Source organism: Gymnoscopelus microlampas, assembly GCF_963454915.1.
Source record: "Gymnoscopelus microlampas genome assembly, chromosome: 23".
NCBI classification, from domain to species: domain Eukaryota; kingdom Metazoa; phylum Chordata; class Actinopteri; order Myctophiformes; family Myctophidae; genus Gymnoscopelus; species Gymnoscopelus microlampas.
Genome location: NC_139960.1, coordinates 36,414,428 through 36,486,516, shown reverse-complemented (window position 1 = coordinate 36,486,516; position 72,089 = coordinate 36,414,428). Strand labels below are relative to the sequence as shown.

Genomic DNA, 72,089 nt, shown 5'->3' with positions numbered 1-72,089 from the left:
ATCTCTTTGTTCCACCTCACTCCTTCCACATCATTATCTGCCCACGTCTCTCTCTCTCTTGCTCTCTCCATCTCTCTCTAACTCCTTTGCTCTCCCCTCCCTTCCTTCCTTCATTGCCCACCATGTTAAAGAAGATCCTGCAGTGTCTGGAAGGCATCGATCTCAGTCAGCTATTCCGTACTCCCTTTAGGGTGCTGGTGCGCATGGTGTCTCTCCACCTCTTTATTAAACAGAAAATGCATTTTCGTTTCAGTTTCATTTCCAATTTTATCCAATCAGGATAGAGAACTCAATCAGGATACAGATTAAACAAGTGAAATTGGAAGTGGTGACACTAAGAAATGAGCAGGCAAAATTGGAATTGGAACACTAAGCTTAAAAATTGGTACTTTCTCCTGATTAGCTGAGATTTTGACGCCTACCGGAAAATGTATTTTCTGTTTATTAAAGAGCTGGAGAGACAGGGAAACATCTGTTACTGAACAAACACTCTATAGCAATGATTACTATCAGAATATAGTGTTTTAACCTTTTAACAAAATACTTTTTGTTTTAACCAAAAAATATCACTTACCCTACCTTTTAATTTAACTGACTAAACCTTTTTCTGAATATTTAATTTTAAAAGAAAAAACCAGGGACCAGGGAGCCTTGTTGTAGCCGACAGACCAGCACCACTTGCCCTAGAGGAGTCGGCACCAACCGCCAGTCCTACCCACTCTACTCTTGAGGCCCACATCACCGTTCAACTCTATGCTACTCTGCAGGCTGCCATCGCTCAACCCCACGCTACCCTGCAGACCAATGACACCGTTCCAACTCCACACTACACTGTTGGCCATCTCCGCTCAACTTCACGCTATATAAATGTTTTCTCTATACTTGCCTACTTGAAGCTTGACACTTAAAAGTTGTGGTTGAATGTGGAGTATTGGTTTTCTGTATATGGGCACACCTCATTCAGGTCGTAGGATATGAGTCTATGCAATGCCACTATAAATGTTGATCAATATGGTTGTGAACCATTGAAGTGTTTTACTCTATACTATAGAGTAAACACATGATTGCTATAGAGTCTATAGCAATCATGCGGTACAATGAGGCATTTACGCCAGCATACTTTGCCTGATGACAGGCAGAGTTGCAAAAATAATGTTTTATACTTATAGCTATCATTTACATATTATTGAAGACACTTCGCAGGAAATGATAATATATGAAAACTATATATGTGCTGCTGCACAATGTGTAAAATTGTATCTTGTGATTGACTGTGCTCTCAGGGCTCTCACTGCCTGTCAGTGTGGATTTTACTTCCTAGACGGAATGCAGTAAATGAATACATTTAACATACAACAACCATAAACATGAAAATATTTAGAAACCCTTTAAAAAAGGTGAACACTCAGTTTAACCAATATGTTATTCCTATGATCTTGTTAATATGGACATGTACTGTACAACACACTGTATTGAAGCACATAGAGGGTGGCAGGGTGCTAAAATCCATCCAGATATTCTTCATTGTAAGTTACCTAAGCTGAAGGTGAATCCGTTTTTAATTAGTGGTATTTTTATTTTGTTATCCAACAGGCCACAACAGATGTGATTTAACTCTGATAAGGCAGTGAGCGGTACAGGGACCCCAGGGAACAGATAGCTTGTCCCTTTTGTTCACCTTATTCACAAATGATTGTCAGCTCACAAACCAATCAGTGTGTAGTTCTCTGATGACACTGTAATCCTCAGTCTACTCACAAGTGAATGTAACATCAGTAGTCATAGAACTGGAGTGGACAGGTGTGTAGGATGGTGTGATGAACATCACTTACAAATTAATGTAAGGAAAACCGAGTAGATTGTGGTGGATCCCAGGTCCATAGGAGACCACACCCTGGTCATGACATCAAACAGGTCACCTATAAATATCTAGGAGTACAGATTGATTGTGAAATGAGCTGGCACACGTGACAAGTGTGTGTGTGCAGAAATATACCAGTACCTTAATTTTCTCCGTAGGCTTAGACTTTTTGATGTATGTAGAAACATAATGCTGATCTTTTATAGAGCTAGAGTCAATTGTAAGATATGGTATCACCAGTTGGTTAGGAAACTTGTCGGTAAAGTATAAATATGAGATCCCTAGATTGGTCAAAATGTCAGGGAAGATTATAGGTATGTCCTCACCCGAGGTAATTTTTGAGCAGATTGGGCTGGCTAGAAGATTGTGTCTGACCTGTCATGTACTATATCCTGCGTCTAGGTTACTGCCGTCAGGTAGGAGACCCATGCGACGACGGGGCAGAAGGTATTGCTCTGTTGCAATGTATGCTGGTTAGGGTGTTAATTTATTTATTATGCGGGAGGGTAATGTGTAGGCCTAATCTGGGTTGTACGTGTCACTGTGTGCCTTATTGTTTTTGTCTAGTACTGTATTGTATATGTATGCTGCTAGTCTGTGTGTCCAAGACACATTTCTCCCAAGGAACACAAAATGAAGTAACTTTTAACCTTGAAAAGCCACGTTGCACATGCACCTATACATGCAACAAAACATAATTATGGTTATAAATGGGAGTAATTGAATGCATTTTGAAAGATGGAAATGGTAACGTATATCCTCTGACTGTATATTAACTGATGTCACTGTATCTATGCATATAGCTCTATGACGTCAACTGAAATCTGAGTAGAGCGTGTTTCTTGAATCTTGATGCACCCCAGTTCGCACTCTCAGACCATGCAGTGAAGAACTACATCTAATTGTAATATATTTCCCATAATGTTATACATGTTTGGGACATGTTTCATGATGAATAAAGTAGCCAAACATTTTCCAAAACATTCAATTAATTCCAAACCTTTTACAGGCCTGGAAAACTGTTTGTGTTCATTCACTTTTAGAACTAGAAGACTATACTGCAATACAGTAGTCTAGTTATTAAACTAAATTAAATAAGTTGTGCTCTGTATATCTGAGGTCACACACTGCCACGGTTGAAAGTAATAAACAAACTGATGATTTTTATGTCCTGATTATGCACCTTTTTTCCAGGTGAGTAAGTGTGCATAAACACACAGTAAATGGGAAGGAACACTTGGCAGTGAAATGTTAGGAAGGTGAAGTGGTTTATCTCAGTTATTAAACATGGACCCCTAAATAGATAAGTATTGGGCTGTGGACCCCCATATATATATATTTTCTTTCATGTTGGATGATATTACATATGAACGTTTATGTGGATGTATGGGCCGAATAGGGAGGAAAAAAAGTGTGAACACTGTTGAAGTTGAAGTCGTATGACAGTCATGTTTCAGGGCTTTAAGCTCGTGCATGCTTTGCAAAATGTGTGTTGTAAATCTCATTCTATGCCTCATCTGTGTTAAATGGTGGGTTATAGTCCATAGGAAGGCCTACAAGTAAATCATGGAAACTTTAAAGAGATGGTCTCAATGAAGATGTGGGCCTACAGGGCATTTTCACTGTGCTCATTCTAATTTATATAAGGCAAAGGCAGCCTATAGTTGCCAGTGCATAGTATTATATTCTGCTGTACTTTGCGCTAAATTGTTCACCTGGTCAGCCTGGCTATTACCTAAATGTGTGGAATCAGGTTTTCTACAAAACAAACCTACTCGTACACATTTTCAAATTACAAAAATCGGTACAATAATATACATATTATCTCTGGAGTCATGTGATAGATTTATCAGTTACATTTAGAAAATTCTGTTCCAATTGGATATGACTGCCTTTCAAATTTTGCGGGCCCTGGGTAGGCAACCCAGCTTGGCGGGGATCTGCGCTCAGAGGAGCGCACTTTTGTCTTACAATGTGGTGTTGTTCGATGAGAGACTTTACATGGAAGCCCTCCTGTTTAGTTGCACCAATGAGCCTTAACCACTTGACTGCTTACATTGGTATGGTTTCTCTCCATTGTGAATTCTCTATATTAAAAGAACATGAAGCACTAAAGACTTTTCCACACTCCCTCCCCTGTATGGATGTGTCCATGAGCGTTCAGTGAGCTACTGTACGCAGAGTGAAAGGGATTCTCTGTAGTGTTTCTGGGAATTTCTGAAACTTTTTCCACATTGGTCACAATGGTATGGCCTCTCCTGTGTGGATTCTGCGGTGGTCCTAAAGGTCTTGGAATGACAGTAACTTTCTCCACATTGGTCACAGTGATATGACTTCTCTTCAGTGTGAAATCTCTGGTGATCTGGTGACTTTATAGCATAATATATTTTATAACTGAGTTACACCGTACTCAAAAAAGTACAAATATACACGACAAGAGTCGCTCCTTACCAACAGACCATCTCGTTTCACAAACAACTGCATAACGACTGATTGATGAAAGTCGCGCCTGTGCATAAAAGAGATCCCTGACGTACAAGAGCTCATTCCCTGACAGCTTTTGATGGTTGTACATCAAAAGCCCAGCCGAAACATGATAACATTATTAATAAACAAATTACCTCTAAATATACTTATAAGATACAAAATACTTTCCCATCCCATATAACTGTCAGATTAGATTGTAAACTTATAAAAGAGATACATAATAACGATAAAGATGTAAAAAACCCTAACAACCACTAGGGAGAGCAAAGCAAAGCAAAGCAAAGTTTGTTGTTTACCCAGGGTGTCGGACTAAGCACGAAGCTTGTTTCCAGCCGGATCCTGCATGGAAGCCTTGCTCAAGGGCTATTCAGCGGTGATTCATGATCGATGTGTTGAATTGGGGAATCGAACTAGTGACCTTCCGGTATCAAGGCCGCCCCTCTAACCACTAGGCCACCGCTGCCACTGAGCCATCCACCTATAAATAAACTATAACTCAACTCGACCTGTCAAACAAACTAGCATAAAATATGATAAAACCCAACAAATACCAATGCAAAGGCAAAGTGCAGTAACTACAATGTTGTTGTTTTTGGCGTTGTTCTGATCATATTTAATAGCATGTATCAACTACACTTATGAATTTGTGCATGTTTATTTAAATGTGATTTACTTTGGTTAAAATAAGTGTTAAATAGCTCTATATTTTGATAGTAGCCTACTCATTGCTATAGAGTGTTTGTTCAGTAAAAGGAGTCTCCCATGTCTCTCCAGCTCTTTATTAAACATAAAATGCATTTTCAGTGCTCTCTCCTGATTGGCTTAAAATGTGTCACCTACCTACCTGAAAATGTACTATATTATTCTGTTTACTAAAGAGCTGGAGAGACCCCCTGTGACCGAACAAGCGCTCTGTAGCAATGATTACTATCGGAATATAGTACTTTAACCTACTTTAACCTAGTACTTTGATATGTAAAGTACTAGGATATATATATATATATATATATATATATATATATATATATATATATATATATATATATATATATATATATATATATATATATATATATATATACTTACCCTACCTTTAAGTCTGGACAAATTGATATTGTCATAATGATGCCATAGTTTCTTAATATAATTTAATTTAACCTTTTACTCAAGTTGCTGTAGGACTCATCTGAGAATGACAGTGAGTTGGCTCACTGGTTGGCTGGAGGAGTTTTCTTTGGAGTACCTTGTTTCGTTTACAAGTGGAAATCCAGGGCAACACGCTGACTTCGATAAATATGAATTACATTTAAATAGGTAATAACTTATACCAATTCGGCCCATGGCCAAACTAATGTTTAAATGAAGCTAACGCTAATAAGAAATAATAATACATTAGGTAATAATAAATAAATACATTTGCACCCATAAAATAGGCTATACTCTGAGACATATTCTGAGATATGTTTAATGCCCCAAAAAATAGAACATTAATATTGTTAATGTTTTGCATTTGGCCCTATAGCTGCTGCTGCTCCATGAAAACTAACCCAAACTCCAGCATAACAGTAGGCTATGCCTAATAAGAGCCTGCCTGAGACGCACCATTATAATGTTTGCTAAATGGGCCAGTGAAGGGTTAACATTTTGAACTTTGGATTTGTTGTCTTGACAAAGGTACATTTATACCTAAAGCAGAACTTTTAAGCAGATGCTGTACTACTGTGCTGTGCTGTTACCCGTGTTGTTACCATGGGGAAAATCATGTTTATTCGCCTAACAGACGTGACTCGAGGGAAAAAAAAATACCTTATGCAGTACACTGACTTCAGAAACTGACAAACTGCACTGATTTTTAATTCCCCCAAAAACACATTCTCTAATGAATTTGAATGTCAACGTCATGATTGGAGAAACAAACCGATGACTTAATTGGTTTACATGTATTATAATAAGGGTAATAATAATAATAATAACAACAACAATAATAATAATAATAATAATAATAATAATAATACATTTTATTTTTAACGCACAGTAAGTCAGTGGTTCTCAAACATCTTCATATTCAGGACCCCCAAATTAATACGTATTTGGCTGCGGACCCCCATCTGAAAATACTTTGTGCCAGGGACCCCCATTTGTGTTGTTGAAATGTTTCAAAACGATGCCATATTAAATTATTTTCTAGATGTTTTTGAAAATAGTCAATCTACAAGCTCACAATGCGATGCCTGGAAACATTTGTATTCCTTTTAAAAGTAAAATAGCCATATAGAGCCTATAAAAAGGTTGCCTCTTTTGGGTTTGTTTTCATAGACCTGGTTGCTTGTTTCTCTCACACAATCTGGCAACCCTAAGCTTGTCGTGTATGGTTTAACTTTGCAATTGCTCTCAAGCCAGGTACAAATAGTGGATTTTTTGAAGGAGATAGGGGTATTTCACAGGGTGTAGGCAGGGTGCTGTGCTAACACGAAAAAGATAGTCACACTATAACTTAGAATAACGGATACATGGAATAGAGAAGTGTAGGGAGTCAGTCTACATACTCCGGTACAGTAGGTGGCGGTATGCACCTAAAAGCAAACGGTTGCGACCCGCCATAAAACCAAAGAAGAAGAAGAAGAACAAGCCAGGTACAGGAATCCAAGGAAGATAACAAGGTTGGTATCTGATCTGTGCAAGAAGAGGTATTAACACATATGAGTCATAATATTAGACACATAAGTTAGCAAAGGTCCAGTGGGGTTTGTGATGATGAAAGTTGGCCTTTCATGGTGTAATGACGTCACGTTTAGCGTCATAAATGTAGCTATGCTAACTGTTACTGGGACCACACGTTGTGTTCTGGAATATATGACTCCATTCATTCCCATCTGTGAATGACCAAAGTAATGAGACAACACAACTATTTAGTGTATGTGTAAGATTTAAAAGCTAGTTTATGTTATGTAAAGCTGTTTATGTTCATAACATGCATGTAGCCTAAGGCAGTGGTTCTCAACCTTTCTCAGGCTGTGACCCCCAGCCCCCAACATAATCATATTTGAACGGGACCCCCCTAAATAATCATATTTGAACTGGGGACCCCCCAACCTGATAAGCACTTGGAATGTAGGAGTTGAGGCATTACATTTTCTTTGACTTGGTTAGATGTTGTGAACATAGCAGATCTACAAGCTCTACTTTTCAACATTTGCCTCTTATATTATTTGACAATTCGGTCCATAGGGAATATGGTTGAAAGTGGTTAATAAATGTTGCTACAAGCAACTTGGATGCTGGCATATATACCAATACTAACTCACCAATATTGCAGTTGTACGAAAAGCTTGGGTTATCCTCTCTGTATCTGTCAAGGTTTTGTCAGATAAAAATGCACCGTTGTCACGTTATGAGCTAGACATGGTTCACATGACGCTTGACAGTCATGTTTCAGGGCTAGTTATGACCTACTTTCTGTCAAATTCTGTGCAGGTGACAAAAAGTGTTTGTTTTCATTAATGCAACTTCCTCCTGCATTATGTGCAATTAATAGAGGGTTAAGATTTGGGGATATTTGCTGTCTTGTCACTATTCCTAATAAAGTACAATTTATAGCATTGTTGAATGTTGAAGTGTTATGGGAACAATGTAAACAATGGAACCAAATGGACTCTAACAGGTCCATTTGAATCCATTTGTACACTCTAAATTAACACTGAGGATATTATAGTGTATACTGCAGTCCCAGATAAAAAAATCATATCAAATGGGGGTCCGTGCCTTAAAGCATATCAAAGTGGGGGTCCTTGAAATAAAAAAAAGAAGTTGAGAATCACTGCCATAGGGCGACTGGATTGGATATGTCACACACATACTGACCACATACCCTCTTCCTCAAGGTATGAAGCGCCAAAGGATGGAGGCTGGAAAGGCGGAAGAGAAGAAGCAGATTGGCGGATGGTGCCAGGTGTGTACACAGATGCATCCTGAGGGTTCATTTAAAGGTCACAGTGATAACATTTGTATGTACATGAATAATAGATGTTTTGGGTCCATTTGGAATACTCTGAGTTGGAAAGGGATACATGAACACTTGATTATTTTACTGTGCAGGGCTACAACTAACCATTAAATGGTAAATGGTGCAGTTATATTTTCATGCAAATCGGTACAGATGATCTCTATAGTCATGTGATCAAGACGGATGTGTTTACATATTCCATCCTGATTGGCTATTGACATCTAAAGTTTGCAGTAGTGGCTTGCTTTGAACAAAATGCCGCAAATCATGAACGCAGCGTCCTATTGCGGTCAAACTTTGCACTATAGCGCCACCAGGAGGCCACAATAACCTACCTGACCTGGCGGAGACCTGTGCTCCGAGAAGCACTTTTTCTAGTTTGTAATACATTGCTTAAAATGGAGAACTTCCAAGTCAACCTCCAAGTCTTTTGAGTATTTATTTTGTAACTCTGTTGCTGAGAACCGAATTGCACTCTCTGGGAGGGTTCGGATTTCAAAACACTGGTCAATGTCCTTATATGCTTGATATCGTCTGAGTAATTCTGACAGTAATCTGTCAACAATTACAGTGAACACATTAACAGAAAATGTATGTTTTCCTGACATATTTTGTTGACTATCAGGCTTGTCAGATTTGTCGGCTTTCCTCGGGCGCTTCCTAACTGTGGGTGTCAGATCTGTATATTTTAGAGACATTTGGTGACATACTTTTCGCTATGGTTTCAAACCTGTCATATTGATCACGCTGCGTGGCAACATCATTTCTGAGTCCACAGCAGTAGACAGGTCAAAATCAACTTGTTGCAGATGCGTGCTTACACCATTAAACTGCAGCAGAATAGGACTCCAAACTGCGCACAGGACAGTCTCTATTTCTTTCTTCATATTTCAACCAATGATGTAGCCTCTTTGCGCGTTGACATGTTTTGTGCATCATCCTCACTAATCCTGTAGAGTGCCTGCATGATGTTGTCATAATTAAGGCATACAGCCTTGACTGCGGACGCGTGGGCAGACCACCTTGTGTCTGAGAGAGACTTGAGGGTCTCTATGCGCCTTTTGTCATTTGGCTGCAGATGTTTTAACATTACCGCCTACGCATGCGTTTTCTATGGTCATCAGAGGATTCTTGTTGTTCAATACGGACTTTGCCATGACTCCAATCACTAAATCACTTGGTTGTAACTGTAATTGTATTCTTGCTCTGTAAAGCACTTTGAGCTGCATTTCATGTCATGAAAGGTGCTATACAAATAAAGTTTATTATTATATTATTATTATTAAAGCCATATTCATTAGAAAACATTGTGCGGTTTTCTTGTTTTCCCTGAAATAAAAGACACACAAAAAAGAACACTGTTCCCTTGGAAGGGCAATAAAGCAACCACTCCCTGGGTACTCTCTCACCATTAGCAAGCTTTTTTGTAAAGAGTGCTCTTGAGAATCTTCTTTTTTGTAATGTTTTTCCGAAGCATCCAAATTGGCAAACTGATTTTGACATGTCACTGGCCCTTTATCTATCCAGTACTCCCGCTTCCTCTGTAATCTCATCCCGGATCATCACTGGTGTAGCCATGTTGAGTAGGTGTACCTAAGGATTGGAATATGAATTAATATAAATAGCTGTTGACTGACTGACTCCTCACCAATATGCAGTATGTGTATTGTATAGAACACAATTCTATGGAGCTTTACTGAAATGAGGAATTAATGTTAAGACTTTGACAGGGGCCAGTTTGGAATTGCAGCCTGATGAAGGTATTTTCTTAGGGCAGTTTTGAAAGTGAGTATAGGGTTTTACACTAAAGTAGCAGGCAGGTTTACCTAAGGATTGGAATATGATATCAATATAAAATAGCTGTTGACTCTGGTAAAATAATGCATCTGATTTATTTTAAATAACTCAAATCGACTGAGTAGCGGTGGCCACCACTCATTGTGGTCAGGAGGACTGAAACATGACAGTCGTGCAGCTTAAACCTGTTTTTGGCACTTTCTCCATTTACCCGTACATACATAAATGTTCAGATTTCAAATATAAAGTACTAAACCCATGGCCACAAATGTTACAATTTGAAATGGGCGGGTCTAAGTATCCGTATCTTCCGTATTGTTCAATAAAAAACATTTTAATCCGATTGGTGGCCATTTCCTCCGTATTTCCTCCATATGCTTTGAACTACCGCGGGTGCTGGCGGAGTCTTGGGGTTTTCCCCCGGCTTGGTCGTGTGTGTGACCCGGGGCCGTATGGCCAACAGCACCGACTTCCCCGATTATGGTCCATAGTCGGAAAAAATGTATTAAAAAATAAACATGCCTGAGGGTGGTGCCCTGTGCTTCAGCACCTAAAGCCCTTCCTTTAAGCCAGGCCTGTCTGTATGGTAGAGTATGTTAATACAATATAACTTTTGTACTGTTGTATTTTGTCTACCTGCTCTTCTATTGAGACATTTAGATTTAGATGTCAAAAGTCATGATCTCAAAAAATGCAGTTTGCTGGGCTCATTTAAAACGGCCTTAAAAACTCACCTTTCTGGAGGCCAAAAGAGGAGGTAGTACCATTTTCCCGTTGGATTTGATCTGTTTTGTTGCTACTGTATATGTCTATGAATTGAATACCAAGGACCCCAATGGAAACAGTCAAAGTTTTATAAAGTATTATAAATGTAATTGGGCTGTTTACATTTTTTTGCCTAATAAAATATTCAAAAATATTCAATCATGTCTCACCTGGACACAGGATATGACATGAATTTTGACCTGATGGTCAAGATGGCTCTATTAGCTCAATGGTAAAAAAAAATCAGCAGGAAACCGGGTTCAAATCCGGGGTAGAAGAGAAAAGTTACATAATGCAGCTTTAAGAGTGTCTTAAAGGGCAAGACCACTTTGGTAGAGGTTTCAGTTGTGGAGTTACCTTTCCATGATGTAACTCCAAAGGTGGATGAGAAATCAAAGATAATTGCTCCATTCACTCTCAAGTTACTCTTTTAGCACATAAACTAACACAAACAAAGTTATTGTCAAATGCTATTGTCAGTTGGTGTGCCGACATAGCAAACTACCAAAGACAGCATAGCATAATAGTTAATATTGGTTTTATTAATGAATGTATTATTTGATGAATGGTTTCACCCCTACAGGTGTGTAAAGTGCAGCTCCCAACCGGGGCCTTGAATGAGGATATTCACAACAAAGGCAAATCCCACCAAGAGAGAATGCGTGTCCTCAACACAGGTAGGAACTTGCTCATTTCACCTCCACGATGCACACTGGCATGTGGTGAGAGTGCACAGTAACATCCTCACACATTACTTTATCTGAATTACTGCCATATCCAATTATTTCCCATAATTAACTCATTCACTGCCAGAATTATTTCTGGCGCGTTTGAACACTGCCATATTTTTCATTGAAAAAAAAAGAGTACTCAGGAGCCGAGATACAGAATTTTTAAGTTTTAAGTTAACAAGGAAGTGGATGGGAGTCTATATCTTCGAAAAAGCATATCTCCTTGGTCTTTGGGTCAAAAAAAAAAAAAAAAATCTAAAAATTAAAAAAAAAAAAAAAAAAAAAAAAATATTTTTTTTATTTTTTAAAAAGTCGTTTTAGTCGTTCTAGGCAGGCATGGCTTATGGACAGAAGTCGTTTTAGTCGTTCTAGGCAGGGAATGAGTTAATCCTATTGACACAGACACTCCTGAGGAGGACAAAGAAGGGCAGGAGAAGAAGAAGAAGAAAAGGAATAAGAGAGAGGAGGGACAAGAGGTCTCCCAGCACGTGCAGATGGACGCAGACAAAGAGGAGACGAAGAGGAAAAGAAGGATGGAAGGATCTGAAGTGATGGAGAGAGAGAAGAAGAGGAGGAAAGGGGGAGAGGAAATGAGAGAGGGGGTAGAGCAGGATGTAGTGAAAGAAGGGGAGGAGAAGAAGAAGAAGAAGAAAAAGAAAGAGAAAAACCTGGAAGGGGAAACAATAGAGGTGGTAGCAGAGAACGTGGTGAAAGAAGGTGGCGAGAAGAAGAAGAAAAAGAAGAATCTAGGAGAGGAAATGAGAGAGGGGGTAGTGGAGGATGTAGTGAAAGAAGGGGGGGAGGAGAAGAAGAAGAAGAAAAAGAAAGAGAAAAACCTGGAAGGGGAAACAATAGAGGTGGTAGCAGAGAACGTGGTGAAAGAAGGTGGCGAGAAGAAGAAGAAAAAGAAGAAACTAGGAGAGGAAATGAGAGAGGGGGTAGTGGAGGATGTAGTGAAAGAAGGGGGGGAGGAGAAGAAGAAGAAGAAAAAGAAAGAGAAAAACCTGGAAATGGAAACGATAGAGGCGGTAGAGGAGAACGTGGGGAACAAAGGTGGGGAGAAGAAGAAGAAAAATAAGGGAGAAGTGAGGAGGAGAGGAGGAGGAGAAGAAGTGCCAGAGAGTGGAGGAGGAGGAGTGGTGGAGCTTAATGGAGATGGAGAGAAGGACAAGAAGACCGGAACAACACAAGGTGATGTCCTGTCCATGTGTCATTGAGCAAGGCACCACAGAATGAATTGAGTCTGTAGTGATCCTCTTGTTAGTTATAATGTGATTTACGGACGTTCTGGTGGTGCAGTGTAAAGTAGCTGCTCCACCACCGCAGAGTCTGAGGGTTCGAATCTGACGTGGTGCATCCGGCTTTGTCGAGCGTGTATACCAGTGGTTCTCAAACTTTTTCAGGTCAATGCCCCCCAAAATGATATGTATTTGGCCGCAGACCCCCATCTCAAAAATATTGTTCCAGGTACCCCCAGAAGCAAAGATTTGAGTTAAAAAAATTGCTTTAAAATGTTTGATTGTATAAGTGTACAGTATATCTATTCAAAGGCACACAAGTTCTTTCAAAAATAGCAAAACTGCAAGCTCAGATGTGAAATACCATTGTTTTAGCCACCACTGCAATTGCCCTCATAATTCACAGGGAAAGCCAGTGTTATTCTTTGAGCTTTGTGGGGACAGACAACACTTGCCTGCTGGTTATGATATCGATATAAAGCCTTATATCGATATATATATAACGTCAGCTCTCTCTCTCTCTCTCTCTCTCTCTCTCTCTCTCTCTCTCTCTCTCATATAACCTTGAATTGAATAAGTAATCTCCCATCTTTCAGAGTCTCCTGACGTGGTTGAAGAGCAGCAGCCTGCGTTAGGTTCATTCACGACTATCCACCATCCAGTCTATGACATGCAGGTCCATGAAGGCCTTCTGTATACGTGCTCAGGAGACATAGTGAGAGCATATAGCCTGCAGGTAATATGCTCTGCCCACAGTCTCAATCATGAAGTTGTCATACAAATTGCAATTGACAATTTAATTATGTTCTTGGCATTGAGCATTGGAACATTTTGAATAAAAATTGCATTTGTGTTTGGCTTTCAGGCTTTGTAAATAAAACTTGCACGGGACAGATATGACAAATAACTTAAATATACAAAGAAATTAAACATTTACACATTTTTAAACATGGAAAAAGCCAATCTACAAGCTCACATTTATTTAAAAAACAACCAACAAATTCAAGCTGTCAAAGCATTTACACGGCATTTACAAAGACTATTTCATTGCTGCCATCCCATTTGTTTATCCATCTATAAGTCAATTCTTTCATCAGGATCAACATTGTCAGTACCATACAGTACAACATTACATTAAAGGAGACACACCATGAATTTAAAAAAGATTTTTGATATTTAATATCATATGGTGTATGTCCCTCAAACCATTTTCAAAAGGTTTGAGCCTAAATCAACACTCAGATATACTCATCCCAAGTCAATTCTCTCAGGCTTATAAAGCACTTTCAGCTGCAATACCAAAACGTCCTGTTGGGCAGGGGGGTGCTGTACTGCGGTACTGAGCAATTCTGTCTGGCAAAATACATGGGCAGAAAGTTTGGTGAGGTAAGCAAACTTGCCATTCTGAGATGGCCTGTTCAGACACGCCCATTCTGAAAATCTCTGAAATGAGAATGAATGACTGAATGTTAAAAAAAAAATATTTTTTGGGGTACAAGAGACACTGGGGAGCCAAAAAAATAAAAAAAAAAGTGAAATTCATGGTGTGTCTCCTTTAAAGACAAGGTGTTTGTTTAACAGTGGGTCTCTGTATCTCATTCCAGACAAAAGACTGTGTGATGGTCTTTGACGGCCACACCAAAGTGGTCAAGTCTTTGCTGGTGTCGTCCCTGCCCAACATGCCAGCACGCCTCTACACTGGATCTTATGACAAGACTGTCCGCTGCTACAGTATCAAGGTACCACACTAACACAGGCCACATACAGTATGTTCCAAAAGGGGGTTGCAACATGTGACAGCGGTCATAAGTAGAACATTTAGCTTGACACGTTGACTGACAACACAGTCTTAGGTACATATTGTATTCTCTGCAGTCATATGATCAAGACGTATCTGTCAGATCTTTCATATTCCAAAGGTTGTGGGAGTAGCCGATTTGCACAAAATGTCACAAGTGATTGATGTACTTTATTTAGTAAGACATGAGAACAACAGTACATGAAAGTACAAATTCACAATACAAGGTCTACTAAACTGGAAGACTCATAAAGCACTAAGCTTGTTTAAAATGCTTGTTCCCCACGCACACAAATCATGAATGCTACATCCGATTGCTGTGATTGAAACTGCATGCACATTCACGCTAGGCCAAGGAAGAATTGCCATCACACATTTTTCAAATCAACCTCATGATGCCGCTATAACAGGTCGCAACACAGCCCTTGGGTAGGCTATCTGGCCTGGCAGGGATCAGCCGACTTTTCTAGTTTTATACTATGATGATTTCCCATATATTGTAATGCATGTGTGTATGAAAGTAGTATACAAATAGTGTATAATTGTTGTGTGTGTGTGTGTGTGTGTGTGTGTGTGTGTGTGTGTGTGTGTGTGTGTGTGTGTGTGTGTGTGTGTGTGTGTGTGTGTGTGTATTGTATGTGACTGTCTACAATTACTTCATATTCATCGTCAAATCACAGCACAAGGCCATCATTCTTAAAATTATATGATCTTAAATATCATTAAATATCTAACTCAATGTCTGAAATACTGTATTGTTCAACACAACTACACACACCTCTAGGTTGCCATTATTTGATGTTTCTCTCTTATCCACTAGTCAAAGAAATGCCTGAAGCAAACATCTCTTCCACACCGAGTATTGTGTTTACACATTGCCTGGAACATACTCTATGTGGGGGTCGACGATGGATCAGTATTTTGCTTTGATATAAAGGTGAGTGTTCTCCCTGCACGGTGCCTCTGTCTTGGCCGGACGTCCATATGAACACATTTGGCTACGAAAGGAAAGACTGGAGGAGAGGATGATCTCTGTCGCTGTTCTAGCAACTCCCACAGGCTGGCCAGGGAGCCTGTGCAGTGGGGTGTGGAAGTAGGAGGAATAGCATGGTACCTCCACATGCGTTTGGTCCTCCTGGTGAAACTCCTCACTGCCAGGAGTGCGTCTCAGGTCCTTAAATTAAATCTAATTTCCTATACTTGCGTCCTTTCCTTGCATTTTAGTCTCTCCCCACCAAGGAAGCATGTAGAAAATGAGAAGAGGAGAGAGGAAAGGAGAACATTTTGTTTAGAGAAGTGGGACATAAAGTGTCATGTCGTGCAACGTCCATTTCTGATGACAACGGCACAGGTGATAGGCCCCCTCCCTTCTAGGGGCGTTACATTGCCAGCTGGAGGGGCGGGGTCATCACACCGCATGCTGCTTTTAAAGTCTTCCTGGTAGCATGCACTTTCCTACGTCCTACCACCTCAGTGATGCTTCCTAATCCTATGTCCTTCTTGCAGGCATAAGAGACTTGACACGAGTAGCAAAATGGCCGACCGACTTCAACTTACTGTAGGAGTTAGGATGTAGAAGATGGGTCAGATCAGAATAAGGACCTGAGAGACACCCCAGGTGAAAAGAAGCGACCTTGACGACACCTGTATGAAGACGAGACACAAGATTGTCTGTGCTCTCGCCAGGACCAACTGTGGGAGTTGTCAGTGATAGGGGACTAGAGAACACAGGGAATATGGATTTGGCCTAACGACAAAATTTGACAAATATTGTCAAAACATAATGTTGAATTTAGACCCTATTCCTTATACATCTAGGGATTGGATATGAAATATAAACGTGGTCAAAATAATTGTGGTAATGATATTATCACGATAATCTAAGTATGCTTAAAACTCTTAAAATGCCACTTTAGTTAACCACTTGATCCCAGCATCCCTATTCTGGCCAAAAATAGCCAAAAATAGCCAATCTACAAGCTCACAATGCAATATGTTGTGAACGGAGCATATGAGCGGAGTGGGGGGAAAGGCCGATCCACGCTCCAGGGGGCTGTCAAACTCAATATCCGCTCATATTGACTCGTTGCGCTCACATGCTCTGGTTGTTCAAAAATTGTGAGTGTTTTGTATTGTGATTAACTATTATAACGATTATTGTCCCATCCCTATGTGCTTCATTGTCCCCTATTTTTTTTCTCAATATGCTAACCCTTCTGAAGACCCTGAAGCATGTGAAGGATGGGTTTAAGTGTCCCAGTGTCCAAGGTGTGACCTGTCTGTCAACAGTCCAGGAGGGACCTCACCACATATTGTTAACTGGATCCCATGACGGCACCATTAGTGTGTGTGACGCCACGACTGGCCTGGTGCTGCGCATACTGCAGGGTCACTCCATGGCTGTACGCTGTTTGAAGGTAGGATTATTACACAATCGCCTAATCACAATTATTTGAGATTATCAAATTAGTTCTGAATAATTGTCATATTCATCATGATCGTCATAAATGTTTCCATGTTGAAAAATGTTCATACATTTTTCAAAAAGTACAGAAAATATTCCCACTGAAAAAAAAAAAAAATACAATTAAAGTGATATTTCATGATCTTGACAGCCCTATTTGAAGGTTCAGAGACTCTGTTTTGTTTTCAGACAATGCCTGTCTTTCAACCTTTTATAAGCATGCAGTTGTAATGTTTATAACAGGGACGTGCTGGGCCCCTAATTCAGCCTGGGAATCTCAGATAGAGAGGCCTGGAATTCTTTTAAACAGCCGGCCGGCCGGTTCTTAATTTCGGCCGTTTTTTTTTAATGGCCGGCCTGGAATGGAGAGGCCTTTCTGTAATTGTCCCAAATTTCCCAGTGGCCAGCACGTCCCTGGTTTATAATCAACTCTGGAGTCAAATGCACCTGCATTTTGAGTTACGATGAGTTAAACTCCTGAATGAAAATCAAGTCAGACTTGCCAAGGACATGTGTGAATGTACTCTGAGATTGTATGGTCAACTAGGCCAATGTATGTACCCATAATTCAATATTCTTGTTGTTCTCAGGTGGTGAATGATCTCGTCTTCAGCGGATCGACTGACGCAACTGTTCATGCCCATAATATCCATGTAAGTCACACAATACATTTCACCTTCAAAGGACTGATGCAAGGGTGTGGATATGAACTGCAAGCTGCTAGCTGTGCTTACTTATTTATTGACAGCCAGCATTACAAGGCTATCCTGGAGTCTTTTTCAAGTTGACTAAACATAAAATCTTAAACATATGTTTGGAGTTGTCTCCCATTGATAACTAAAATAAATGGTTTCAACAGAGCCTTTTTCACCTTCATCTGCTGGGCCCTGTGTCTGTAAGTGGATGAAGATATTTTTGTAAACACAACTTTTTCTCAGTTTAAAACAACTCTGTGTCCACGAACTGTAAAAAAAAACATAAACTGTAAAAAAAAAAAAGATAATGGACTAAAGGGAGCCGTGACCGCCCACTCATAGGATACATAATGTGTCCTACACACTACGCTCCTGGTGCCAGTTGTGTCCTTGTGTGGTTCATGCACATTGCAACATGAGCTGTGTTTGGTCTCCTTGCGTAGCCTGGATATTCGTAGCACATGCTTCACCTGTAATCATGTTTTCATTTATGTCTTCATTTAAAGAATGGGGAGTTGATACACGTCTATAAGGGCCATCGCCACGCCATCACCGCAATAGCCATCTTGGGGAAGGTCATGGTGACAGCCAGTCTGGACAGATTAGTCCATGTCTACAAGCTAGACGTACGTATAACTTGTTTCTTGATCAGACATTTTATTCCAATTTTCTATTTGAAATGCGGACTTCTTAATGGTGACGTTAACACGTATATCCAAAAATGAATATGTAGCCTTTTTTCATAATTATAGTATAACAGTGTTTCTGTTGTCCCAACGTTCTCTTTCTTCCTTTGTTAGTCCCATGAGCTCCTGCAGGTGTTTGGAGGTCACAGTGACATGGTGTTGTGCATGACCATACGCAATAGCACGGTATGTCTACACTGTCAAATCCTCAGTGTTCATTTAACTCCCAGAGTGCACAAATGTCAACAAATGCCCGTTAATGTGTCCATTTGGTTACATGTGTCACGCTAGAGTTAAAAATGGATACATTAACTAATTCACTGCCAGACTTATTTCTGGCTGTGTTTGCCCACTGCAAGACATTTTCGTTTTGTATACCTTTTCAACTCGTCACAGAAAATGTATACCCATTATGATTGCTTGTCTGACTGTTTGTAAACACACCCAGTATCCGTGTGCATCGCCCAGAGAACAAACATTCCAACTGCGATCGGCCCCTTAATTCTGTTCTCGCAGCACGTTGAAAATAACATGTCTCGTGAAATCCAGGGCAAAAACAGTCAACTCAAGATACAGCCGTTTCCATGAAAAATCTAAACAGGAAGTGGACGGAGGCGGAAATCTGACGTTGTTTCCGGATCCTTGTGAGTCTGAAGTGAAAGTGATCACTCGGGTGATAGAGAACAGCGCAATCTTTTATAAACCCACTACAAAACTAAAAGTCGTCAAAGTCGCCCTTGGCAGTTAATGAGTTAACACTAAGTTTTTTTTTACTGTATACCCTAACTGGTATTAACCTTTGTGTGATTCGTATAGTCTTAATTTTCCTGATTTCCAACATAATATTATGAATTGAGCTTTGGCTCATACCTTGTCTCCCACACAGATCTACACCGGTTGCTTTGATGGGAGTGTTCAAGCGGTAAGGCTTGACCTGGAGAAGAACCAATACCAGGGGTATTGCATATGGGTATGTATATGGCTGCATAATAAAACCATATAATAATACTAATGATTATACCACACTACCATTAGTTCTGACCTTGTATTGTAAACTGGTTGAGAGGAATCATAACAGCACTCTGAACACATCCATGCTTCTCGTTTATCTTACCTGTAAAGGTACGGATTACTACAGACAGGCAGTCGAAAGTCTGGAGATCACCCTGCATCAAAATCCGTTAACAACTTAAAATCTATACATTGACTATTTGAAAATAGCAGATCTGCAACCTCACAACATGTTGCTCTAGCTGCCACGTATAGCGAGCTTGTACATGTAGATCTGGTATTTTGGACATGTAATTTAAGATTAAAGAGTATTTGAAGTGGTCAAGCTAACATTACAATACATGTTTAGAAGCATCTTCCATAAACATGAATGGTCTTGAAGAAGGTGTGAAAAAAAGTAACTGCATGTACCAGAGATTGTCTTGAGACTTCACCCACACACACTCTGAGGGGTGTGGAGTGCTACCCGAAAGTGGATCTGTTCAGTTCCGGTTTTACTAGGAGGTGGTCATGACCCCTACCTCCCAAACACAAGGTCGCACAGGCACCAGTGGACCTGGTTGCTGCAAGTGCATCACTGCTCGGCGGCAGTGTTTAACACTTCAACATGGCCATACTTCGGTGACCACTGCTCTTATCGGGGCAACATAGGACTAGGTTTGAAGGACGCGTAGCGGCCTGAAAATCTAGTTTAAAAATAAAAAATGAAAAGATGACGAATGAGACGATGAGAATTTGTTGTTAATTGATTGTAATGAACTAGAGGTTTGGGCCACTATGCTGCCCTCACACCATATACCCTCTCTGTATCTGTCATTTCTTGTCCCTTTCATGCTGATATATGGAGATCCCTTATGTCATCAGTATATGGCCATATATGGGCATTTGACAGGGTTACGTTTGAGTCATAGTGACTATATAGATATGTCCGAGTCATAGGCCGACCCGCCAGTGGTGGGCCTATGATTTTAATATAGGATGAATTTAGGATGTCTAATTTCTCTCTCTCAACCTACATTGTTACCTTTCCTCTTTGTCCAGGTGCATGACTGCACTATTATCTTTGGCGTTTTGGGTGAACACCTGCTGCAGCACCTGCTGAGAGACCACCACCTGCTGAGATTGTATCACCACACATGTAAGATAACAGCGGCCCCTACCTCCAGAGTTAGACGCCTACATGCCACTGCCGATGTGACAGATATGGGCATAATATGGAGATATTTGTGTCTGTCAGTCCTTGTCCTTTAACCCATTCGTGCCAGAGTTTCACCGCTTGTAACGCTAGGCTGTTTACAGCTGTAGACTCCGCGACGAGCACCTGATTGGTAAATGGTAAAATGGTGCATTTATACAGCGCTTCTATCCGAAGCGCTTTACATTGATTGTGCCATTAACCCATTCACACACACATTCATACACCGATGGCGGAGGAAACCATGCAAGGCACCAACCTGCTCATCGGTAGCAATTAGGGGTTCAGCGTCTTGCTCAAGGACACTTCGACACTAACTCTAGGGGAGCGCCCCAGCCCGGGATCGAACTGGGAACCTTGCAGTTTTCCAGTTCACACTACCCGGCCACTCTACCCCTGAGCCACTGCCGCCCCATGATTGTAAATAATATATGCGTGCACGATGGTGGATGGTCCTGGCTAACGCCTGGAACAATAACATCACGCGAGTCACCATGGCGGAGTGATCGCGGAATTAAAATGACTCGTTTTCCCCACTGAAAACATTGAGTTTTTTTGCAAGGAGATAGAATGGGAGTGGACAGGAGCCAGTTTTTTTGGCACGGTGATCCATCTGTCCCTTCCTTCTCAGAGTCACTGTGGGTGATTCCAGAGCTGCGCTAGCCGCCCCCCCCCCCCCCCCCCCCCTTGTGGAAAAAAAACGTAAAAAACAAAAACATTGATAACACAGTAAATCCCGGTTTTGGCACCTAAGCGCTAAACATTGAAAACACGGTAAATACCGGTTTTGGCACCCAATGTGTTAACAAATCACAGATTGGGACTTGGCCTAAAAAAAAATCAGTCATGAGATTTAATTTTGCTTTATTCTTGTCATTGTCATTTGATACATTCTGTTTTGACTGTGCCAAATATGTGAATGGTATTGAACACAATAAATAGATAATGTTTGTTATAGTTTACTAAAACTAATGAAATAACGAAAACTACTATTGACAATACAATTGACAAAATCTTTTAGTTAACTGAAAGAAAACTTACTATACTTAATTACTAACTAATTAATTAACTCAAATCATAGCAAAAACGTCCTTAGTTTTAGTCTTTGGTAATATTTCATACATAAGCCTAATCATTTTCAAACATTAAAAACATCTTTTAAAAATGGTGAAAATAGCAGATCTACAAGCTCACAAAGCATTGTGATGTTAACGATTCGACCGTGTGCATCTCGGCACAAGATGGTCAAATCAGTTAATACAAGCATTCAGAAACATATTGAACTACTTTTTTATTTAGAAACTGCTGTGATTACAGTGTGTTTATTCACTCTCATTGACATGAATGTCTTAACATTATTCAAAGACAAAGTGTAAAGTTGTAAACTAAAAAGTGGTGCAGGCTATAATCCATTATGCATCGATGCAGAATCGTGCACTGCCAAATCATGATGCATTTTCCACACCTCGGCCCACCCATCTGACCACTTAACACGGTAGCCGCATGCTGTGTTAAGTGGTCAGGTGGGTGGGCCGCGTGCATTTTCAAAGCATATTCAAGTGTGTTCTGGCTTGGATCAACGGAACTAGCGTAGTATGCTTTAAGTTCCTATTTATCGGTATCACCATGAAAACATATTTTTACATTATTAACTAATATTATTATTATTATTATTATATTTTTGTATGATAGTGAATAATTCCTTTCCTTTTCCCTGTGTATTTTTTTTCCCAGGAGCGAGTCCAAGATCATTTGACCCAGGAGCGAGGGCAAGATCATTGTTATTGTTACATAACAGATCTACAATTGTTACATATTGTTATTGTTACATAACAGATCTACAAGCTCACAACGCGTCACGATGTGACACGTTGTGAGCTTGTAGATCTGTTATTTAGAAAAAAGTTGTTGTTGAAAATAAATATAAAATGTTTATTTTACTGTATTTTCATATTGTGGCATTGCTACTTTTGTAAAAGTAAAAAAAAGAAGCAAAAAAAACAAATGGTAATCTGAGTACTTCTTCTACCACTCACACTGTTTGTTGTGCTTGTTCTACACTGCATCGGTTAATGAATTGAATACTTTATTAGTCAAAAACATTATTTGGGCTAAAAGGATAAAACAAAAAAAGTCCTGGGGACGATCATTGTGGTTCTATGTATTCAATGAATCAACAGCATAGAATATTAACACATTAACATATGTCATCAACAAATACAAATGGCTATATTTACAGAGGAGGAAAGGGAAAATCGCCTGTGACCAGCTCCTGGGCTTTACTCATCTCCATTGTTGAATGAGAAAGTAGGGCATTGATTTACTAAAGATACATAAAAATAAATATGGAATAAAAGGTTGCTGTACTCGTCTCAACTCTAAATAGATCTTGGAGTAGTTGACTCACAACAGGTGTTAAGTAGGGCGGCAACTCTCTCTCTCCAAATACCAGGGCAGGAAGGCCATCAAATATGCTTTGATAACGTGATTTGTAAGTCCAACCCTGCATGCTGTGTGTATGCATGTGTGTAAATGCTCAATAGTTTTGTGTGTCTTTGTATCACTGTATATTCTGTACACTGTAGTAAGTGTTTAAACTGTTCGTTTTGCTGGGGACCCCTGGACCAAAGACCTCTAGAGGTCCCCACTTTGAGAAGCACTGCTCTAGGACAGTTACAGTAAAACAAAGACAACAATGCAGAAGAGTTGTGGATGTGTATAGTTGTGGTGAAGTTGTACAGAAAACTGCTTTCACTCACTCACTCACTCACTCACAACAGACAAATTGTATCATCATCATCTGTTTTGACATCTGGAGACATCTGGAGGCTTCAGACGCGCATCCTCAGGAGACTTGGCTCAGATCTGAACCCATCTATACTGTATAATGTACACATATCGTGCTGGTTACAGCAGGTATGTAATGCATATCGTTGATGTTCGGTCAGAAACCTTGTCCAAAAACGTTACTCATTAGGAAATAGGACCTTTGTTCCAATGTAGTTATTATTTAGTCACAAGCTCTTTTCATCGATACATATTTATAAAACCCACTGGCACACTTAACCATTTTAAGTTTGACTTCAACAATGTTTCTAAAATAGCAAATATGGCTGATCTACAAGCTCACAACGCATCACATCGAGACATGTTGTGAACTTGAAGATTTGCTATTTTTGCTCTTGTACGACAAAGTAGGGCATTAATTTACATTTAACATTTAATTTAAAAAAATCAAAAAGTTGAAATATGGGTTGGAGATGCAAGGTTTGTGCCCGACATCAATGATATGTATTGGTGGTTATTTTTGGTAAAAGTTAAGTAGGCCTATACATAAATGATAGCACATTGAGGTACTACATGTTCATAACTCCAAATAGACAATATCACACTAGCCTAGATACTGTACATGCATATGTAGATGATTCCCTCCACCAGTAGATGGAGCCATTGATCTACTGTTCCCAGAAGGGAATGGCCACATAAACATTATGAATCATTCACAAAAAGAACAACATTTAAGGGGGTAGGTTAAGACTTTGACAGGGGCCAGTTTGGAATTGCAGCCTCCTGAAGGTGATTCTTTTTTTCTATCAATTACACACGCCATGAGGCCTTGAATTCATGGAGATTTGTTTTAGTTTTTGTCACATTCAGGGCTTCACGGGGTGTGTAATTGACAGAAAATAAGTTTACTTTGGGTGAACTATTCCTTTAACATGTCTGGGGTCTATGTTAGCAGCATACCCCCTAAGGCAGAAAGATATTACAAGGGTATACTTCATTATTTGTTTACTTATCATGAGTCATATCGTCATCACAATATTAAAACAATGTTATTGCATGTTTTCCTAATATTGTACAGCCCTAAGAATATAATATTATAATCATAGTCTTTCCCTGGGTGGCACTTTTTTAACAACTACATGTCCAGTGTTCATTCTTACTAGTCCACACTGTTACAAGTAAAGGTCAGGTAATCGCCATTTGCTTGCGTAAAAGTACAAAAGTATTGGCATAAACATATACTTGAAGCACCAAAAGTAAAAGTACTCATTATGCAGAATGTCCCATTTCACAAGTTTTCAGTGTAAAAATCTTTCACAGTCACATCTAGCTGGTGTCTCCCTCCCCCAATGACCCCATGTGGTCAAAGGGAATTACATTACAGTACTGTATGTATTCCCTGTGAGTGGTAGGCCTACAGACAGACTCAGGCAAACATTCAGCAGAATAGAAGATCTTTAAGTTCGTAAAGTGTCGCAGTGTGAAACGTTGTGAGCTTTCAGATCACTTGTTTGGTGTAGATGGAAAAAGGAAATTACCAAGTACAGACTCCTTGGGGACCCTGTCATGTATTTAGAGTTGAAGAGGTTAGCCACTACATATATTTTGTTGACTGTAGTCCCCGGGACTCTATACTAGGCCCCCTCCTGTTTTCGCTGTACACTAAATATATTAATACAACACAACACACCACAACACACGGCATTGTTCCCCTGCCATTGGATTTGAACCCTAGCGGCCCTTTAGTGGGCGAATATTCTGCGTAAATAGCCGATGTACAAGATCACAACATGTTGCACACACACACACACACACACACACACACACACACACACACACACACACACACACACACACACACACACACACACACACACACACACACACACACACACACACACACACACTTTAATTCTTTATTTGAATCCACACATTACAATTAATTTTCAGGGAAACAGATATAACAGGGTTGTTATTTCATGGTCCCTAAGGATACACATGGCACCTCCTCCTCCACACAGACAAACTGCCTATACTGTAACAGCTGAAACACAGCAATACACACATGCACGCGCGCGCACACACACACACACACACACACACACACACACACACACACACACACACACACACACACACACACACACACACACACACACACACACACACACACACACACACACACACACAGCCTCAGTGCAATGTAAACATGGTGATCTTTGGTCTTTGATGGTCACAGCAGGGGGCTCAGCTTCTCTTTAGAAACTCTTTGCCTTGCATTCTTCTTTTTATTAGTTTGGTTAGCGTTATTTTTCTTAACTACTGCTGCTAGCTTTCCAGTCTCCAGTTCCATGATAGGTTTAGATCCAGAGTCAAAGTTAACAAGTTAAACTCCTAGAACATTATTACATTGTAAATTACATCTAAAGACCTGAAGAACTAGGCACCACACTGCAGTAATAAAGGGGTATTGAACTAAACTCTCCATTCTGCCTGCCTGGAGGCTTTCCATGTTGGTGGAGGGAGGAGCTTATATCAGTTATAACCTAATATGTTTTAAAAAGGCAATGTGATTATGAACTCATAATTGCATGTAACGATGTGACACATGGTACATTATTATTTTAAATTATATAAAGATGGTAACTAAAATATTGAAAATAGTGGTTAAAAGCTGAACATGTCAATTAAATGTAATGTATTCAGTTGTCAAAATAATATAAAATTGTATTAAGGTAATAGAGTGCCCAAGATGCAACCAGATGTTACATGTCCCTTCCTGGCTCAGCCGCCTCATCCATGCCCATCCACATCCAGCTCTGCTTACAGGCAAGTAATCTAGTACCTTACTGTATGTCTATTATGTATGTGTCCTGCTTTTTCATGAACAAATCTAATTAAAAAAAATACTAATAATCTTGGTTTGAATAAAAATGTCCCTGTATACAGTAAGTCTTTTTATGTGTTGATGTTGTCGTTGACCTCCCCTGCAAACCACATTTAGAGTTAAGCACTACAATGTATAAGACAAAATGTCATTGGACATGCCTAAGAAGGAATAACACTAAAATTAACAAATGAAGACATACAATATGGACATGTTTTTCTTTTACAATTTGCTAAGACAATATTCGCACATCCATTTTGTTCAGATGCAGGTGCATTGGACAGTGACAAATTAAGCAATCATGAACAAACATTCACGAACAAAAATCATGCATGCTCAGTAGCATCAGTTTGATTCAAATTGACATAATGTCAATTTGAATAAAACTGATGCTGCTGAGCAAGTTTGTTCATGATTGCTTCACTATTTACAATTTGTCAAATAAGAAGCAATTATTGACATGTACAGGGTGAAATGGCATAAAAAAGAGAGTATTTACAATACTAGGTACATGTGTCATGTTGTCAACAGTAGAGATGAAGTCTTCATAGTTACTGAACACTCAGATCTGATGAAGATGACATCATTTTTACGGGGCACAACTTTCTGGATTCGATCATATGCCTTCAAGATGGTGCTCTTCTCAGGACTGCTGCGAGAGCCGTGATGAGGTGCACGCACCCACAACAGTTTAACTGAGCAGTGATATCTTGTTGTGCTGGTGCGTAGCGCTTAGCCATCTTTACCCGCTGTATCACAGCAGCAGCAACAAGATCATCCCTCTTTGTCCGGCAGTAGAGTGTGTTGCCCCAGTGTGTTCTGTAGAGCTGGTTGAACCTCTATGGCTGCTTCATGCTCCTCCACTGCATTCCAGGCTTCAAGGATGTTGTTCCTCTGCTCCGTGGTGAGTGTCAGCTTGAGAATAGGTACTCCAACCCAAGCAGTTCATTGGAAGGGACATCAGCAGGGGCCCTGAAATTCTCCTCCACAGTCTCTCCTAAAAACTGCTGACAGCGCCTGTTGAGACGGTCAACTAGTGGCGCTGAGTAGGACCTGTGGTGCCGTCCTTTGCCAACAAACACAGCATCTGAGCTCCTGTCCGAGTTCCAACGAGCAATGCCACTTATCAGGTAAACCTGATATGGCCGTGGTGCACAGTGGTGACCTGAGTAGCATAAAGTAAAGGTTTAATGTCTCTGAGGGGTAATTAGGCTCAGTAAATGGCAGTAGAAATGGTATTCATACAATATATATCATAGCTGTCAGGTAGAAAACTTGAATTCCTTTTTTTATTTTTATTTTTACGTTGTAAAATATTGAAAATAGCAGATCTACAAGCTCACAACACATCACGATTCAACGCATTGTGAGCTTACAGATTGGCTAATTTCATTATTTAACTTCATTTTTGTTTAATAATAAAAAAAGAAACGGTTTTGGAGGTTTCTGCCCGACAGCAACGAATACTGTAGGCTTACACACATAAACACAATTACACAGTTCACAAGTACACAGATGCTACATAACTGCAGCTTTGAACAAGTGTAAACACTACGCTTGTGTACCTGGAATCATGCGTGGCAGAGCTTTATGGAAGCCTTCCAGGCTGTTGGTTCCGGGTGCATTTCGCCTTTCCGACATGTCGCCTTTCCGACGTTAACGAACCCTATACCTAACCCTAACCCTAACCCTAACCGCACGCGGAAGCCACTAGTCGGAGTGGCGAGATGTCGGAATGGAAGGAGCACCCCGTTGGTTCCACACAAACACTTGTAGTAGGGCAGATCCAACCTTGTTGATGGTGGTTGTATGTGCAATCCTATAGGCTTGTCTGGTGGATCCTGGATGCACTCCTTCCTGGTGTTGCTGCTGGTCTGCCCACATCTTGTCAATGGCCTCTGTAAATACACATAGATACATACAGTGTGTTATGTTCACTTGGTGAGCTACATTATCCATATGGATGTTGCGATAATTCTTCAGTGTGAGGTCTTTTATACCAGGTGTTTTGAAGAGGCTCACTCCACTCTCCTCCAGCCCAGAAGGACCTTTCAGCTCCTCAATGGCTAGCTGCACAAGTCGGAAGGTTTCCTGAGCACAAAGGAAACTATTTGGCAATGTTCGTTTCCGATGCTGGTGAACCACTCAGCTGAGCCATGACCTTCCCCAGACATCTTGTACACCACCTATGAATGTGTCACAATGTGCATAATGTGATAAGTTCTGTAATTAATCCTAAGTGACTTTTCAAAGCTTCACTGCATACTGCAATATGTTTTGCATCAATCATACAGTATGGCATTATGTTTTGATTTACATACTTTCAGTACAGTGCCAAACGTGGATAGGATCTGCCTCCGGTAATCCTGTACATTGCTGGCCTTTGCCAGCAGGAAGGGCCGTGCAGAGGGAATCTGTCTCAGAGGAGGTGGAGCCAGAAATGTTAGTCTTATAGCAGACATTATCATTCCGGGTTCCACTAACTTGGCAAGGAGTGTGGTGTAGGCCTACATGTCCTTACGTTGAAGGTAGTCCTCCACGTGACATTCCTGTACCTGCCGCCACACCTTCACCATAGTGTTGCCCTCAGTCCGGTCTCTCAGCTGACGCACAATGTTCTTATCCACACGCACCTGTAAATACACAAGAAATGGCAATCAATATGTTGAGATTTATAAGAGTGACTACTTTCAGGTTTGTTAGATGCACACAGTATGTTCATTATGCTCACCTGCTGGTCAGGATGGCAGGGAACACGGCTCGATGAGCCTCGCTAAGTTGTGATAAAATGGCAGAATCCCACGCCAGCCAGACCGGTGCACCAGGTTCTTTCCCACTCCTGCCTGCCGTTCTACAGGGCCCGAAGACTAGAGCCTCAATGAGCACTGTGTACCAGCCAGACAGATCACAGACGTGACGTACCTGTAAAGTACATATTGGTAAAACATTTAATAAAAGGCCATAAGCAGCAATGTGACTTTCTGTGCTTTTTCTTTCTTACATGTTTACAGTAATAAATATTCAGCTCTAATGTAAAAATGGAACACAGGTGAAGTGAGTTATACCCGGTATACCCAATCATTGCCTCGAGGACACTTCAGGGAGTACTTCCACACGCCAACAGGGCGCCACACAAAGACACGGCTGTAAAAAAAGGCTCTGGATTTCTCTGACCTTCCTTGAAAATGCAAGGACAATCTGGTGGATAAAACCACATGCGGTCTGACTTCATCACTCGTCGCATCTTCATCATCTTATTTTTCCCTGGATACATTTGAATAGGAGAGAACAGCCCTCTTTCTGTATCCTTTTTCAGCCAGGCACTGTCAGCAGATGGGATGCCATTGGATGTTTCCCAACCACTCATCCAACCAACTAAGTGCAACACACATAACACATACACAACATTAGGTACAGCGTTGTATACAAATCAATGTTAAAACAAAAAGCCTAAAGAAAACAGTAAAACAAAGTGTTATAATTTACATTGCTTATTGTCATTGTCTCGTCTGTGGGCTGGGAAACCTGACACGGCAAACCCCCAGACTGACTGCTAGTCGGGGACTCTTGTGGCTCAAGCAACTCTAAGAATGAAAAAAAAGCTGGTTTTGTATTATAAAGTGTTTATTTGTTAGACATGCTTTGATGTCTATTATCTCACTTACGCTCAGAGACCTCCACTGCAGCAAGCATATCAGCGTCATCCCCCTCACTAGCCATGAAGAATCACCCTGGGTGGTGCTTGCCTTCAGTTCCTGGATAACAAATGTAATGTAACTATCTACATTTCATGACATACCAGTTTTTATTTAAAAACACATTTAGCCAAAGTGTATTAAATATCAGTACCTATTTACTATGTCATGATGCTATTCCTGTTTCATAACAAATAAATGATTTGAAATCATTAATTGAAATCAACACTTACTCGCTCCTTGTCAATTATACTATTTCTGAACTGCTTCATATGACCAGTTTTGGTGTCGCTCTCTTCTGTATCCAACCATTTCTTCACAGAAGTGTAGGCACTCTGTATCATTTTCCTCCGCTCAGCAGTGAACTCCTCCGACCTGTCCTTCTGGGTCTGATGCTGGAGTTCCCACATGGCCAGAAAGAACACTGATAGCCATATGTTTTAGCAAACACACAGATAATCCATTATAAGTAAGTACGCTCTAATGAAATAGATATATCCCACATCGTTTTCCACAAGCCAGTGGAATGTCCCATTAATGTACTGGCCAAATTACATCACCAGCTTCCCTAAGCACTGCAGACTGTGATAGCATAGAGATACCATGGTACAACTGCTTCACTTTTTGCTTAGGCCTGTGGCAAAACTTAAAGAGTTTACATGCCTTATTTGCACTCAAAAACTGTTAATATATTTTGGCACAAAAATTGCCATCAGAAAACTTTGGAATTGGAATATGGAGAGAAGAGAATATGGACTCTTACTGAAATGTAGTTATTACATTATCATGTCTCCTGCCTCAGATAAAACATTTTGATTACAAATACGCCACATCACACATAACAGTCCTGACACCCTGTTATAGGCTCCAATAGTCTAACCATCCCTGACTGTTATGAAAGTGATTATGATAGCTTTATGGAAATGTAACATTTGGGGCTTAATATAATAGAACAGGGGTCTTCAACAGGGTTACAGAGTTAGTACAGGGGGTCAGCCAAATCTATATGAGATAGAACATATTTTCTCTCCCTTTTCTTTTTATTTACACTAACCACTTGAACCCCAAACATCCCTATTCTGGGGGGAACATTCACCATAAATAGATGATCTACAAGCTGACAACGCATCGCGCTGCGACACGTTGTAAACTTGTAGAACTGCTATTTTTGTACACAACACTGATGCTGTCAAACAAGTCTATGAAGCTATGAAAAGGTTGAAATCTGCAACACAATTTTATACAATGTAGTTGGGGGGTCCCTGCTTCATCTCTCTCTCAGCTAAGGGGGTCCTATTAGCCTGAAAAACGTTGAAGACCCCTGTAATAGAAACAAGTGTCTCTCTCTAGTCCAGGCCATATCGCCCAGCCTAGGGTAAATAATGTATCCTTGTGTTAACGTGTGCGTCCACGAACAGTAATGTGTGCATTGATTCATACTTAAGCCTGATTTATGCTCCGTCGCGCGACGTGAACATGGCAGATCTACAAGCTCACAACACGACGCGTCGTAAGCTTGAAGATCCGCTATTTTCATTGCAACACAACGCACAGCCAAGTATAAATCAGACAGCATCCGTGAAGTGAACGTGCACATATAAAATAACATACTTGTGGTTAAGAAAACAGGCTACATGCATATCTATCTGAACTAGTAACCAAGCCTATACATCTGCATTTGGTAAGCACTCTTGGACTATTTAACACATTAGGCCAATGGTACATACTTTCTTAAATTGTTTATATTATGTTTTGAAACTTGCTTTGGCAATGTAAACGTATGTTTTCTCATGGCAATAAAGCTCATATGAAATGAATTGAATTGTTTAAATGTTGAAAAGAACTTAACCTCTCTCTATAGTTGGATAAAGCCAGGTGTGTTGGGGATGGGTTAGGCCAGAGGTGATGCTAGCCGCACTGTAGAATTGTCTGGTAGACGTGGCCAGTATAAACTAGAAAGTGAGTTAAGCTACCTGCATTTTGCTCACCACTCTTGTAAAAACAATTCAAAAACTGATGCGATCATCACAGCAACAGGTCTCGTTGACATCAGATCTCCACCCAGGGGTCAAAAGTTTACACAGTGAGAGGCTCCCCCTAGTGCTCAAACTTTATAACCATTTCACTTTTAAATCATCAGTGGTTCTCACACTTTTTCATTTCAAGGACCCCCCTCAACTCTGGCAGTAACTCTGTCTTGTAAGGGTCCATCTAGAACCCCTAAATGAACCATGAGAGTCCCATGGACCCCACTTTGAGAACCACTGATCCATATGATAACTCTTGAAGGCATGCTACAAAATACAGCTTATTCTATGAATAGTATAATTATATGAGAATGGAGTTTTCCCCCAAATGCCATTTGTTCACATCCATCACTTCTATCTTGTAAATTTGATCATTTCTGAATTGGATTAAATGTTTATATTACTATATAGGCCTACATTATGCATTGACATTTTTGGACATTGTACTAGACACCTGTCTGTCTGTCTGTCTGTCTGTCTGTCTGTCTGTCTGTCTGTCTGTCTGTCTGTCTGTCTGTCTGTCTGTCTGTCTGTCTGTCTGTGCTAAAATATCATCAGCAAGAGCAGCAGACCATCTCACAGCTAGTCTACAGATGTAAATCTTTGTTTTTTATCTTTGGCAGCCTATAGGGCATGTGCAGAAGTTGGTTGTGAGGGGCCTTCAAATGGCCAGCCTCTCCAAAAGGAGGGCCAAGCAGTTAGCAAGGTACTGCTCAGTATCAGCTATTATAGGAAGCCGCTCAATTTGGAGGAGGCATTTCCTTTACCCATGATTGTTGTCTGCTGTGTTTGACAAGTATGGCAACATTATTGTATGTAACAATGCCTTACATGCACTTTGTAACTGGCTGTTTTCCCATTATCTGACTGCACTGGCAGTGTTATCCGATCTCTCCTGGGTAAATAAATGGGTTTAAAAACCGTGGGGACAGTAACATTGCAAAAGAGTTTGTACCCGTCATGTTAGCACAGTCTGTGTGTGTGTGTGTGTGTGTGTGTGCGTGTGCGTGTGCGTGTGCGTGTGCGTGTGTGTGTGTGTGTCTGTCACCTATAACCACTGCAAGGAATTCTGTCCCCCACCTGGCATATACAATATGATGTGTGTGGACCCCAGAAAGAGCTGCTACTTTGGTGGCAGATTGGCAGCTAATGGCTAATCCAGATAAATATTAATAATACAAATTATAGCTCAGATTTATATAGTGCTTTTCTAAGTGCCCAACGTCGCTTAATTAAAGTCACTTTAATAATAAGACACAAAAACAATAAAGACATATGCTGTCCTGCAGAGGTGGGTTTTGAGTGAGGTTTTGAAGAAGGGGGGGGGGCTCTGTTACGACTTTATTAAACAAATCTGAATGGTCAGCCATGTTGAAATTGCAGGTAGAGTCGGAGTCCATAACCTCACAGCAGGGGGTAGTATTAGACAACAAAAAAATAGTGCATGCACTATAAGCCATCATAAGCAAGGGAACAATTGAGAGAGAGAGGGCAAGAGAGAAAGAGAGAGAGAGAGAAAGAGAGAGAAAGAGAGAGAGAGAGAGAGAGAGAGAGAGAGAGAGAGAGAGAGAGAGAGAGAGAGAGAGAGAGAGAGAGAGAAGGTGAGTGAGTGAGTGAGTGAGTGAGTGAGTGAATGAGGGAGTGCGTGCGTGCGTGCGTGGGTGTGTCTCGGATTGGAGAGGACACAGTTGTTTGTTCACCACTTCTCCACCACTAAGCTCTTTTTGTGATAAAGCTGTGTTAAGACCAGGCGGAGACCTGCACTTTTTTCTAGTTTTGTGTCTTATCAACATAGTTGAAGAGCTGTGTTTCTCTACACATTTGTAAATGGAAGCTGAAGTGGGATGACTATGTTACACTGTGATGATGAATGCGGGTTGTTTTAGTTTGAGGGGAGAGCTGTTATCTACATTTCTGTACCGTCGGCCGTTCCCATGGCTACCTCTATTATATCCAGTGGTGGAAGAAGTACTCTGATTTTCCACTCATATTAAGTAAAAGTAACAATATTGCAATGTAGAAATATATGTTACAAGTAAAAGGTCTGCGTTCAAAATTGTACTTTTCCACTAAAGTACAAAAGTACAATATTTGCTTCTGAGATGTAGTGGAGTATTAAGTAAATATTGTAATTACGTAAAGCACTTGAGTAAATGTAGTTTCCACTGCTCTATCCTCCCTCGCTCTATTTATCATGTCATGATAAGTTAACATTCCTGCAGAGACTGCAGTGCCTTGTACCAAACTCTCTCCTTTACCTCAGGGAGTCTCTCTGCAGCCAGCCAGTAATGTGCCTCTCAGATGCCTGAAGAAGGTCTATTGACCGAAATGTTGCCTACATAAAGTTGTCCTTATTGTGCAAGTGTAGACGGTGTGCGGGTCATTTTATTGTATTCAGATACTGTATCCAGTCCACAAATGGAAGGGTCGGAAGGGTTGGAAGGGTCATCCAAATGCACATGTACTAATCGAAGCGTGAATTAAATTCAACCAGTCATGTGGTGGTAGGCTACAGTATATCCCCTTCACTTACTGTTTGAACTTGACCAAAGGTCTATACATTACAGTAATGTGAATATCATTTGACTTCAGGTTGCAGTGTCCAGCCTGCCAGAAAATGAGTGGCAGCCTCAAGGAAAAGGCTCTGTACAACCCAATATCAGTGAGTGTATTTGTGCAACTGAATGTCCCATGCATCAAAATATACTTATAGCCAGCAGCTATGCAGATGTCTACTGTGATTAGCGGTTCCACAATAATACTTATTTGTTTTAACTTGTCTTCAGGAAAAAAAAGAGACACACATCCGATGAGCAGTATCCCATCAGACAAACACATAATAGCCTACAGTTGTCCTCACCTTTATGTCAGAAAGCCCATCAGTGACACCTAGTGTCATGATATAGAAAGTACACACAACAGAAACCAAGGATTATATACTGCTCAAAGAAATGTAGGGAACACTTTCATCCCTTAATTATTTTGAGTTTTCATGAACTGTGTACATACTACTAACAAAAACTGCTTTTGAGCAGTGTATTTCAAGAGCGAGAGATTACAGTAAAAATCCTAAACATTCTTCCTCCATACTGGGAGAAAAACAGCATCTGAAAGTTTGATGGGATGCATTTTTACACGTGAAGCTGTGACCACTTAAACATTGCATCTTATGAGCAGTGGGGTTCTTCTTTCGCTGCCGAGCTGCGCGCGCATACGGGTTCTTATCACTGTGACCGTGACGTTGTCTGTTAATGTGTGCTCCTCCACATATAGAGACATAGCTCCACCGGGCCACCAGAGGGCGTTACCGTTTCTTTCAGGTCAGAGGAAGTTACACCGCGCGTGTCCAGGGTTGCCATGTCCGCTTATTATAAGCGACTTTGGGCTTGTTTTTCTATAAAGTTGCTTTTAAATATTAGTTGCAGGTTTTTGACTGATTCATTGAATACTTGATTCGAAGTTTGCAGGAAAAAAAAGCACATGAATGTACAGTTCAATACAAGGTCAGTTAATAGGAATTAAAAAACACAAGAAAGCCATTGGCTGTTTTTCTTTGTACTCTGGTTGTGTTTTTTGGGGGCTTGTTTCTAAAGGGTAATTGCTTATTTTGGGCTAGTTGTTTCTAATATGTAGTTGCTTGTTTGGGCTTGTTTCCAAATGTCGTTTAAACTAGTAGTTCTTAAAACACGTTCATTTCAAGGACCCCCTAAGTTAATATGTATTTGTCCACAGACCCCCATCTGAAAATATTTTGAGCCAGGATTTGTGTTGTTAAAATGTTTAAACATTTTCCAAAATTACCTCATTTTTTTCCAAGATATTTTGTTTCCTTTTGAAAGCAAAATAAAGCAAAATTTGGGCTTGTTTTCATAGACTTTGTTCCTTATTTCTCTCACACAATCTGGCAACTCCAGGTGACCGTAGGAGCGACGCGACGCGGTGTTGGTAAATCTGTGCAACAAGATGTATTAATGAGCTCTTAAAACATAATATTAGACACATAAGTTAGCAAAGGTCCAGTGGGGTTTATGATGATGAAAGTTGGCCTTTTATGGTGAAATCAATGACGTCTTGTTTACCGCAATGTACATGTAGCTACGCTATATGCTGCGTTCACATGGACAGATAAAAAGTTACATGCTATGCTACCGTTCTTTTTCAATGGAAGCCAGCGACATGAAGATACAAAGCAACGACGTTTGTAGCTGTAGCTCTGCTCTAGCGACAAACATTCAAAGATACAAAGCTAATTCAAGTTGAGCTGGGTTCAGGGTTGAAGTGGTTAATGGATGTTTTTAATAATCAAAATCTACAAAGTAACTAGTTACTATTAAGTCAGTGGTGGAAAGTAACTAAGTGCATTTACTTAAGCACTGTACTTAAGTACAATACTTTACTTGAGTACTTCCAATTTCCAATACTTGTGTTTTTATTTTTATTATTATTACTTGGGCCCTATACCAGTGGTTCTCTAACTTTTTCGTGCCAAGGACCCCCAAATTGAGATGTATGTGGCTGCGGACCCCCACCTGAAAATATGCTGTGCCAGGGACCCCCAGAAGCAAAGATTTGTGTTGCCTTTAAACATGTAGCCTTAAAAAAATAAGGATTTAAATTTTTGCAAACATTTTCACGATTTTTCTAAAATAGCAAACCTACAAACTCATAGCGCGGTACTTGTTGCTGCACTATGAGCTTGTAGATGTGCTATTTTTGAATAGCCAAAGTATAGCAAAGGAGTTAAAATGATTGTGACGCTCTAGTAACTAATTTGGCTGGGGACCCCCTGGTATCCCCCCAAGGACCCCTGGGGGTCCCCGGACCCCACTTTGAGAACCGATGCTATACCGATCTAAGCTCAGAATGCATCGCATTGCAACGCATTGTGCTTTGAGCTTGTAGATATGCTATTTTCAAAAGATTTGTATACATTTGAGAACTTGAAATGGGACATTCTGCATAATGAGTACTTTTACTTTTGGTACTTTAAAAAATGTTGGCCTATAATGACATATCCAGGGATGCGAGGTTGAAAGTGGTTAATGCATGTAGCTACAAGCAACTTGGATGCTATAATGCTGGCATCTTGCAATACCAACTCACCAATATTGCAGCTCTATGAAAAGCTTGGGTTATCCTCTCTGTATCTGTCAAGTTTTTGTTTCATAACAAATCCACTGTTATGTTATGAGCTTCTTTCTGTCAATAAGCAAATCAAGTTTGTTTTCAATAACGCAACGTCCTCCTGCATTATGTGCAATTTCAAATTCAGGTGGTGTGCAGGACAACATAATCACCTGCACTGATTACATTGACAGAAAGTAGGTCCTACCATGTCTACGGGGGATTCTTTGAAGGAAAGGCTGCAGCATTCAGCAGCTGCTGTTATTGTACCTAAACTGCTCAAAAAAAGTTCGGAAACTTAACTTCGGTCAATTATATCTCCCCTTTAATAATACCAATTGGTGTTGTGTTTTATATCATTTTTATCGTTGATTAGTCACCTTTACAACGAGGTACAGCTTGTAAGGATCGTGCATTCTTGGAATGAGCAACACAGCTAAACGTGTGGGTAGCGCCTCCAAAAAATTTGCCAAAATCACCCAATATGCTTCTGTTGGTAATCGCTCTTGTTTTGAGCAACCTGCCAGCACACACCTGCTGAGAGGTGTGTGCCAGTAGTCACAGGTGTGTGACTGCCTCACAGGTGAGTGACTGGCACCTGAACATGGGTTCTGCAACTTTGTTGAGTTTATGTATGCTCCAAGCAGCAACACTGCCCCCATGGACTGCCACGTTTGTCCCTTCAGGATAAGGCCCATGCAATAGGGCAAGTGAAGCTGGTGTTCCGTTACGCAGATTACGCATTATTTGATGTCAGCCCTGGTACCATTTGCAGGCAGGTGTGTGCCAGTCCCAGGTGTGTGACTGGCACCTGAGCATGGACCCTGCAACTTTGACATCTGTCTTTGGTGCCGTTGTGCAAATCTTGCCTGTAAATCTATGGTTCCTCAGTGAATCAAGGGGTCTTGGGATGTTATCTTCCTTGTTGACTTCACCTGTCTCACAGAACTTGGTCCTAAGTTTGGAAATGGTACCAGGGCTAACACCAGATAATGCTGTCACTCTGCATAACGGAACACCAGCTTCACTTGCCCTATTGCACGGGCCTTATCCTGAAGGGACAAACGTGGCATCTTTCCATGGGGGCAGTGTTGCTGCTTGGAGTACAAACTCAACAAAGTTGCAGAACCCATGTTCAGGTGCCAGTCACTCACCTGTGAGGCAGTCACACACCTGTGACTACTGGCACACACCTCTCAGCAGGTGTGTGCTGACAGGTTGCTCAAAACAAGAGTGATTACCAACAGAAGCATATTGGGTGATTTTGGCACATTTTTTGGAGGTGCTACCCACACGTTTAGCTGTGTTGCTCATTCCACAAATGCACGATCCTTACAAGCTGTACCTCGTTGTAAAGGTGACTAATCAACGATAAAAATGACATAAAACACAATACCAATTGGTATTATTAAAGGGGAGATATAATTGACCGAAGTTAAGTTTCCGAACTTTTTTTGAGCAGTTTATTTTGAATGTTTTCCGTCCTTCCTTTTTCAAATTCAAAACATTTCAGAAGCACTGGATGTGCATCTGAAAATACTTTGTGCCAGGGACCCCCATACTAGATTTGTGTTGTTGAAATGTTTCAAAAAGTCGCCACATTTTCAATTATTTTCAAGATGCTTTTGAAAATAGTCAATCTACAAGCTCACAATGCGATTAGTAACTAAAGCTATTTAGACCGGATCTAAGCACTGAACAGTAAATAGAAACGCCTTTAGAAAACTAGAGCAGATGTACAAGCTCACACCGTGTCATGATGCCACGCATCTTGTACTGCAATTTTCAAACAGCCAAAGTACATAATAGGGCTCAAGTTGTTAATACGTTTTGCAATAGTAAACTCTATACAAGTAACTAGTAACTAAAGCTTTCAAATAATTGTAGTGGAGTAAACGTATAATATTTGCCTCTGAGATGTAATGGAGTAGGAGTAAAAGTATTAAGTGTTGGAAATGCTCAAGTGAAAAGAAATAGCTTTTTCAGAGAGAGTACCCATTTATCAACTTCAATTTGATAGTGATCCAGTTCCAAATGTGTCATTTCTTTGTGTCATCACTTCCAATTTCACGTATGTATTCTGTATCCTGTATGGGGTTTTCTCCTGATTGGATATCATTGGTATCCGACTTAAAATGCATTGCAACCCCTGGTAGATCTTAAAGCTTGTATTGGGGTCCCTGGTACCAAATATTTTCAGGTGGGGGTGCGCGGCCAAATACATATGGATTTGGGGGTCCTTGACATGAAATAAGTTTGAGAACCACAGTGCTAGAAAGCAGATCATTCATTTATCTAACTGTTTAAAAGCCTTTTCAGTTGTACAGGGAAGCCACAAGCCATTCATCTGTGTGTTTCATTGTGAGCAGAGGGTTCTTACACGGCCCTGGAAATTCATGACTTTAACAGTTTTCTGGTGATAACATTTTGTTGTTTTCCGTCAGGATGGTGATAATATGGCAAGTGAAGAACAACGTGGCAAAAAAAGAAAAATAACATCAAACAAGGGTAAATGCTTTGTTTTATGTATGTATTGATTGATTCATAATCAAGAATTGTCCTCAGATAGCAAATAAAGTATGTACAAACGTCAGCATTGCAAAGTAGTGGACACAATGTAGGAAAAGTGTGTAAGAATGTAAATTAGATAATAGATGTATTTCAAACCTTTTTGTGTCACTGTAGAACAGCACCAAGTGGAGCAGTCTGTTCAAGATGACATGCTGCGCAAACAACTGCAGGATGTTAACATTTCCTTGCTGGCTGCCTTGGATGAGCTCAAACAACAGGTGCTGTAGCCCACACACTGCTAGGGATGGGAGGGTAATCGTATCATGGAGCTTTTAATTGTCTCCGCCAGGCTGAAGGCGTGGCCGAGACTATGTTTTGCCCCCTGTCCGTGTGTCCGTCCGTCCGGCTTTGGACAGCTAGTCTTCGGCACTGTTAAACCGATTGGCGTGAAACTTTGCATACACACTCCCACATCTGCGATAGGTGATTGGCTAATATGGGCATCTAAAGTTTGCAGGAGTGGCTCGTTAAAAAAAAGCCTCAAATCATGAACGATATGTTTGACTGTCGTGAAAGGCAGAGGAAGAAATACCAACATTCACATTGGCCTATTATAGCACACAACCAGGAGACTTTTTGCAACAAAATAAATAAACATATTACTCCTTCACGTTTTGTCCAAACAACACAAATCGGTACACATGTCTATAGTCATGTGATCAAGACGGATCTCTCAGATTTTTTTATAGTCGATCCAGATTGTGCAATATCTTCATCAACATTAATCCCTCAACTTCAGCAGATTCCACTCACCTCTATAATGACTGAATTCCGAACATTGCTGGCCCACAATAACATACCTGACCTGGCGGAGACCTGTGCTCCGAGGAGCACTTTTTCTAGTTCATCCTGAAATAGTCCTTCGTCATACACTGGACCTGAGCTGGCTCTGTACTTTGTTGGACCACTTTTTGTCTATGCCAAATCTCCTTGCCAAAAATAGCAGATCTAAAAGCTGACAATGTGACATGGTGTGAGCTTGTAGAACTGCTATTTTTGGCTAATATTCCCCTCCAGAATATTGAAGCTGGGGTGCAAGTGGTTTACAAAAATAGCATTTTAAGAGTAACTTTCTTTCTGTTTTTAGTGGACCAATGAATGTTGCAGACTGGTAAACAAGCAACGAGAGATCCTGCAATTGCTGCAAGGTAGCAATCATTTTACATATGTTTTAATACTAATGAGCCCTGTATAGTTACTATAACTTTGAAGATATTGTTTATGAAAACAAGTCCCATGGGATTTTTTGTTATACTTTTAGCATTGCTTGTTGAATTATACTCGCCATACTATTTGCAACGTGTTAATAAAGTATTCAATCAATCAGTGAAAAACTCCACAAAACAACTACTGATATAGCTATGGTATAATGCTTGGTGTGGAAGGTCATTAGCACTTGTCCAAGCCTTGACTACCATGCAGTCTTATGTAAAGGTAAAAATGTTATTTAGATGGCATGTTATTTAGACAGATGAAAGGTTAATTTGTTGACCCGGCATCCTATAGTTTATATAGTTCCAATGTAAATATTTATTTTGTGATATTATAATGCTTAGACTGATGCTAGCTGGGTCTTGGTTTACCTATGATCCTAGATTACTGAGGCACTACACTGTCTCTATGCATTTGATGCATTACCTTGTGTTTACCGTGCTTACTGTAAATCATCTGGATTAAGAGTGTCTACTGAATTGTAAATTGGAAGGTCCCTAAAGACTTTTGCACACCATGCCTGGTTGATTTGTGTGATTTATTCACATCAGTAATACTTTTTCAAACTTGTGTCCAGTCAATGCAATATTATATTTTATTTTCCTTTTTTCCTCTTTTTTTTTTTACCAGTTGTGCACTGATCTAAGCTCATCTGACCCAAAAATACTTAGTAACGTAGTATGAATCGATTTGAAAGTGTCGGTAAAACTATATATTAAGGTTGGGTCTATAGCCTAATGCGTTATAACCACATTTATAATGCATTATCTGCACTAATAAGGCATTAGAACACTTGCATGACAACTTATAACAAGGTTTAAGAAGTATTCTAACTTTAAACAAAACATCTACTGATGCACACACTTGGACACATCATCAATGTTGTTTCCTGGAGTCACTGGGTGTTTCGGGTCTTGCAACAGACACCCTCCTCCAGGCGACCCGACCGAGTTTGATCAGACCCCGGTCTGTGTCCAAGTGGCATGCGACTGCCTCCACTGTCTCTTGAGGGGAGTTGGAGACAGTGCTAATTAGGGGTTAGGGTGGCAGGTGAGATGTTAACAGCAAGTGTTGGCGACACGAGGAGGCTCTAGGCACTGTGGGTTGACTCTGGGCCTGGCTCCTCCTTCGTCTGACCAGAAGTGGGCATTCTTCTGTGTGTTGCGTCGTCATCATTGCTGCTAGGAAAGAACATCTCATTCTGCCTTGATGGATTTTTAAACCCCCCTTGCAGGTTTTACCACTGTTTGGGCTGCCAACCCCACTCCAACCCGGGTTAAAATAATATAATGTATAAGTGTATAATACATTGTATACATAATACATGGAACAGCACATAACTAGGTGACACTTTACTTAAAGGTCGGGTCTGTAATTCATTATAATCACATTTATAATTAACTTATAATGGAATGCTTCATAACACTTGTTATAAATGTTTATAATTATGCAGAACAACTTATAACAAAGACACTTTATAACTAAGTGAAGGTAGTTATAATTCATTTATTTGTTTAGCTCTTGGTTTGCACCAGCTTTTAATTGGCAGGAATCCGTTAACCCCATTATTCTCTCCATGTCTTGTTCAGACAGGAACACAGATGGAGAGAACAGAGTATCACTGGCTGCAGCTGCCACTGTGTCCCCAAGACCACCTTCCCCCCTTTTATCCAACCTTGGCACGCCCCCCATCTTACAGCCATCACCTACCAGATCCTCAACGCCTTCCATCACCCTGACTCAACCACTCTCTGTTTCTCTTCCAAGTGTGCAAAGATGTGGGCCATGCACAGATGAACCAGAAAAAAAGAGGCCCAAGTACAGTTGCAACTCAGGTCCGTTTCACTAAGACTAGAGGGTTCAAGTGGTTAATGCTGCAATGTAGGTTTGCTGTAGTGAGTGTCTGTTTGAGGGCCTGTGATGGCTTTGTCCTTCATGTCTTCATGGCTTTGTCCTTCATATATAGAGATGCTTTGGTCAAATGGTAATTTAGTAAAAGTATGCAAGTATGCAGTATGAAACAGCTCCTTCATATCTTGATGACTAACTCCCTGATAACCAGAAGATAGCAAAGCTACTAATGGGAATGTATGCTTCAACCAATTAACCAACCATCATATTGTTACTGTCAGGTGGAAACCTTACGTACGCCCAAAACTGTTACTTTTCATAAATTGAAAAAAAAGCTGTGTTCCAAATGGATCCAGTGTAGTTATTATTTAGTCACAAGCTCTTGTTGATACTTTTCATGTTCAATATTTATAAAACCCATAGGCAGACTTAACCAGACTTAAATGAAATCAATCAATCAATCAATAAATTAATTTGTAAAAATAGCAGATATATAAGCTCACAACTATTGTTGCTAATTGTGTGTGACACTGTTACTGTATATGACGAAGTAAGGCGTTAAATTACAGAAACAAAACGTTTAAACATTGCGATACAAGGTTTCTGCCTGACGGCAACAACATAATGAATATGCAGCTCTACAATTAAATAAGATGTGATCTATTTTAACTAGTAAAAATAAAATCAATATGTGGCAATCAGTTGTAAAACTGTACCGGGCCACAACATATAAATCAGTGTATGGAACTGGGAAACTGTGCAGAGTGAACTGCACCTTCCTTGTCATTGAGGTTGGAGGGACTTTTTTTTGTATGGTGGTAGTTGAAGATATTTGATTCCAGCTTATTGATGTGTGCAAGAATAAACTCAAATTTAAAAAAAAAAGAAAGCATTTTGATCAAATGCTTGGATGCGCTACGTCATACCAGACACCAAATCTGAGGCAGGGAAAAAGAGCCTTGCATTTTTTGGGCCCTGGTCATGGAATGACCTACAGACCAGACTAAAATTGGCTTCTTTGATCCCCCTAGTGAGTTTTAAGAGGATTGCCATGGGCACATTCTCCAGCCACTGCTCCTGCTTTGACGAGTAGCAAATGCTGTGATCTTAGTTTTGTATTAGTTTAATAGTTTTAAGATGTATTGTTGTTATTAGCCTTTTAATAATTAGTCTGTATTTGGTGCTTTTGGTAGTAGATTTTCGGTATTATGGATGACATGTTTGTCTTTGTTATGTCTTGTTATGTTGTTACTGGCAGAGCTGTGTAACATTTATTTGCCTCTTCTCTTGGCCAGTGCGCACTCGTAAAAGAGACATTGGTCTCAATGTGATTTTACTGGTTAAATAAAGGTTAAAAAAATTATTAAAAAAATAGTCACGTTCATCATCACACTTTACTGCCTGTCCAAAATTGTTTTAGGAACAACCAACCTAGAATGCAACTACAAATTCTGGACAGTTAAACTATTCCATTGTCATATCCACTTGCTCACCAAACTGGACTCCTGTGTCATTTCACTAGGGATGGGTCTGAGCAGCACAACTCAGAGCATGGTGGTGCACTCTACAAGAAAGCGCACCGCCACTGAAGTCACCCAGCAGCACCAAAACCTGCAGCAGCTCTTGTCCATCCTCCGTGCACGAGGATGTCCGTTCCTTGGCCCATGTAAAAAGAAAGCCCTCAACTCGTTTGAGAACACCCACTCCATGTTTGCTCAGTGTTCTTTGTGTGTGATTTATGAGAAATCAGTGCTTCTGTCGCTCATGATGATTTTGTTTTGTTTCGTCCGCAGGGGATCTATCCAATTCCAGGCAGTCGATGGTTCTGAAGCTGGTGATTCTGGCTATGGGGGATGGCTCGTTTCTCTCCAGAAACGAGCTGGTTCTTTTTGTGGTCGAGAAGCTGAAGCCAAACTTTCCACAGGGGTGGAAAAAAAAGCAGAACCCAGAAAATGTGTTGAGGCTCCTCTTCAGAGCTTCTTGCTTCGAGGTTGGTTTTGTGACTAAGAACAAGCAATAGACATTTTACTAATTTATTTGATATATGTGCCAAACAGTCAGTCACCTGGTATAATTGTGCAGCAGGGGTCTTACTTGAATGTAGTTACCACTTTGTCTACATAAAAAGTCCTACATATAATCAATTTTTTTTGCATATCCAACCCTGAGATGAGCTTATGCCAAATGATATAGTTCCCCCAATGGAAATGATATATACCTTAGGCAACCATCAAAAAAGTATTAAAATAATAAAATGAAACCATAAAATCTCTCCCAGAAGCAGAAATGTAAGCCTCCTTACTATCTTCCTCGTCGCCTAGGTTGAAGAACGTAATGAAGACTCGTCCCTGAAACTGCAGCTGAAAGAAGAGTTCCGCCAATATGAGGCTTTACGACACAAGCGTGACTGTATAATTGTCCAAATTGCCATGGAGGGGGGGCTGTGCATCAGATCGAAAGAGTGGTCCTTCCTGTTTTATGGAAATAAGAGCCAACAGTCTCGCATGCAGTCTATATTAGATCAGGTATGTGCTGCATGTGTTATTGTGTGAGCGGGCAACGTCTACTCACTCAGATTTCCTGTTTTCTGTGCCCATACAGCATAATGTTTGTGTATTCCTGCAACGTTACAATTTGTTTGGCTGGGTATCATCCGGTTTCATTTGTCTTTGCCTGTGAATCAGAAAACCTCAGCCGTCATTGAATATAGTATTCACTTTTACAGTATATGTGTGCCATCACCCCACAGAGGACAGGAGACCCAGCCCCTGGACCCATTGACCACAGTCCTGGTAAGGAATCAGCCACTGTCTTTTCGTGCTGTGGAGCTTACAATGTATTTGCAGACCTGCCGACATGTACACATTCGCCCCGCAATTTCACATCAAGGTACGGCAGTACGACTTGTCCCACTAAAGTATGCTAAATTAAAAGCTGACGGACGCAACGTCCAACTCTCACTCTCTCTCTCTGTCTCCTGCTCTCTCTCGCTCTTACCTCTGCAACACTATGGTAATGTGTACGCAATGCTTTGTGGGCTTGTAGTTTGGATATTTGCCAGCACAGGACAAACCAGCTGCAGTAGGTGGATCATCTTCTGTTAATTAGCTACTCACTATTATGTACAATAGCTTGATGTCCATTTATGTAATGGTCTTGTATGGTTACAACTGTGGGTCATTGTATTCCTAATTAGTTATTTTTAGACCACTAATGTTTGTAAAGACGTCTTCCATCAAGATGTTTTATGAGTCATATTATTTAGAGCTGTAAATGAAAATCAATCCAAATTTAAATAGAATGAAATGAACAGCAGTTTATAGGGAGGATTTTTGCTGGGTAGTTTACTTGAAGGATTCTTTGTAAAAACATTGTGAAATTGAAAAAAGCTTTTTGAATTAATCCAGCAACGTTAAATGTGACGTTACATTTATAGTAGACTAGTCCACAAAATCTCCAACAGTCATGTTAATTTTCTTACAATAGAATTGTCAACCTGAGGGATTGACTTTACAGTCTACATTAGACTAGAGTCTTAAAGGAGATTTTGTTTACATATGCAGTAGCCTAATGTCCATTTAATTAAATAGGTTTCTCTTTTTCACCCCTACCCAGTTTGCGTGTGTGCGTGTAGCAAGGGGGTGTGTCATTAATATTATTGTTGGTGCTAATTTTCCTGTGCGTCTACTCAGACCACCAGAGGTAGTCTAATACCTTCAGAAAACATCTAAATTAGTATATACACTATAATAGCATTTGTATGCAAATGCGGGTGAGGGTTACACAAAGAAGTCTGAATGTATTTCCTTTCCACTTGAAATCTAACCATGCACCCTTATGCTGTGTAATGATAGTTACAAATGGAGAAAAGAACACTGAGATTTTACTTTATACTTAGTTGGTTATTAGTCCTTCACAAATGCACTGACAATAGTTGACCAGATGATGGCACTGTTGGCTAATTTATTCACTGTGGTCCTGGGTTCATTGTTTAAACTCTGGCAGCTGAAAATGTTTTAAGTCCAGCTGATGGTTGTTGAATAACGATATGGAGGCTAGTGGGAAGTAACCATGTTAAAGCAAAGTTTTGTTTTTGTTCATAGAAGCTCCTCCTAAAAGGAATAAGGCGCCTCCTGCCAAGAAGCATGATAAAGGTAGGCAGGCAGGCTTTGGCGCTGTAGTCATGAGGAGCGCTCCATCCGTGCCTCTCACAGCTTATCACAGCGAATGGAGGCGGACGAAGAGGAATTCATGTCATGGCATCAGGCCATGGTTCATTAGTGAGGAAAATGGAATAAAAAATAAAAAAAAGGTTCAGTTGAACGTTTGAGATCCTTCAAAAAGCAGGTTTTTGAGGGATTTTTTTTAATTATTATTTATTTTATTTCTAAAGGAAAATTTGTAATAGATTTTTTATTATCAAATAAATTGATTAAACACTTTAAATCAACCCTATTTTATACTTCGTTGCACAAAGGTGTTGTGCAAAATAATATGTCCCAAAAATATAAAAAGGCTATCATATAATGCTTTACTTATATTGACTGTATCGAGATGTTTCACTCATGATACAATGTCTGTTTTTTTTAAATATTTTATAGTATAAGTTTATAATATTTAGAGAAATTCTAAGTTTGTAGCCTACTTAAGCTGTCGTGAAAGTTTAATATTTAGAGAAATAATAAGTTTCAAACGCAAAAGTAGTGGTGAATTAGGCAACTGGATATTTATAATATATTTAGACTGCATGTTTCCTTTAAAGTTTAATGCACGTCTCCCCACCCCCGCCTCCGCCGCCCGCTATTGAGACCGGGGGTAAAAAGACCGCTCACGCACATAACACGCTGACGTCACCAAATTTAGAGCGACGCCCCTCTGCACTCTGATTGGTTAGGAGATAACAAGGTTCACTCCCACTTCCTAAACCACCGTTCCTGCAAGGTTCCCCCAGGCTTTTTTTCTTTTGAAACAAAAAAAAAGGCATGGGTTTCCGAGGCTAACATGATACTGATGAAAACATTGATATTTAATTTAGCAATGTAACTTATCAACATATTATTGTTGATAAGATATATGGATTCCTTGGATCATGGTGCTACCTATAGGCCCCATTTGTGCCAGATAACATTTTCTGCCATTGTTTGTTTTCTTCAAAACACACTTTTTTCTGCAGTAGGCTACTACTCCTACATATTTTGTACAAAACTCACAGAAATCGGTACATATTATCTCTGGGGTCCTGAGATCAAGATGTATCAGTCAGAGTTTTCAGCGCTCATTACAATTGGCTAAGACTGCCTTCCAAAGTTTGTGGGCCCTGGTCTGGCGAAGACCTGTGCTCTGAAGAGCACACTTTCCTAATTATGTGCAGCGCGCAGCTCAGGCACCAAAATGATGCACCAAAATGTCTGTTGTGTTAAAGCAAAGTTTTGTTTTTGTTTTTGTTCATAGAAGCTCCTAAAAAGAGGAAGAAGACCAAACGAAACCCCTCTGCCAATAAGGCAAAACTTAGTGCTGAAGGTAAGACTGGATGCAGGCTTCTCATTTGTGTGTGTGTGTCTGTGTGTGTGTGTGTGTCGGGGCTCCGACAGTGAAATGACGGTTCCAATAAAACCCCAGTCGACCAGACGATTGCAAAGTGAAAGCATTAGTGCAAAGGGAAAACAAAAACCTTGTCACATAATGGCACTAAATGATGGGAGCATTCTGATGCTGTCAAAGGTGAAGGTTCAAGCCAAAAGTTAGAAGTTGGGGCAGTTATATCACGATAAGCAAGCTGGCGAACCCAAATGCAGAGACTAAACACAGGGAGTCGGGTTAAAAGGTCTTTATTCAAACCAAGGTGGAAGTAGGGGTTTGTGGCGTTGAAGTGAGCAGGCAGGCAGGGCAGAGGCCTGGCAGTAGGCAGTGGAACAGGTGAGCTGGGTTCTGAAGCAGAGGAGAAGAGTTTGAGTTGAAGGTAACAGGAGCAAAACACTATAGGAACACAAGAAGTAATTCCAGGGTTATTGCCTCACAGTACGCAGGTGCGTCAACTGAGGGAGATGAGGTGACCATTGAGACACACGGCCGCCTACAAATTCACGCCCACTTTTGAGACAGCGCACCCACTGGAGGTACGGTAGAACGATTTACTGCAGCTGTCAATGCAATCCATATGAGAGGCATCGTAAAATACCGTAATTTCACTGGTTGACTACTGAGGCTGTACCAATTCTTTTTGTGTTCTAATAAAGTGTTGTTTGATTTGTCCTTTTTAATGTGACATATCTGCCATCGCAATATACAACCCACAATATACTATAATATACTCATCAGTGTGTCAAAAGTGGTCGCATGGTATATACGTCACAGACACATCCCTTGAGGTTTTCAATTCCCATGTCTCATGTACATTTTTCTCAGGCTATTTATTTTGGACAATTATCTAAACAGCATCTTGCAAGACTAACTGTATATATCATTACTAACCTGAAGAATTCACTAAGTAGTTGAAAATGTTGGGATATGTCACTCAAGTTTATACAAGTTTATACAATAGTATAAGTTTATAATATTTAGAGAAATTCCTAAATTTGTAGCCTACTTAAGCTGTCGTGAAAGTTTAATATTTAGAGAAATTCTAAGTTTCAAACGCAAAAGTAGTGGTGAATTAAGCAACTGGATATTTATAATATATTTAGACTGCATGTTTCCTTTAAAGTTTAATGCACGTCTCCCCACCCCCGCCTCCGCCGCCCGCTACTGAGATCGGGGGTAAAAAGACGCACAGAACACGCTGACGTCACCAAATTTAGAGCGACGCCCCTCTGCACTCTGATTGGTTAGGAGATAACAAGGTTCACTCCCACTTCCTAAACCACCGTTCCTGCAAGGTTCCCCCAGGCTTTTTTTCTTTTGAAACAAAAAAAAGGCATGGGTTTCCGAGGCTAACATGATATGATGAAAACATTGATATTTAATTTAGCAATGTAACTTATCAACATATTATTGTTGATAAGATATATGGATTCCTTGGATCATGGTGCTACCTATAGGCCCCATTTGTGCCAGATAACATTTTCTGCCATTGTTTGTTTTCTTCAAAACACACTTTTTGCTGCAGTAGGCTACTACTCCTACATATTTTGTACAAAACTCACAGAAATCGGTACACATTATCTCTGGGGTCCTGTGATCAAGATGTATCAGTCAGAGTTTTCAGCGCTCATTACAATTGGCTAAGACTGCCTTCCAAAGTTTGTGGGCCCTGGGTAGGCAGCCTGGTCTGGCGAAGACCTGTGCTCTGAAGAGCACACTTTCCTAAGTATGTGCAGCGCGCAGCTCAGGCACCAAAATGATGCACCAAAATGTCTGTTGTGTTAAAGCAAAGTTTTGTTTTTGTTTTTGTTCATAGAAGCTCCTAAAAAGAGGAAGAAGACCAAACGAAACCCCCCTGCCAATAAGGCAAAATTTAGTGCTGAAGGTAAGACTGGATGCAGGCTTCTCATTTGTGTGTGTGTGTGTGTGTGTGTGTGTGTGTGTGTCAGGGCTCCGACAGTGAAATGACGGTTCCAATAAAACACCAGTCGACCAGACGATTGCAAAGTGAAAGCATTAGTGCAAAGGGAAAACAAAAACCTCGTCACATAATGGCACTAAATGATGGGAGCATTCTGATGCTGTCAAAGGTGAAGGTTCAAGACAAAAGTTAGAAGTCGGGGCAGTTATATCACGATAAGCAAGCTGGCAAACCCAAATGCAGAGACTAAACACAGGGAGTCGGGTTAAAAGGTCTTTATTCAAACCAAGGTGGAAGTAGGGGTTGGTGGCGTTGAAGTGAGCAGGCAGGCAGGGCAGAGGCCTGACAGCAGGCAGGAAGGCAGGCAGTGGAACAGGTGAGCTGGGTTCTGAAGCAGAGGAGAAGAGTTTGAGTTGAAGGTAACACAGGAGCAAAACACTATAGGAACACAAGAAGTAATTCTAGGGAAAACTTGAATTATCTACACTAGTAACGTCACTAGAAAATACAACTGGCAAGAGACATGCTACTACCATGGGAGGTTGTGCAATGATCTGGCGATGAGTGGAGTGAAGACCAGGGTTATTGCCTCACAGTACGCAGGTGCGTCAACTGAGGGAGATGAGGTGACCATAGAGACAAATTCACGCCCACTTTTGAGACAGCGCACCCACTGGAGGTACGGTAGAACGATTTACTGCAGCTGTCAATGCAATCCATATGAGAGGCATCGTAAAATACCGTAATTTCACTGGTTGACTACTGAGGCTGTACCGATTCTTTTTGTGTTCTAATAAAGTGTTGTTTGATTTTTCCTTTTTAATGTGACATATCTGCCATCACAATATACAACCCACAATATACTATATTATACAACAGGTAGTTCCGACCAAGCAATCTGATTGGTTGAAATAGCTTTCTAGCCGTGCTTCAAACCAGCATCATAGCACGGGCCTAATCACATTAATAAATCACTCCGCAGTGCAGTCCAGTCCGCACCTGATTAGACCATTATATGGCACAGCTGTGCTGTGAAGTCACTCTGTCCCACGGTAGGAAAACAAACAGACAGTAGCCTGACCCACCGCCGCCACCGGAGAACAAACAGCTATGCAAAATGGACTATGTTGTTAATTTGGTGGATTTACGGTTGATCAATGGTTAGAAGGTTATAAATATCCTCCTGTGTAAAGTAAAATGACTCCCATTTCGTTAACAGTCCAGTAGGCTATATGCTCCGTCGTACGACCGTGTCACGCGGCCAAAATAGTCGATCTACAAGTTCACAACGCGTTGTCAGCTTGTAGATCAGTTATTTTGGCCGCGTGACACGGTCGTACGACGGAGCATATAGCCTACTGGAATTCATTCCACTGAGCAAGCATTGATAGCTCAGCTGTGTTGATGAGACGGTGCCTCAAACTCAAAGCACTGCTACAGGGACTATTTAATGTCTCTCAGTCAAAAACTCTTCTCTTTACAGGGAAACGGACAATAGCGAAACATTTTTATTATTAATTGCCCCACAATATGAATACATTTGGATGTGTTTTGTTGGTAACTGTTGTATAATCGCAATATTACACTCGAGGGTGTGCTTTACCTTACATTATTGGCACTTCAGTGATGCTGGCGGAACTCGGCTGGCGCCTCGTTCCTGACCGCATCACTGTCGTGCCAATAATGACGGTAAAGCACACCCTCTCGTGTAATATTGCTTAAATATACTCATCAGTGTGTCAAAAGTGGTCGCATGGTATATACGTCACAGACACATCCCTTGAGGTTTTCAATTCCCATGTCTCATGTACATTTTTCTCAGGCTATTTATTTTGGACAATTATCTAAACAGCATCTTGCAAGACTAACTGTATATATCATTACTAACCTGAAGAATTCACTAAGTAGTTGAAAATGTTGGGATATGTCACTCAAGTTTATACAAGTTTATACAATAGTATAAGTTTATAATATTTAGAGAAATTCCTAAGTTTGTAGCCTACTTAAGCTGTCGTGAAAGTTTAATATTTAGAGAAATTCTAAGTTTCAAACGCAAAAGTAGTGGTGAATTAGGCAGCTGGATATTTATAATATATTTAGACTGCATGTTTCCTTTAAAGTTTAATGCACGTCTCCCCACCCCCGTCTCCGCCGCCCGCTACTGAGACCGGGGGTAAAAAGACGCACAGAACACGCTGACGTCACCAAATTTAGAGCGACGCCCCTCTGCACTCTGATTGGTTAGGAGATAAGGTTCACTCCCACTTCCTAAACCACCGTTCCTGCAAGGTTCCCCCAGGCTTTTTTTCTTTTGAAACAAAAAAAAGGCATGGGTTTCCGAGGCTAACATGATATGATGAAAACATTGATATTTAATTTAGCAATGTAACTTATCAACATATTATTGTTGATAAGATATATGGATTCCTTGGATCATGGTGCTACCTATAGGCCCCATTTGTGCCAGATAACATTTTCTGCCATTGTTTGTTTTCTTCAAAACACACTTTTTGCTGCAGTAGGCTACTACTCCTACATATTTTGTACAAAACTCACAGAAATCGGTACACATTATCTCTGGGGTCCTGTGATCAAGATGTATCAGTCAGAGTTTTCAGCGCTCATTACAATTGGCTAAGACTGCCTTCCAAAGTTTGTGGGCCCTGGGTAGGCAGCCCGGTCTGGCGAAGACCTGTGCTCTGAAGAGCACACTTTCCTAATTATGTGCAGCGCGCAGCTCAGGCACCAAAATGATGCACCAAAATGTCTGTTGTGTTAAAGCAAAGTTTTGTTTTTGTTTTTGTTCATAGAAGCTCCTAAAAAGAGGAAGAAGACCAAACGAAACCCCCCTGCCAATAAGGCAAAACTTAGTGCTGAAGGTAAGACTGGATGCAGGCTTCTCATTTGTGTGTGTGTGTGTGTGTGTGTGTGTGTGTGTGTGTGTGTGTGTGTGTGTGTGTGTGTGTGTGTGTGTGTGTGTGTGTGTGTGTGTGTGTGTGTGTGTGTGTGTGTGTGTGTGTGTGTCAGGGCTCCAACAGTGAAATGACGGTTCCAATAAAACCCCAGTCGACCAGACGATTGCAAAGTGAAAGCATTAGTGCAAAGGGAAAACAAAAACCTCGTCACATAATGGCACTAAATGATGGGAGCATTCTGATGCTGTCAAAGGTGAAGGTTCAAGCCAAAAGTTAGAAGTCGGGGCAGTTATATCACGATAAGCAAGCTGGCAAACCCAAATGCAGAGACTAAACACAGGGAGTCGGGTTAAAAGGTCTTTATTCAAACCAAGGTGGAAGTAGGGGTTGGTGGCGTTGAAGTGAGCAGGCAGGCAGGGCAGAGGCCTGACAGCAGGCAGGAAGGCAGGCAGTGGAACAGGTGAGCTGGGTTCTGAAGCAGAGGAGAAGAGTTTGAGTTGAAGGTAACACAGGAGCAAAACACTATAGGAACACAAGAAGTAATTCTAGGGAAAACTTGAATTATCTAGACTAGTAACGTCACTAGAAAATACAACTGGCAAGAGACATGCTACTCCCATGGGAGGTTGTGCAATGATCTGGCGATGAGTGGAGTGAAGACCAGGGTTATTGCCTCACAGTACGCAGGTGCGTCAACTGAGGGAGATGAGGTGACCATAGAGACAAATTCAGGCCCACTTTTGAGACAGCGCACCCACTGGAGGTACGGTAGAACGATTTGCTGCAGCTCAATGCAATCCATATGAGAGGCATCGTAAAATACCGTAATTTCACTGGTTGACTACTGAGGCTGTACCGATTCTTTTTTTGTTCTAATAAAGTGTTTGATTTTTCCTTTTTAATGTGACATATCTGCCATCACAATATACAACCCACAATATACTTTAATATACTCATCAGTGTGTCAAAAGTGGTCGCATGGTATATACGTCACAGACACATCCCTTGAGGTTTTCAATTGCCATGTCTCATCTGCATTTTTCTTAGGCTATTTATTTTGGACAATTATCTAAACAGCATCTTGCAAGACTAACTGTATATATCATTACTAACCTGAAGAATTCACTAAGTAGTTGAAAATGTTGGGATATGTCACTCAAGTTTACACAACACCGGGAAAATCTATTTTTCATGTACTGTCAGAGCTCCGCGGTAGGTAGAGAATTAACATAAGCCTATGACATGTTCAAAATATAGACATGAACAAAGTCAGTCGGGATTTGGATGAGAATTCCCCTCCTCAAAGCGCTCGTAAAGACAGTGATGTCACTGATATGCGACTACTTGTCCGTCTGCCGTCTCCCCTCTGTTGTGTTAACAGTATGGGTAACCCATTCAAGTGGCAAATTAAATGTGAAACACATCAACTTTTGAGAAAACAAGGAGATATGTTGTCAAAGACACTCCATACATTTGGAAACATATGTTTTATTCAAATCTATATTGTCTCCAGTTCATGTACCATTATTTAAAAAGTAGGCTAACTGTCATATCCTCTCATATGGATTGTATGACAGCTCCAGTACACTATTATCCCGTACCTCGAGTGGGTGCGTGTCAATAGTGGGCGTGAATTTGTAGGCGGCTGTGTGTGTCTATAGACAGGTGTGCCAAAGCTGGAAGCTGGGAGGCAAGCCTATGCCCACACAGAGCCACAGACTGCGACAGATTGTTGATATTAACGTAACATTTTGGTTAATGGTTCAGAATGGTAAAACAATCAAGTTGTCATAACTTGTTGTTACCTACATGATCTGCAAAGCACAACGGAAACTCCAAAGCCGATTATAATGATAAACTGCGACAGAAAATAACATTAACATTAGCAATGGCTAAGAAGAACGATTGCACACATCTAAAGACAACGTGGATTTTCTTTTTATTTACCAACTGTCCAATGAGCATTGACTGGGATTATACATCATGTTATGACCAGGGGCGCTGCCAGCAGCAGCAACCAGGGAGGCTATGTTTAGGTAAGAAAGTAAGAAACACAGGTCTTATTTAACACTGGACAACTTGTATTTATAACATTATCAATTGGCAAACTACTTTGGCATTCGGGCATTTCGGGGCCTCAGGTTTTGTACGGGTTGGGTCTGTATATGTCACGATTCTATACGGGTCGGGTCTGACATCTTTCGGTACTGCTCGGGCCAGTACCTCAGATTTCTAACAATAGCTCGGGTCTAGTCGGCTCCGGGTGCAATTGTCACGCGTCCATTCCGGTCCGGGTCCGTCATATTGGACCTGTGAAGACCTCTAGTGTGTGTTAATGACCATGTGAGCATTTTGACTGTACCTAACTGTCTCTCTTATCTTGTACATGTAGGCATATGTGCATTAGGGTTAGGGCTACATGTTCCTGATGAAAACATAAATATTTTATTAAGCAATATGACTTATCAACATAATATTGTTATTGATAATGGTATCTTGGTTTGAGTGTCGAATGGATTTTATCCAATACAGTTTATGGTCAGTGACATTATTATAATTTGTTTTGTTTAAAGTATACTTAGATATAAATAATAAAAAACATTGACCAAATAAAAATTCACAGTATACACATAAATACTGAGGTAGCTCTACTGTATACATGTAGCAAAAAAGCTGAAATGCCAGATAAATGTCCTTGATTTGCTTCATTGAACTTGGGAGAGCCTCAGCAGATATAATGTATGTTAAATTGGTTGTCCACCTTACGGTCAGGTTAACTATTCGGCTCCAGAACATTGTTCCTGTGAAAATGTTGGGTTTTAACCAGATCTAAACCAAGGATATCATGCAGGAAAATTGCAAGCTTTAAACTAACCGTGTTAAAGCAAATGTGTTTTTGTTTTTGTTCATAGAAGCTCCTGTTGCCGGTTGCCGCTACTAAGAAGATAAAGACTACACTGTAACCAAGGGCCCAGCTTGATTTTTTTCTTTTGATTGACAAGCTACACAATGAATAGCATTCATTCACAACCAATATATAATGGTGGTATTCTGCAGAATATGACGCGATATTGAAAGATGGCTTTGAAATTGCTGAAAAGTCGGCTTCATTTAGTCTGTAGAAACCAATGATGTCGCTTTGTCCATTTCTTTTTTACTGTCTATGACTGTAACACATTGATTGTAGCATTTACAGTCAGTAATTGGCAAACATGTTGCCAATTAAGTACTGTAAAAAATAATTACAGTAAATGACATGATACATTTTCCTTTTTTTTTTTGCTGTATATAAGTTACAGCAAGTTATTGTTAAAGGAGTAGTTCACCCAAAAAAATACTATTTTCTATCAATTACACACCTCATGAAGCACTGAATTCATGGAGATTCTTTTGTTTTTGTCTTTATTCCTAAGCCAATAATTGGATTACCGGCAGAAAGATGCTAATGTATCCGGTCGGAGACTCTCCTAAAGGAAATACACCCAGTCATCAAATTATTGGCTCAGGAATGCGTCAAAAAAAACCAAAACTCCATGAATGCAAGGCTTCATGGGGTGTGTAACTGATAGAAAATACGTAGTTTTTTGGGTGAACTATTCCTTTAAAAAGAAAAACGATTGTTATCAGTTTACAACATTATTTTGTACTTTAAAAGTACAGCTATTTACTGGCAAGCTGTCAATACTTAAACAAATCTTGGTTTTTACCAATTATTTGGGGGCCCACTTGCTATATTCTCACGGCCCACCAGTTGGCCCCATCCTATATTTTGTTTGTCATTTATTTATACGGTACTACAGTGGTGGATTATTTTTTTGGATGGTGTGACCTTGGGTTTAAAAATTTCTAAGTTTTAATAAATGTTTTATTGTGGATGTGACTCGGTTTTATCTAACAGTTGAATTTAATACAATGTTAATGCATTTTTTATTAACAGCAAGGCAGGTCTCAAAACGCAAATTTGCAATTTAACTGTAAAATTATTCTACAATAACATATTGTGTTTTAACACAACATTAATATTATATATTTGTAAACTTGAAACATGACTTTTCTTTGTGATGATTTGATTTTGATTTATTTTGAAATGCAAAAACCACATGGCATTGAGGTCCTCTCACATTTAACAGTCAATAAGTTAAAAATCACACCCTGTGTGACGGTAGCGGCGCCTTTGATACATTTTGTCATCGATATGTGTTTATAATGTGTTTATAGCCACGTGTCATGTGAAGCTTGACCAATCACTTTGTTGACGCACCTGACCAATCAGAACGTTGACGCACACGGACAAAGTCAGGAATAGAGCAGGATCCGTGCCGCTAAAAATACATTACAATACAAAGAACATGACATTAACATATACAGTACACACACACACACACACACACACACACACACACACACACACACACACACACACACACACACACACACACACACACACACACACACACACACACACACACACACACACACACACACACACACACACAAACTAGACCAATGACCCTCTATAGGGGAACCTTTTCTAATGGGCATGTTTTTGTCTGCTGCTTAAAAGACCTCAGATTGGTTGTCAGTTTGACACTGGTTTTGAGATCGTTCCACTGTGTGGCTCCTATGTCAGTAAATGAACCCTTTCTCAATTTACTTTTAAAGGCAGGATGGCTCACATTTGCTACACTGGCTCTAGCGAGAAAATTGTGTACTTCGTTTCTCTGAGTAAAACATGTCTTTAAAAATATGGGGACCTCGCCATATATGATCGTATGAACCATGGTCAATCTGGCCATGGTTGCCCTGGATTCCTGGAGCCAGTTGACCTCTCTAAACTGGTTCCTACCTCTATATGTGTTCTGGGTCCCAACCCTAGAATGACCCTGATCAGTCTATTCTGAGCTGAATGTAGCTTGGTTTTGAGGGATTTCATTAAGCCCTCGAACCAAGATGTACATGCAAAAGAAAAGTGGCACAGAATAAGGGAGTTGGCCACCACCTGTTTGGTCTCCCTATCTAGGTACCTTAGCTGTCCGTGCCAAAAACTTTGTCAGTCAGGCAACCTTGCTCAGTACCTTGCTGGACATATTTTGGCCGTCTAAGTTACCCTCCAAGATCCAACCCAGATATTTCACAGATGATTTTGCTGCTATGAAGTCCGAATTTAATTTAACCTTGAATTCAGGGCTCTTTCCTAATTTGATTTTAGAGCCAAACAGAATTGATTCTGTCTTCCCAGAGTGTAAAGATAACTTCAATAAGCCAGGAATTAACATTTGCCAATTCCTCACTCAGGGAACTCTCTAGTGTGACTTACTCCTTAAGGGACATCAGCAGAGCAGAATCATCAGCGTACAAGAATAAATCACAGTTACAGGCGTCTGTCATATCATTCATGTACACTAAAAATAGGGCTGGGCCTAGAATGCTTCCTTGAGGAACTCCACATTCCATGATGTTAGGGTCGGGAAAAAAAGCATGCTCTGAAAAAAAAAAAAAAGACCTGCAGCCCACCCATCTGACCACTTAACAGGGCAGTCTATGGGCTGCTTGTTAAGTCATCAGATGGGTGGGTCACGAATGCTTTCAAGGATTTTGAGGGGACCCTGGCCCAGAAATGGTTGAGAACCAGCGATTTGAAAACATGAACAACCCCAGGCGATCAAGCCAGCAACAGGCGAGCCAGATCGAGGCACAGCATTGACACCGGCTTCGGATGCTGTCAGTGCACTGAATGGGACATGGTCACGTTTAATCAGACTATAGATTGATCTAAGTAGGTGAGATACTGACCTACCGACGGGGCTCAGTAGGTGTTTTGTTATTCTGTGCGTTGATGAAATTATGCAAAATTTGTTTCTATTATTACATAGGCTACACCTGACAATGAAGGGCTAAGCTACATTTAAACTCATAGTGCCGCAAGCAACTTAAATGCCATTAATGATATGCTTCTAAGTTGCAATGCCCTGCATTGACAGCCCATTCATAAAACAGAAAGGTTATGTATGTTTGTATTAAACCACGATACACCAACAAATATCGCAGCTATATGGACACCTTGGGTTATCCTTCTTGTCTCTGTCAAGTCTTTGTTTCATAAAATGTGTTTGAGTTTGGAAGCACTCGTTTTCAATAACTCAAAGACAGAGGATAACCCAAGCTGTACACAGAGCTGCAATGGGAGTTTATCTTTGTTTAATACAATTGTGTGAATCGGCTGTCAATTTAGGGTATTAAAACTTAGACGTAGATAGCATATAGCATTTAAGTTGATTGTGGCTAGGTCAGTGCATCAACAAACTTTGAAGATATATTGACCTTTTACACATTTTCTAACTCATTCTCATAATACTACACCACCCGCGCAAAGAAACCTATAATCAAAATGATAAAAACATAATGTGGTTAATATGTGAGAGGGAGAGCAGGAAGTATTGTGGCCTGCACCTTTGACTCTAGCTTATCTTAAAAATGTTTTTATCAAACATTAAATAAGCGTGTCAAAGAGCACATATTAAGATCAAGTTATCCACATACATACACACATACAGAACAATATCTGCTGTATCTGCTGGGCAGATACAGTATGTGAGGGAATAAAACTGTATTTATTTTTCCTCCACAATGAGTCTGATACCCGGGAGGGTATTGGGGTGATCTATGGCTGTGTATATGGAACACATGAAAGTTATGTAATATGACAGTCATTCTAGGGCTAGGGTGGGATTATTCTCAGTGGGGTTGTCTGTAGTTTGTCTCTTACTGCCCCCTTATGGTGAGCACAGGTGACTTGATTCTGCTGTGTTATAACTGCAGTAGAAGTGGTGTGTCCTATTGGTGTAGGCTTATGTGCATTTGATGTGTCATCTTAACATAGTTGAAGCACCATTTTTGTAGTGGGATTCTCTGGGCTGCTTAGAGCAGTGGTTCCCAAACTGGGGATCGGGACCCCTAGGGGGAGTCCCCACATATATTTTGGGGGGTCCCCAGATGATTAGCTTAAAGGTAGGGTAAGTGATATTTTTGGGTTAAAACTAAAAGTATTTTGTTAAAAGGTTAAAGCACTATATTCTGATAGTAATCATTGCTATAGAGTGTTTGTTCAGTAACAGGAGTCTCCCCATCTCTCCAGCTCTTTATTAAACAGAAAATACATTTTCTTGTAGGTGTCAAAATCTCAGCCAATCAGGAGAAAGTACCCATTTTTAAGCTTCATTTTTATAGTGTTCCAGTTCCAAAAATGTTCCTGATCATTTCTTAGTGTCATCACTTCCAATTTCACTTGTTTAATCTATATCCTGATTGAGTTCTCTATCCTGATTGGATAAAATTGGAAATGAAACTGAAACTGAAACGAAAATGCATTTTCTGTTTTATAAAGAGCTGGAGAGACATGGAGACTCCTTATATTGACAGGACACTCTATAGTAACGAGCACTATCAGAACATAGACCCATTTTGCAATTATTTGAATAATTGCACATCACTTACCCTACCTTTAATGTGCAACATGGTTTTCTCATTCAACAATAAACAAACCAATATACAGTATAAGTCCATACAGTTCAATCGTCAAATATTACATTAAAAAATCATTGTGAAAATAGCCGATCTACAAGCTCACAATGCCTCGCAGTGAATGATCAACTCCCTCAAAAACTTGAGCAAGGCACTGAACCCTTAACTGCTCCAGTGGAGCTGCTCAGTGGCCAACAGTGTAAGACTGTGGTTGAACTGACATTACCTGGTATGACCTGCTGTCAGATCCAACTATCAATTATGTTATTTTATCGATTATTCTACCAATTACTTATTTCGTTAATTAAAAAAACACATTGTGTTTATTATTATTATTATTATTATTATTATGCCTATAATGTGTGTGTGTGTGTGTGTGTGTGTGTGTGTGTGTGTGTGTGTGTGTGTGTGTGTGTGTGTGTGTGTGTGTGTGTGTGTGTGTGTGTGTGTACTGTATGTATGTATGTATGTATATATATATGTATATGTATAAAAGTTCTGCCAGAAAACATGTGTTTAGCAAAATATCTCCACTTTTCCACAAGCTGCACACGGACAACATTCTGTACGGGCGAGGGGCCCGACTTGAGTGAAGGACCAAATTTATCAAAACTTCCTCTGATCACCACAAATGTCATCACTAATTGACAGGGAAGCACAAACGAATGGGGCACACAATTGACAGGTGCGTTGTGATTGGTGTGGGGTAATGAATCACACCACCTGCCAATTGTGTGCCCCAAACATTTGTGCTTCCCAAAGGAAGTTTAGATATATACATACAGTTACCACTTCAACCCTATTTTATACCTAGGCTATTTGAAAATAGCAGATCTACAAGCTCACAACGTGTTGCATTGTGACGCGTTGTGAGCTTGTAGATCTGCTATTTTCAAACATTTTAGTACTTTTACTTTTGGTACTTTAAGTATATTTTGATGCCAATACTTTTGTACTTTTACTCAAGTAACATTCTGAACAGGCCTTTTACTTATAACAGAGTACTTCTACATTGTGTTATTGCTACCTTACTTAAGTAAAATATCTGAGTACTTTTTCCACCACTGGCCAGGTGGTAAGGCTGAAAGGAAGAACAGAAGGCAGCCAAGTTTGTTAGTACACAGTACTGTATTTCATGTCAAACATGTCATGACAGCTCTGTCTCTCTCCCTGAAAGTGTGTGGGGATGGCTAAATAGATGTCCTTAAATTCTCAACATGTGTGTAGTGTGATACCAACCCTGTGACCACAGACCAGGGGCCTGTTCCTCAAAAGGTGAATAAACTAAGCCTGGACTTAAGCCAAATCCAGACTTGACAAAGTCGGGTCCATATAGGCCTCGTTTATTCCGTTCCTCGAAGCAAAGCCAGGCTGAAAAGGAGCGACTTTGTCGAGCTAGGCCTTGTCAAGCCAGGCTATGTCCAGCCAGGATAATGAAGCCAGGCTTCACGTATTTCTATAAAACCTATAACCCCACATTTGCAAGACCACTTTGGTAGAGGTTTGGGTTGTGTAGTTACCTTGCCATCATGATGTAACTCCAAAGGTGGACAAGAAATAAAAAAATAATTTCTCCATTGACTAGAAATTGATAATTTAAAATATGCTCCTCATTGACTTACATTCAGTGAAGAGGCTCTTTTAAACCCGTAACTAATATATTTTTATATATATATATATATATATAGACATTTTTTTTATAATATAAAAAAGAAAATCTGTTATATATTATCAAACATCTAACAACAATATGAACTATAGTGTTAACAGAGTGACAATGACATCACATGAGTCATTTTGAAACAATTATGATTCATGGTCACACACTATTTCAGTAATATAATTAATTTGATTATATCTGATTGTATTTATTTCATTTTATTTGAATGCAAGGTCATTAAAATGAGCCCATATTCAAACACATGTGTTGAATTAACTGTGGAAAAACTTGAAGAACAAGGGACTGGATTAAGTAAGCTTAGGCCTGTTCCTCAAAAGAGAATTAAAGCTTAAGCCTGGCTTTAACACCTATCCTGGCTTAATTTAGCCAGGATTAGGGCTGAATCGGTTCCTCAAAAGCTGAATTAGCTTGAAGATTAGTTTAGCCAGTTCACCCGGGCTAAGTTTAGCCATGAGCCGATTCCTCAAAAGAGAATTGAAGCAATCCTACCTTAGTTACCATGGCAATTTAGCTGTGAAGTTAGCCTGGTCAGGAGCAGGCTAACAGCCAAGCTTACTTAATCCAGTGCCTTGTTCTTCAAGTTTTTCCACAGTTAATTCAACACATGTGTTTGAATATGGACTCATTTTAATGACCTTGCATTCAAATAAAATGAAATAAATACAATCAGATATAATCAAATTAATTATATTACTGAAATAGTGTGTGACCATGAATCATAATTGTTTCACAATGACTCATGGGATGTCATTGTCACTCTGTTAACACTATAGTTCATATTGTTGTTAGATGTTTGATAATATATAACAGATTTTTTTTTTCACTGAATGTAAGTCAATGAGGAGCATATTTTAAATTATCAATTTCTAGTCAATGGAGAAATTCTTTTTTATTTCTTGTCCACCTTTGGAGTTACATCATGAACTACACAACCCAAACCTCTACCAAAGTGGTCTTGCAAATGTGGGGTTATTGCGTGTCCCGCCACCCCCCCCCCCCCCCCCCCCCGTACCCCCCCCCCCCCCCCCGCTCATCCCGTCGCGGCCCCCAGTCGCGGTCAACCCCCCCGTCCCGTCCCGTCCCGTGCGTCCCGTTGCCGTCCCGTACCGTCGCGCGCACACGCACGCACACACACACGCACACGCACGCACACACACACACACACACACACACACACACACACACACACACACACACACACACACACACGGTCTATTTATTGCGGTCGCGTTTCTCGCTTATAATACATTTCACTTCCTTGTATGATTCCATGAGCTGCTGCAATGCTGCAGCCACAGAGAGGAACGCCGCTCTGGTTTTGGACTCCATGATTGGTCAAGTTCAAGGATTCTGCTATCGACTTTCATGGTCTTTTATAGAAATACGTGAAGCTTGGCTTCATTATCCTGGCTCGACACAGCCTGGCTTGACAAGGCCTAGCTCGACAAAGTCGCTCCTTTTCAGCCTGGCTTTGCTTTGAGGAACGGAATAAACGAGGCTTATATGGACCCGACTTTGTCAAGTCTGGATTTGGCTTAAGTCCAGGCTATTCACCTTTTGAGGAACAGGCCCCTTGGCTGTTAGCCTGCTCCTGACCAGGCTAACTTCACAGCTAAATTGCCATGGTAACTAAGGTAGGCTTGCTTCAATTCTCTTTTGAGGAATCGGGTCATGGCTAAACTTAGCCAGGGTGAACTGGCTAAACTAATCTTCAAGCTAATTCAGCTTTTGAGGAACCGATTTAGCCCTAATCCTGGCTAAATTAAGCCAGGATAGGTGTTAAAGCCAGGCTTAAGCTCTAATTCCCTTTTGAGGAACAGGCCCCAGGTTTGGCTGCTTAAATCAGCCATTGCAAGTACCCACAGTGTCTGCGTCATCTCTCTGAGGTTTTTGGGAGGCATGAGGAATGGGCCATTTGTCTTCGGTCTGAGCTGATAACTAGAGGACACCAGATAAATAACTCTGTTGAGAGCACCATGTGCATCATGACAGAGAAGATACTCCATCGACTGAAAGCCTACAATGCCACTCAGTTGGTAGACTTTATGTTGATGATCCAGGAGAGACAACTGAAGATTCAGGAGGTCAAACACTCAGTAGAGCTCAGTAAGAAAGATGTAGACAGAGAAATAGGAGACAGTGTGCAGGTCTTCACTGCTCTGATCAGCTGATTGAGAGAAGCCAGGTTGAGCATTGATGGGATTGAAGAAAAGCAAAAAACAACAGAGACACAGGCTGAAGATTTCATTAAAAAGATGGAACAGGAAATCACTGAGTTAAATAAGAGAAGCTCTGAGCTGAAGCTACTCTCACTCACTGAAGACCACCTCCACCTCCTCCAGAACTGCAGGTCCAGCGACACCCCTCCACCCACCAAGGACATGTCAAAGGTCAATGTCCATCAGTCGTCATATGGGGAGACTGTGAGGACAGCTGTGGCTCAGCTGGAGAAGACACTCAGTCAAGAGATGGAGACCAATGGGAGTATACGTCCCCAGACAACATAGAGAGGTTCTCTACAGGTCTCTCAGTCTTAGGAAAACAAAGCTTCTCCTCTGGAAGATTTTACTATGAGGTTCAGGTTAAAGGGAAGACTGCCTGGACTTTAGTCCATCAACAGGAAGGGAACAATCACACTGAACCCCAGCAACGGTTACTGGGCTATAAGGTTGAAGAATGAAAATAGTCACGGAGCTCATCCTGGGGTCTATTCCACGAAAGCGGAATTAAATTGTCCTGGTTTAAAAGGAAAATCCAGGTTTGACAAGCCTGCGCTGTTCAGCCTGGTTTATTCAGTTCCACGAACGCCAAGCCTGGCTGAGAAGGAGTGACTTTGTCAAGCCAGGATCGTTAAACCAGGCTGAATGTGAGTTTACCTATTCCTATAAAAGACCATGAAAGTCGATAGCAGAGTCCTTGAACTTGACCAATCATGGAGCCCAAAACCAGAGTGGCGTTCTTCTCTGTGGCTGAACAGCAGCACTGCAGCAGCTCATGGAATCATACAAGGAATTAAAATGTATAATAAGCAAGAAAGGAAACACGGCCGCAATAAATATAGATCCAGAGAAAGCGAATTAGCAAATGAAATGCAAAAGTTGTCCAAAAATATGCTACTAATTTATATACAAGTCAATAAATATATAATTCAGTTAGGCTTAAACATGAGGAGTTTATGTGAATATTGGAATTATAGTTATAAACACTTTCTAAAATCGAAGATCTACAAGTGAAAAGCTTCCCTTTTGGCGGCCGGGGGTCCCCGGTCAACGGGGGTCAACGGGGGTCCAGGGGTACACGGGGCCGGGGGTCAACGGGGGTTTGGGAGTACCGGCCCCCCGTGTACTCCCGGACCCCCGTTGACCCCCGACGGGGGGCCGGGGGTACACGGGGGTCCGGGGGTACACGGGGGGCCCCATGGTGGCCGGGGGTCCACGGGGGTCCCCGTGGACCCCCGGCCACCACGGGGACCCCCGTGGAAAAAAATTGTCTTATGGCGGCCGCCACGGGGACCCGGACCCCGTGGACCCCCGGCTGCCATAAGACACATTTTTTTCCGAGCTTCGATTTTCGCATAAGAATTGAATAAGTGTGGAAAAACTCATTGGTTTACGATTGGAGTCATTGGACTAACAGCTATTTCACAAAAAACTGAAGAACAAGGCACTGGATCAATAAAGCTTGGCTGTTAGCCTGGTCCAGACCAGGCTAACTTCACAGCTAAATTGCCATGGTAACTAAGGCAGGATTGCTTCAATTTTCTTTCGTGAAACTGGATCATGGATAAACATATCCAGGTTTACTGGCTAAATTAATCTGCCAAGCTAACTCAGCTTTCGTGAAACCGCTTCCTGGATAATTTAAACCAGGATAGCCGTTTAAACCTGGGTTAAACCCGGTTTATCCCTAATCCAGGTTTCGTGGAACGGGCCCCTGACCCTTCTGTCCGCCTCCATGTAAGAGAGAAGCTCCAGAAAGTGTGAGTGTTTGTGGATTATGAGGAGGGTCTGGTCTCCTTTTATGATGATGTAACGGAACATCTTGAAATAAAGGTGAAATTAAATGAAATTCACTACTCCTGAAATAAGGGTGAAATTAAATTAAATGCACTATACTCCTCCTGAAATAAAGGTGAAATGAATTCCTGTGTCATTGTTGATGTATTAAACAGCAGGATGCAGGATAGGTGGGCACTAGGGACATCTGGGCACCTCGATGTAAAATGATGCAATAATTAAATTAATAGTAAAAGTAATGTAAAGTATACATGATGTACGGTCTATCATTATCAGACTTAATTTTATCCTTCAACTTCTTGTTCATGCCCCAAAATTATAGGATATACAGGTTTTGCAATTTGTAGCAATTGTAGAAATATTAGACCTTGATTGTCGAATGTTTAAGCATATTCCAATCATGTATACTTTACTTAAAAACATATTTTATTTTTTTAACATTTTGGGGGAAAAATGCTAATTTAACACTGAGGTGCCCACTCTTCCTTGGTGCCCATGCACCGATCCTGTTACCAACCACTAATAAAACTCTCTACTGAGTTAATTGTAATTGGACCACTTTCTTCCATCTACACAAAAATAGCCGATCTACAAGCTCACAACGCCCCTGTGGCAGATACTGCTGTTGCTGCTCTTACTATCATTATTATTGGTGGTGGTGGCTGATAGATATGTTTTGTGGACCAGATTGATATGATCTAGAAATATCGATCTAACCAGTCAAATTAATATAGTGATGTCTTTTTGGGCCTGTACTTCAGTCTTTTAAACATGCCTTTTGTAACTCTACTATACTTTCTCTACCAACGCCATGTAGCTGGCTCCATATTTGCTATCTGGTGCTGGCTCCATATGTTCCCAATCAGTAAAAACATGTCTTGGTCAACGTTTTGTGTTTAATGTCCTAATGACCTGTATCTCTGTACGATGACCGATATCTCTGTTTGACCCGGCATCGTCACTAATTCCCTTTTGTCAGCTGTCATCCTGTCACAGATAAAACCATGCACATGTCCTATGATATCGAAGGAACATCTTGTTTATGGAACCGAGAATTGTACACAAGGACACCCTAAGATGAACAACAACTTATTATTAAGACAGCCAGACGCCTGCCCATCTTACGACTCCCACCCTACGTCTGAGGGTCTTAAAGCCAATCATAAGGATGCACCTATGTCTGATGTCATTGAAGTCCAACTGTGTATAAATACTATTGCCTGTTATTGAAGCATTAGTGTGTGTTTGTGCGTGCAAGTGCTTGTTGTCTTATGTCAGTGTGTCAGTGTGTGTGTGTGATTAATATTCTTGTCTGTAACTTGTACTGCCTCCGTGTACACACTCGAGCAATACAGATGGATCATTTTGGACGTACCAGGTGTCTGACTCATATTTCTTGGGGTGTTGACTGGACGGGTATTGGGGGGGTCTTAGTACCAAACCATCTTTTCATCTTTCGTGGGCTCTCAGCCCTATTCATAGGGTTCAAATTTAACCCTATCAGTGGCAATACTTATAATTTGAGCCTGGGCTGATCAAATCTTATGTTGAGGGTCACACAAGAATAACATGCACTCTTGAAACAAAATGAGTCCAGAATCAACCCTATCTGCAAACCATGTGGATCCCTTTGTTGTTAGCAGAATCTTGAGAGAGTAGAATCAACCACTTGAGGTGCATAACCTGCTGTATACTGACATTCATCTCCTCCTACATGTAGACCTCTTGACTTATTCCTTCACCCGGACAGACAGACAGACAGACACACAGACACACAAACACAGACGCGCGCGCGCACACACACACACACACACACACACACACACACACACACACACACACACACACACACACAAACAAATAGTCTGCACCTATAGCCTAGCTCTGAGATGGTATGTAGGAGTGGTTGGTATTTAATGACCTTGGTCATAAAGGCCTCCTCTAGGCTAAGGTCAAAGGTGCATGCTATCTCTAACACAGACACTTCCCTGGACTCTTCATTCAGCACAACAACATCTGGTGTATTAGCTGTCAAAGATGTAAAGATGTCTGGGTTATCACAGAGATGGAACATGGATGAAATGACACGGGAATGAATGTTTGTACACGCACGCACGCAGAGAGAGAGAGAGAGAGAGAGAGAGAGAGAGAGAGAGAGAGAGAGAGAGAGAGAGAGAGAGAGAGAGAGAGAGAGAGAGTCCACAGGGGGCCTGTTGCCATAATAATAAACACTTTGGTTTTAATTGAGGAAAAAGATGCATGCATACTTTGCTTGAGACTAAGGCTATGTTTATTTGTATTTTAAATACAAGTCAACAGCACTTGTCTTCCTGAAAAACTGTTGAGTTCAGCATAAAAATACAACTAATAGGAGTGGTGTTGTGACTGTTGTACTGAGGGGCACATTTTGGTGAGGGTAGATAGAGAACAGAAAAGCACTGGACTGGAGCACTGTGTGTAGGGCTGTTGTCATGGTTGTGTTTAATAGAGTGTTGTTGTGTAAATGTCAGTCTAAGATGGGGGCAGTGGTGGAAAAAATACTCAAATGTTTTACTTAAGTAAAATATCAATACTGCAATTTAGAAGTACTCTGTTACAAGTAAAAGTCAGGAATTCAAAATTTACTTGAGTAAAAGTACAAAAGTATTGGTATCAAAATGTACTTAAAGTACTACAAGTAAAAGTACTAAAATATTTGAAAATAGCAGATCTACAAGCTCAAAACCTCTTTTTTTGGGAATGGGGCTGCCGGGTCCTGCCGGGTCCATGATAGCGTAACGTTACTTGTCGTCTATTAATCTGATAATCTATTAATCACCATTTATTTTATGACAGATTGCACAGGCAGGCCAATTAGGGGGCAGGCCACAGGAGATTGTCTCGCCTGTCTCCGTGTGCAGTCTGGGCCTGCCGTCCAGCCGAGAAGCCCCTGACATCAGCTCCGCCCCGATCTGCAGTCAGGGGTACTTGGGAGTATCACACCTCTGTCTGTCTGTCTGTCTGTCTGTCTGTCTGTCTGTCTGACATGGACCCGGCAGCCCCATTCCCAGTAAGAAAAAAAGAGGTTATGAGCTTGTAGATCTGCTATTTTCAAATATTTTAGAACTTTTACTTTTAGTACTTTAAGTACATTTTGATACCAATACTTTTGTACTTTTACTCAAGTAATTTTTGAATTCCGGACTTTTACTTGTAACAGTGTACTTCTAAATTGCAGTATTGATACTTTTACTTAAGTAAAACATTTGAGTGTTTTTTCCACCACTGCCCCATCTTAGACTGACATTTACACAACAACACTCTATTAAACACAACCATGACAACAGCCCTACACAAATCAGTAGGGTCATTGCTCCAGGGAGCAAGACTGCAGTCACAATTTCATGGCACCCCCCCCCCGGGAATGAAATGCTGCATCTCAAGGGGCTATCCTGTCAATACATCTGACATCTGAAGTGGACATTTAGGCCAAAGGGTGGCGCTGGGGGAAAATCCATGGGGTGACCATAATGCACTAGGGCTTTTCCTCTGGGGAGAACGAATGTGCTCAGCATGTTTTATAGCAATCCACCCAGTAGATTTTGAGATTCCATGTTTACAAGTGTACTTTTTGGCCTAATGGTGATATGAGAGAAAAGTTCCTGGGAGAAGAGTCGGTACCAGCCCAACTCACTCCAAAACCAACTCACTCCAAATCGAGCCCAACTCACTCCAGACATCTCCCTCCACAGCAGAGCCCAACTCACTCCACAAATTTGGCCAACTCCCTCCACAGCAGAGGACAACTCACTCCACAAATTTGGACAACTTACTCCACAAATTTGCACAACTCACTCCACAAATTATTATTGAGGAAGACATTTGTGCTTAAGTACAATATTGAGGAATTAAGTACAATATTGAGGAATTTGTTACTTTTGTACTCACTCTAACTCTATTCTGTTTTAGGCTTCACTCTAACTCTATTCTGTTTTAGGCTTGGTTAAAGTTTTAAATACTGTCTCTACAAAACAACTTAATGGTTCTGGGGGGGGGGGGGCTCGCCGGCACTTTGGCACTTGGAGTCCAGTGTTTGTTAGATGTCTTATTCTATTGTTTGTCAAATCAAGAGGTGTTGTTATATTCCTCGTTAAGGTTTTGTTTTTTGACCTAAACCACCATGTTTAGTCCCAGTGGATCCAAAGTTTCTCTTTATATTGCATGTAACCAAATGAACCCAAAGGTTTAAGAAACACTGCTCTAAATACCAGGTTTATATAAAAGCTACAAGCTGCTGTTCATAACACAACACAAGAGGTCAAATGCAGGAATGGAACAGTTTATTTGACAAAAGGGGCAGTGTAAAACAACAGGTAAAACAACACAGTTACTATAACATAACCGCATAGGAAAAAACATTATTACCAAAAGTAGCTTTCAGAGCTGTTATAATAATAGAAGAAAAAAAGGTTAAAAAATATAAAAGGTTGCAAAATGGTAATAAAAAAGGTTGGGGGGGAAAAAAGGCTAGTCAAACAAAGGCTGGTCAAAAATAGTAAAAAAAAAAAAAAAAAGCAGTGTGCTACTGTCCCTCAGGTGTTGTGTTGTTCCGGGGCGGGATAGGAGCCACAGAGGAAAGTTTAGACACCCTCCTCAGCAACTGGGTGACGGACAACTTCTTTTTTTCAAAGTCCTTCCATGACTGGGCGAGATTGCCCTGTGTCTCCTTAGTCTTCTTTTGCTGATAGCGTCGTAGCTGGTTCTCTGAGACCAAACGCTGCTGGATGGGGATAAATTCAGCTTCAGCGTGCAGCAAAGACACAAGCATGTACAACGGCAGATTTGCTCGGACTGCTGTCTTATTCAGGCGGTTATGCCACCCTTCGACATCATTGTTGGTTCTGATGGCACGTTTGAACACACACCAGCTAGCTGGCTTTGAGAATTGCTGACGGCCATTTATCCAGGTGTCTCTGATGTAGTCAACAAGGGGTTTTAGTTCTTTTTTGAACTCTTCTGTGCCAGATGATGCCAGCCCGTTGAAAGCTCCTTCGATTTCATCAGCGGGGAGATATGGAAGAGCAAACAGTTTCCTTATGTAGCTTCTGACATCTGCTCTGGTTTTATAGGCCACTATCAAGCCTTTCTCCCCGACTGCACGCATCACAGCCTGAGCCCAATGAAAACTACAACCGTGCATCATGGCATCAGGAAAGACTTTGGCGGCAGCGGCCCAAATGGCAGCTTCGAAATCTGTCACCATGTCCATGTCCACATCGTTCAGGTTGGGTGCAATGTCCTTGATGGCCTTGAAAACAGCAACGTAGTCACGCTTCCTCCTACGTGACATTAGCACAAATACCAGAGGCACTTGCTTGACATCCTTGCCGTCTTCATCCTCCAGAAACCCATGAAGGCTGAAAAGCTGCATGAAGGTTCTTTCACAACCTTAAATGTTCCGTCCATGAATATCTGCTTCACAGATCGGAGAAGCTCACGTTGTCGGGGTGTGGCAAAGATGAGATGGCGAGCTGTGTCCTTTGTGATGTCTTGCAGCAGGAATCCTTCAGCTATATGAGACATGTCCAACT

At 40.7% G+C, this 72,089-nt stretch overlaps 1 long non-coding RNA gene across 1 annotated transcript; it reads left to right on the top strand.

Moving 5' to 3' along the window:
• The first annotated feature begins 36,052 nt into the window (after positions 1-36,052).
• LOC311039715 lies at positions 36,053-40,034 on the top strand. The gene is made up of 3 exons (XR_014600192.1): positions 36,053-36,092; positions 39,696-39,759; positions 39,937-40,034. It is a non-coding gene; the product is annotated as an uncharacterized lncRNA (long non-coding RNA).
• Positions 40,035-72,089: the final 32,055 nt, after the last annotated feature.